The sequence below is a fragment of the Panthera leo genome, chromosome A1 (genome assembly GCF_018350215.1).
Source record: "Panthera leo isolate Ple1 chromosome A1, P.leo_Ple1_pat1.1, whole genome shotgun sequence".
Taxonomy (NCBI): domain Eukaryota; kingdom Metazoa; phylum Chordata; class Mammalia; order Carnivora; family Felidae; genus Panthera; species Panthera leo.
In genome coordinates this window covers 21,237,270-21,298,217 of record NC_056679.1, presented here as the reverse complement: position 1 = coordinate 21,298,217, position 60,948 = coordinate 21,237,270, and the positions used below count along the sequence as shown (strand labels likewise).

Below are 60,948 nucleotides of genomic sequence, written 5' to 3'. Positions count from 1 at the left end.
ACACACCGTTGAGATCATGACCTGAGCCAAAGTCAGCTGCTCAACCAACTGAGCCACCCAGGCCATTTTAAATTATAAGAAAATAATGGCAGAAGCTGGTCTTGGCCAACCATGCTGAAAACCTTGTTCTATTAAATCATATACACCTATCAATCCATCTCATATATACAAAGATGAATCATCACAATGACACATTAAGGTCTGTCATTCTTTTTTTTTTAATGTCTATTTTTTATTTTTGAGAAGGTGGGGAGGGGCAGAGAGAGAGGGACACACAGAAATCGAATAGGCTCTGGGGGCTCGAACGCAGGGCTTGAACTCACAAACGGGGAGATCGTGACTTGAGCTGAAGTTGAATGCTTAATCAACTGAGCCATCCAGGTGCCCCAAGGTCTGTCATTCTTAATGACTTGGGCCTTCCCTGTTCTCCCGATTCTGTTATGTGTGTTTTATCTTTCCATCCACAGTTTCATTTCTGACAAGGCACTAAAGACCTTATTCTTGAAACTCAGTAATTTGCCTTATAAGTGATTGGAAGTTGTCCCTAAAAAAATTTTCTGAAGAGTAAAATGTTGAATTTTACTCTTGAATTTAATATACAAGTCATAACTATAAAGAGTTCTTAGGCATGGTAAAATTGGAATTAATTTGGGCTGCTTTGAAAATATATCTGAAATCAGGAGCCCCAAATAACATAAAATGGTCATGGGAAAGGAGCTAGAGAAATAATATATGGTTTAGGGAATCATAAGCTATTTCTAATTTGTCTTATATATTGTTTACATCTGACAAACTTCAGTTTTGCTTTTTAAGTTTTTGTACTGGTTCTCTATCACAAATAATAGAAATAGTCACATCACCAGAAACCTTGTTGGGATGACAAAATATTTATTAGAGCACTCCAAATCTCCCATATTCTACTGTTATTTTTCCTCTGTGCAGGGGAAGTTGACTCTGTTAACAGTAAGTTTAGCAATGCAGAAGAGCCACTATGAGGAAATTTTTAAAAATAAATTTAGGACATTTTGTTACTTTGAGAGAGCCAAAGAACTCATGGAAGAGAACAATGTGACATCAAACTTAGTATTTCAAACAAAGTTCAAGAAATAAAGAGTTAATGTGAAAACATATTACTAAAATACTTAGATTTCTGGAATACCAATGACCTAGTAAAAGCCATCATTACTTACCAGCTTTGCCACAGAACTGCACTTCAAGAATTATTAGGCCTTCCAGGCACCTGGGTGGCTCAGTTGGTTTAAGCATCCAATTCTTGATTTTGGCCCAGGTCATGATCTCACGGTTTGTGAGTTTGAGCCCCACATCAGCCCAGAGCCTGCTTGGGATTCTCTCTCTCCCTTTCTCTCTGCCCCTCCCAGGCTCATGCTTGCGCTCTCTGTCTCAAAATAAATAAATAAACTTAAAAAAAAAAAAAGGATTATAAGGCCTATCAGACCTATTAGAGATGAAAATTTATGTAAAAATTTCACAAAAAATTCATTATATCATAATTATTAAGCTTAGAAAATAAAATGCCTTAATATTTATCTAAACTATGAGATTCAACTACAAAAATCTTTTAAAGGATAAAAAGTTAACACCTTACATGGCACAGAATAAAAGAGCAACAAACATTCAGCAAAATAAATAGGACTTTGCTTCCCAAACTAAAATGTGCTTAAGACATGTCTAATTATACAAACTTCTAGGTAGGCAGCATTCTGCACCTTCAAATTTCACACCAGCACCTCAAATCCAGAATCATTGTTTTAAAGTGGCTTTTTACTCTTATCAGTGGAGTAGAACATACCCCAAACCAAGTGTTTCTATTTCATGTTACTATCCATTATTTCTCACTCTGGTAAGCATCTGAATTTCTTTGGGTTCCCAACTTGGAAGCCAAATAGGAGAGATTTGTCTTGGTCTCCTTGTAATAAGAGACCCCAAGAAAGTCAGGCTGCAATGTCTGAGCTTCCATGAAATCTTTTAAGATGAGGAATGGGATTGTGTTTAATACTGATCTTTATATTCCCCCATAGTACTGGATGTCTAATGGTCTCAACTGAACTGAACTGAACTGAAAAATTTAGAACACTATAGTCTCGGTGAATAGGCACTTGGAAAAACAAGAATTATAGTAGATCAGAGATGGATGATACTTTATGTACAGAGTCTGAAAGAAGTGATTTAAGCTAAAGACTACAGAAAAAAAAATCCCATGGTATTTTTCCATTAGAAGTTTACTTGGGTAATCACATACCAAGTGTGACGAAAATATTAGATGCCTATAGGAATACTAACTAGTTGAAAGTTACAGAAAATTACACATTTAATCAGAGTAAAACAGCCCAGCCAAAGTTGGAATATAGTATATAATTTGCTAATAAAAATGCAATGCTACAAGAATGCTTAGTAATTAAATAAATGTTAAGGGAATACAAATTCAGAATGAACTTTACATGACTATAACTGATATTAAATCTTGACTTACCTCCACAATTTAGGAGTCATAAAAAGATAGAAGTTATCAGACCAGGCATATAAGTCAGATGTAACTAGGACAGAAATACAGAAAAAAATGTTAGCAGTTCTGGATAACCTGATTTGAAGTCATAGGTTCACTGAACTTGGCTTAATCAAACAGTTTAAGGATTGAGTATGGTCCAAAAGATGTGGTATATCCAGAAGATATATTACTGAGTGTTTTAAATGCTATTTTGGAAGCACAGATTGACATTTTAGGTTTCCTTACATATCATTAAAATGGAATAGTATATTAAAATATCAATTCAAGGTGTAGAATGATATGGGATTTCTGTCTGATGAAGGTGGCAGTTTTCCACAGCAAGTAGTGACTAGGTAAATAGAGCAAGATACTTTGACATTCTAAATAGGAATCCTACAAAACAAGGTTTAGCTCCTAGAAAACCAAAATATTTGCTTTCAATGAAATTCTGGCCCTGCCCCTTTGGTCACTGTTTAAATTCCTGGCTAAAATTTATTGAATCCCTGTTTGAATTTTTTGGGCTAACACTTTTTTTTCAGAAGCAAGCCTAATTTAGGGTGAGAAGGAGAAAGTCACAGCTTCTTAGAACCTTCATTTCTGCTTAACAGTGTTTCTCCATCAAACACAAGTATTCATATAAGGAATCTCAATTATCTAAACCTATTTTTTACCATCTTCTGGAATCTCTTGTTATATCTCCTTTGAAATGCCACAGTTGTACATTTGGAAGATTTGGCTTCCTGGTTTTCAAATTTTTGTTTATTATTACAGCTCTTCAGCCAGAATGCCAGGTCTTTGTGCTGTACTGTTTCTTGAAACTGGAGACCAGCACATTTCCCACAATTCAATTACCTGCCTTTCCATTTGAGAAATTAAAGCCATGTCAATTTTATAAAGTTTTAACTGGTTGAATCATGTGAACTTTAAGTTCTCAATTTCATTCCCTCAATCTAATATGGGGAAAGGTCTTTGTTTTATTAATAGACACAAAGATAAGTTCAAGAATATTAACACATATTAGTCATTGACTCTCACAACTAATATAAGTATAGGGATTTTCTTATAGGTGTAAGCTTGAGACATGACATTCTGAGGAAAATAGTTTTTTATTTTGGAAATGTTTATTTAAGATTATATACCTAATTAATTTATATAAATTTATGTTACATATTTGTTTTTAAAAGAAAGTCTATTGTCCTTAATAGTTTTTGTTAGCTTGTGTATTCTTATCAGCTTTATGAGGATAACTGACATTTTTACCTCTCTAGCCTTTTACAGAGAATTCTCCTTCTGTATATTCAGTGATCTTTAAAGGATTTCAAATGGAATGCCTAGATTTCTTAAATGCAATATTACAAAAATAGGATACAACATCTTTCTCACACTAGCTTCTCTTAACCATCCTCTTGCAATGATATCACTGTTTCCTTCCAGTACAGAAAATATATAATTTTGACAACTCCCTTTTTATCCAACTCATCATGATGTTCTACGATTTTTTTTAAAAAATATCTTCAATTTATTATTTCATCTCCATTCTCAATGCCATTATTTTGTTCAGGTTTTCTTTACTCCTAGATTACTACAATGGTCACATGCGCAGTTTCTTTTTCACCATACTTTGTATCTTAGAATCCTTCTCTATACAGCCTGCTACGCTGCCCCCCCCCCCAGTCTGTCTGTCTGTCTGTCTGTCTATCTATCTATGGTATTGCTAGATTTAATTTCCAAAAATTCTATTACTTTGTCAACCTCCATTATTTTGTTTCAAGAGGCCATATGGCCTCCCTATTCCATGCTATATCAAGACTAAAGTTCTCCAGGGCACCTGGGTGGCTCAGCCAAACATCCGACTTCAGTTCAGGTCATGATCTCATGGTTGGTGAGTTTGAGCCCCGTGCCGGGCTCTGTGCTGACAGCTCAGAGCCTGGAGCCTGCTGCGGATTCTGTGTCTCCCTCTCTCTGTGCCTCTCCCCAGCTTGTGCTCTGTCATCTCTCTTTCTCTCTCTCAAAAGATAAACATTGAAAAAAAAAAAAAAAAGACTGAAGTTCTCAAGCTTGTTTTCCAGGCAAGCCCCAATTACTTAGTTTTAACCCAGTTATCCAAATTCATGTAACCTTTGCCTCAGGTCTTAGAGCAAAGGTCCCAAGTTTACTTTGTGGGGAATACTGTATTTTATTTTGCCTTAAATTCTCACCCACAAGCCAGGAAAGTCCACTGTTTAACAGTTCAGTGCATCTTAATTTACAGCATACAGGCCACAAATTACAAAATGAAGACCTTTTTTTATTGAGTCAGCAGAGACAACTAATTCCCCTGTAATTCCCCAAAATTACTTACAGTTTTGTGATGAGAGGATCATCTCGTGTGGCATTTATTGCCCTTTATTAGAGTGAGCTGTTGTCAGGCAGTCTGCTCTACATGGACAATGTCTGTTTTCTGCTTCCATTCTCAGTCCTTTCTCCACATGATCCAGGTACAGATGGAAGAGTCAGTTCTCACCTTTTGGAGGGGACGTAGTAGTGCTATCAAAATACATGCCTAGAAAACAGGTCATAAAGAAAATCATTACAAAGGGGAAACTGCTTTGCCCTATAAACCATTATTTAATTGCTGGCTGAAATCCTGACTTTTGGTTAAATGTAAAATATAACAAGTCAACCACCCTCAAAGCCAACCAAACCCAATAGTAACAACAGATGTGTTAAAAAATGTAATTTATATACAGGTTCTGAAAAACAAACATAAATGTCATATAGATTTCATATAAAAGCTCTAAGGGTACATAAAATAAATCCTTATGACTTAAATGTCCTAGCAGAAAACAAATGCTACATATTTGTGTCACAATTTTGTCTTCTTAGATTTCTAAAAGCTTTCTCTGGGGTGTCTGGCTGGCTCAGTCGGTAGAGCATGCGACTCTTGATCTTGGGGTCTCAGTTCAAGCTGCACAATGGGTGTAGAGCTTACTTTTTAAAAAAACCTTTCTTTGGTGTGACTTGCATAGTCTCTTATACGATAGTCCAAGAAAATTTGTTAGAAAACCAATTTCATTCAACAAGGTAGCTGCAGTAAGCAGAGGGATTCAGAAGCATACCATTAACTTTATTAAAAATCTTATTTATTCATTTTGAGACGGAGGGAGCAGGGAAGGGGGGAGAGAGAGAGAGAGAGAGAGAGAGAGAGAGAGAGAGAGAGAGGGAGGGAGGGAGGGAGAGAGAAAATCCCAAGTAGGCTCCGAAGTGTCAGTGTGGAGCCTGACGTGGGTCTCAAACCCACGAAATGCGAGATTATGACCTGAGCGGAAACGAAGAGTCAGATACTTAACCGACTGAGCCACCTAGGTGCCCCAGTAGCATACCATTAACTTTAGAGATGTATAAAGAACTTCAACAGTGCTCAGTACATTTGTTTTTTATGATTACGGTAATGGTGTTTCTTAAAAAGTATTTTTTAACGTAAGTAGTTTTCATTCTATCATCTTCCATCTCCTCAGATGGAAGGTTGACAAAAATAGTTAAATTATACTTCATTGAAAAGCTTAGGATTATCAGTTGGATTACTCATGGCCCTCCCAAAGGGATATTGAAATTTCACAGGCCTTCTAACTGTTCACAAACCTACCCACAGGTTTTGACCTAAAAAAATTTTTTTTTAATGTTTATTTTATTTTTGAGAGAGAGAGAGAGAGACTGAGCATGAGTAGGGGAGAGGCAGAGAGAGAGAGACACACACAGAATCCGAAGCAGGTTCCAGGTTCCAAGCCATCAGCAAAGAGCCAGACGCAGGGCTCGAACTCAAGTAACTGTGAGATCACGACCTAGGCTGAAGTCGGACGCCCAACCAACTGAGCCACCCAGGCACCCCTGAAATTTTTTTTTAAAGGACATTTTAAGATAAATAAGACTTGAGACATGAATGTTAATAGGTAGTAGAGAATCACAGAAGCCCTATAAAAGTAGTAAAAGGTGGAAAAATTCTTAAATTACCAGAAAAGACCCCGGGCATTTCTGTATTTATCTAGCTGGTATTCAGCCTTTCCAGAACACATTTATCATAAAGGTATTATTGATTTTCAGCAATTAATTACCATTTAATTGCTAAGCACCCACTCTGTTAAGCTTGCAGAGTATATAATAAAGAGTAAGATAATCCCTGTCCATAAGGCAGGGTACATTAATTGTTCTAAGCCATGTATATGAGCTCAAAAGAGAGAATTTCTGGGTGAGAAGGAAAAATGAACTGGTAAAATTTAATGCAAGAGGTAGATAGCCTAGGAGGATTTAGACAGGTGAAGATGAGGGAAAGGATATTCTAAGAGTAAATAACTTGAGCTAAGACTTAGATGCAAATTAGAGAGGGGTTTGGAAAAGGAGTATTTCTATTTGGCATAACAACATTACTTTGGTATTAATTCACCATCATTCCCATAGTGTTAAGATCAATGTTATGGAGAACAAAAAATATGCCTGATAGAATTTTGGCTATGCAACCCTTTCCTCTCAAGATTTCTCACTTGAGGGGTGCCTGTGTGGCTCAATTAATTAAGCATCCAACTCTTGGTTTCAGCTCAGGTCATGATCTCACAGTTTGTGAGTAGGAGTGCCTGGTTGGGCTTGGCACTGACAGTGTGGAGCCTGCTTGGGATTTTCTGTCTCCCTCTCTCTGCCTCTCCCCTGCTCACACTCTCTCTCAAAATACATTTTTTTTTTTAAAAAGTGTCAAGTCTGAGCAAGTACAGCAACTGTTATATGCTATTAAGTTAACAATGTTAGGTTCAGTGTTGAGAACTTCATATACAAAATTCAATTCCGATAAAAACATAAAAACACAAATTATTAAAAAAAGATTTCTCACTTGATTTGCTGAGCTAAAATCCATAGATTCCCTAATATTTAGGGTAATAAACTTGTCTGATATAATCCTAGATTTCCTTCCCTTTTTTTTTTTTTTCTTCAACTGTTTTTTGGCTCTCAAAAGGGTTGCAGGCAATCCAAATCCTCGTTTTCTTCTATTAGAAATTAGGGCCCCTTAAGCAAAGCAAAGCAATCTCAAATACGGTTACATTCATTTCCCTATTCCTCTATTTTCAATCTAGTGTATCTGTTTTACTCCTTCCAACTTGATACTTTGATTCATGTTTCCTGTACTTGAAAGCCTCCAATATCTTCATTTCCAAGAATTAATTCTACCTATTCTTCTTTAAGCCCAGCTCACCTTCCACCTCCCCTAAGAAGTCTTTTTTGGTGAGTCTAAGTCTACATTTTCTTTGATCTTCTACTAAACTTCAAGTCCACAAGGCAAAATTTACTCTCCACTATTTTCTAGTTGTTTCTTGTATGTTAGTATATTTCTATTATGGCTAAAAGTTCTTTGCTGACAGTGACCATCTTTTTGGACTATAGTAAGTACTAGACATAGAATAGGCCCTTAAAGCTCACTTGAAAAATGCAAAGAAAACTTAAAAAAAATTTTTTTAAGTAAACTGTATGCCACACATGGGGTTTGAACTCATGACTCTGAGGCCAACATTTGCATGCTGTATTGACTGAGCCAGCCAGGCATCCCAAATTGTGAAAGAATTTTAAAGTAGTTTTTTAATAACCATCTTTGATGACATAAAATGATATTCACTCTTGTTATAGAATTTGAGGCCTCAAATTACAACCAACTCAGATTTTCACACCGTTCAAAATAAATTTGCATTATGAATAAACTGTCCTACTCTATCACATGTACATAACATAACCATGATGAAAACCAGTGGCCATTTGTGATAATCCAATTCCTTCTGATCCAATTTCTACAAGTAACTGGCCTTGTTTACAACCAACAGATTATAACTGAGCGTTTTGTAACTCAAATTCTTTAGAGTGTACATCTTTAAGTGTATTATCAAATCATGAATACACTAATGCTCAGCTTGAAATAAAGCGAAACTTTGCTTAAAGGCAATTGGAATTCTTCAAATCAAATCCTTAATCTGAATGAGTCTCTTGTGCTCTACCTCAAGAAAAAAATTATAATCAAATACTCTTTGGGTTATATGAAACACATTGAACACAATTCTTAAAATTTCTATACCTATAATTACATATTACTTTATACTACTTGATAGTAAGATTCCTTACTCATAAAGTTTGGTGATATTCAGTATGCTTTGAGACACGACAATATACTGACATACTGTAATTTTTAGGTTTTAGAAAATACTCAAAAGTTTAGGATTACTATAAACTTCAGTTAACTAAATCATCTAGTACTCCATACTGTTCCATTAATTCAATTAAATGCTTTATGTGATAAACTTAAAAAAATTATTTTTTTTATGTGTGTGGGGGGCAGATAGGGGCAGAGAGAGACAATTCCAAGAAAGCTCTGTGCTGTCAGTGCAGAGCCTAACATGGGGCTCTACCTCATGACTGTGAGATCAGGACTTGAGCCGAAGTCAAGCTGGATGCTTAACCGACTGAGCTGCCAAGGGATCCCCCAAATTTGATTTTTTTTCTGAAATTTTATTATTTTAAATTTACAAGTGTTTCTCCTTCTCTAGGTTCCAGTTTTTTTTTTTTTTTCCTCTCTCTCTTGTTTTGACTGTGTCTCTTACAGACAAGGTGTTGGTCTGACAAAGGGTAGGAAAAATAAATCTTTTTTTCTATAATGGCAAAGTTAAACATGTAATTTCCAAAATTCTAAGGTGATATTAAAGTCTCCCATAAATCTACAAGATTATTTAACTTTTTCCTTTGCTTTTGTAATATGTCAGTATAAAGAATTATTTGCAGGGTGCCTGGGTGGCTCAGTCAGGTAAGCCTCTGACTTCGGCTCACGATCTTGTGGTTCGTGAGTTCAAGTGCCCCATTGGGCTCTCTGCTGTCAGTGCAGAGCCAGCTTCAGACCCTCTGTCTTTCTCTCTCTGCCCCTCCTCCGCTCACATGCACTCTCTCTCTCAAAAATAAATAAATAAGCATTTTAAAAAAAGAAGTATTTGCAAAATGGATATATTGGAGGCTGACTTTGTTTAGGCTTTTAAAAATTTGGGAGAAGACAGAGACAAATTCAATCTTTTAAATTTTAAACTGAGGTTTGGAGAGAGATAGCAACTTGCTTAAGGTCACACCACTAATCGCAGAGCCAATTTTAAGTATTTGAGTATCACCACACTTAACTTCTCTAAGTACAGTTTAAGCTTCTGTTTACATTGTCATTCCTCTGGCAAAGTAACAACCTACCTAAACACTTCTTTAGCCTAATGTTCACAAATATGAATTTATTATACTGCATTATAACCTTTTGTTCTCCTTCATTTCATGGTCATCTAAACCAGTGAGAAACCGTTAGCTTCTTTCACATGCTCAACTGGTATCTTAATAAAATGGCATCTTGGGGCGCCTGGGTGGCTCAGTTGGTTAAGCATCTGACTTCAGCTCAGGTCATGATCTCACAGTCCAAGAGTTCGAGTCCTGAGTAGGACTCTGCGCCAACAGCTTGGAGCCTTGAGCCTGCTTCAGATTGTGTCTCCCTCCCTCTGCCTCTCCCCTGCTCACACTCTGTTTTTCTATCTCAAAAAAAAAAAAAAAAAAAAAAAAAAAAAAAGAGGCATCTTGATGACAGTGAAGAGAATGGTATCTGAGGCAAGTGCCTTGAACAAAGTGACTTGTTGGATGAATGAATAGCCGTACACACATTACTGAATGAGAATGAAGTGATGGAAGTTTCATTGTTTGAGACCTTAAAAGGACAAAACCACAGAAAATAATTTACAGATTTGTGCATCTAGAATCATCAAATTAATCTAATGAACACTTTTACTTCTAATTTGTATTACCTGATTTTCTGCGTTATTCCTAATTTTGTATGAATTCTTTTTTAAAAGTTTGAGAGACAGCGAGTGAGTGAGCAAGCATGTGTTCAAGCATGCAAAGCAGGGGAGGGACAGAAAGAGAGGGAGAGAGAGAATCCCAAGCAGGCTCCTTGCTGCCAGCCCTGGACCAACATAGAGCTCAATCCCATGAACTGTGAGAGTAAGACCCAAGCCGAAATCAAGAGTCAGATGCTCAGTCGAGTCACCCAGACACCCCTGAATTCTTGAGTGAATACTAAGTTATTTATTTAGGGATGCTTATATTATTTTCCATAGAAGCAAGTAACAGAACCAAAAGCATAGTCTAAAAAAATTAAGCTAAAATATTAATTTTACTATTTCTATGAGAAATTTCATCTTTTCAATTATGAGAAATTACACACAAAAATACTGACTACTAAAAGTAAACATGTTGGAAACAAAGAGAAAGTTCTAAATTTATAAGATTATTTGCTGGTAACAGAATTCTAAAAATCTGACTTACCTTTTAAAACCCCCATGTTAAATAAATCAGATTTATTCATTCAACTTTAATTTAAATGCTTACTATCTACCATGTGAAATACGTTTTAATTTTAATGTCCTTACATGTGTAAGGAAACTGTATTACTTGAAATAACATCAGATATCATAAATTGTAGAACTATACATTCCACACATTAATAAATTAAAACTATGAAAATGTAAACAGCACAATTTCACATAAAAAGATTATATTGACAGGAAACAGAATAAAAAGTAAACTTAGACAGAAAAAGTAATTTCCAACCACTTTAGACTTCTCCATGGCTAATAATTACAGTAGGTCCCCCTTACCATTGGTTTCACTTCCCATGGTTTCAGTTACTGCTGTCAACCACAGTCTGGAAGCAGATGACTCCCTTCTGATGAATAGTCAGAAGGTCTACAGTAGCCTACTGCTACGTCACAATGCCTACGTCATTTACTCCATTTAATCTCATGACACAGCAACGTTATCATCTCATACCATCACAAGAAAGTTGAGTACAAGGTATTTTGAGAGAGCACGTTCACATAACTTTTATTATAGTATATTGTTATAGTAGTTCCATTTTATTACTAGCTATTGTAAATCTCTTACTGTGCTTCATTTACAAATTAAACTTTACCATGGGCATATATGTATAGGAAGAACACAGTACATACAGGGTTCAGTACCACCTGCAGTTTCAGGCATCCAGTGGGGATCTTGGAACATATCCCTCACAGATAAGGGGCGGGGGGGGGGGGGGGGGGGGAGGACTATTGTATGGATACATTTTGAAGATGAGGTTCTTACGCTTCCTTTCACAGGTCTCTGGTAATTCTATTGAGCAATTATCTACCTCAAGCTGTTAACACTGTCATGTCTTGATATCAGAACCCTATTGTAATGCAATGGTATCTCAGGCTTTTTCTTGTCTAAAAATGAGGATATGGAGTATTCTATGGCAGTGAGCAGTTAATTTTAGAAAAGTTATTAAAAATAAAAGGCAATTTTCAGGTGCCAGGGTGGCTCAGTTGGTTAAGTAACTGACTCATTTTGACTCAGGTCAGGATCTCACGGTTCACGAGATTGAGCCTTGCATTGGGCTCTGTACTGACAGTGAGGAGCCTGCTTGGGATTCTGTCTCCCTCTGCCCCTACCCAACTTGTGCTCTCTCTCTCAAAAAATAAATCAATAATTAAAAGAAAATAAAATGAATTTTAGAGTAGCAAATGTGTCAGGTAAATTATCAATCTATAAAACACCCAAATTAACTTATTACTTAAATTACCAAAGTTAATTAACCAAAGTTAAGTAATTACCAAATTACTTAACTGTAATGTTAACTATAAAACACCCAAATATTTGACAAGGTAAGGTTATGTCTAGTTGGGAGGACTTAACTATAAAGAGCAACAGAGGCTACCATGTGAAATCTATCCAAGAGGCTACATACAGTAAGCAGGGTATTAAGAGCTTCAGTTAATTTGGGAATATACTTAGGTCCCCCTCCAAAAGTAGAGCCCAGAAGCCAGATTTCCCAATGCAGAGCAAAGCATCTGAATATCCTGGGTTTAGGCAGACAGGATTCAGAGGCTGGATACTGCGGATTTAGGCATGCAGGGTTTGGGAGGTCAGCAAGATCACAAATGGAATGCTAGGTAAAGGAGTCACAACCGGATCAGGGAAAGATGCAAGTGAAAAAAGCATCTATTTCTTGATGAGGTAGAAACAGAAAGTAGTTACAAAGAACTGTTTTGGTTGGATTCTTACAAGCTTGTATGAATTCATTGGCCTAAGCAAGGTTGACTTGGATTTTAAAGCTGTCTTAAGCAATCAACTATTGGGTCAATCACACGACTGACGAAGTGGGGGGAAAAAAGCTGTTAAATAATTTTAATACCTTTTAAAGTACTTAATACTTTTAAAACTCTGAGTCTTAAGATAGTAGAAGTTAACTGAAATTCCTGACCTCCATAGTGCTTTCTTGTAAAATTTGAGAACATCTGGGAATGCATTTCAGCCTGCTAGAGACAATTTTTAAGACTTACATCAGATACATTGTCAAAGTTTTTGTCTAGTTTACCTAGGGGATAAAATATGCTGTGTGAAATTCTTTATTCCTAACTAGTACATCATCTCAATGAGAAATGAACACTTACAAAGACTTTCACATACAAAACTGTATTAACTGGCAAACACTATTTCACTTTTCTAATTTCTCTTTCCTTCTGATCCTTTGGTGAAATTGAGATACTGGTGATCTATAAATAAATTTGACCTGAGCCTGGAGAATTCCACTGTAAAGTTAAGATATAATTTCTGGCTAAATGACTAGTGAGTTGTCTTGGGCAACCATATTAATACTGGTATCAATAGATCATGTAATAAGGAAAAAAACTTAACATACTACTTAGTGCTGTGGGGTCATCAGCTCTACTTACTGCATTAGTCACAAATGAGCTGTTAAGATACAGTCTCTGGGCTTATAGGCCAACAGAAAAGAAGGAAAAAAAAATCATCACAGTATGATGTAACATAAGCAATAATGAAACTATTGTTAAGGATGATAGTACAGAAAGGGAGTGATCTTCTGTGTATGTGGACAGGCTGAGAGGAGGTTGTCCTTCTGAGGTAATACCTGAGAACATTTCTAAGTGCTGAGTGAGGATTTTTTACACTGCCTGGAATTGGTTGATGAGACAGAATGTTTAATACTAATTAAGCCCTGCCAGAAGTTTAATTCCTTAAATTGATATGAACTACTAAGAAAAATGGTATGTCTGATAGCTTAGGGATAGTATCCAAAAAAAGTCACAATTTGTATTGTATAGTTTGTCAGCAGTCAGTTACAAAAGGTCTATTTTTCTTGGATTTTGATGAGCTTTCAAAGAGACACAGTATGCTTAAGTGGGAGGACAATGATGTTTGATGCTTTAAAAACAATACAACCAAGTATGACCTATTGATTGTGTAGACTTACTCTGGACAGTTGGGGGGGGGGGGTGCAGCTTTCTCAATGTCCTCTATCACATTGCTATCACAATGAAGATGATTCAATTCATATATCTGCATGTATATCCATGGACCATGCAAATAAATATACAGAAGGTCATGGACACATAAACACATCCCATGACAAATGTTACCAAAACACACTTCTAAGAGCAGGTCTCCTTGCGGTAGGACAATAGTACCATCATGGAATATTTGAGAATTTGGTTTGATAGAATACTTCCACATACACACCTATCTTTAAGGTATCAGTATTATTTTTAGCAGTTTCAGGCTTAGTATTTTGTCTCCTCTACCTCTGATTAGTTATAGGACAGAGGTTGTAAATATTAATTACTAACAGCAGATCTGCAGTCAAACCACCCAGGCTTGAATAGTGATTTCACCCTCCCCCCCCCCCCCCCCCCCCACTTATTAGTTATGTGGCATTAGGCATACTATTTCAACTCCATTTCTTTACCTGTATCACAGGGGTAATGATATACTTCCCTCACAAGGAGGTTGAGACTTAAATGGTTTATTACATGTCAGTTTCTAGCAAAAGACAATGTGTTTGTTAGCAGTTATTTCTATCACTAAAAGCAGCACCTAAAGCTTGAGTGGTTTCTATATGCACTTAAATCAACCCTAGTAGATATTAAAATACTTTGATTTAGGTCATTTTCACTAAAATTACCAAACAATAAAAAAATTACTGGCTTATCTCCCAGAGGGGCAAATAAACCTAAAAAATGTGCCGCAGCTGATGTTCCATTATTATATTTACTATTATCTCCTATCCATAATCTCGTATCTAACTTGGAAGAGAACCAGAGTGTTTGAAAAAGTACTTAGCTGTAAAAACTAAGAAGCCTGCCTTAAAAGATGTCATAAAAATTATTTTCTTAGCCAAGCCATAATATTGTTTGTCTCAACAATGATTTGGCCTCAAAAGAACTGGCAAAGATACTACAAAATTATTATTTCCTGCACATCTGATGCCAGAATCAACTACACTCCACTGCCAATTTCAGAGTGATATTGATCCTCCCGGGCACACTCCATTTAATAAGTAACTGAGCACCTACTATGTGCCTGGCAAGATAGAAAACGTTCCAACTGAAGCTGGATTCCCCTATATGTAATTACAGAAAGAATTCCAAGAGTGGTGATTCTAAGCCCAAGCTATTGTCCTGCAGTCTTATGAACATCCAGCACCACAGAATATAAACATCAAAGAACGCCGTACTGACACTATAACTAAAATCTCAAATCAGAACTATAGATTAAAAATTTCTATAGAATGGATTCCTTCCTGTTTATCTAATATTTTCAACCTTACTCTCCTGTTAAGTCTTAGGAGGAAAATGAAAAGTTAATGATCCATTTCTATTCTGGATTTGTCTAATAGCCTTCAAAAAGTAATCCTTCTTGAAAACAAATGCCAATTTATAAAAGCTTTTAATATTTAAAAATTATGTTCTAACTCCAGTATTTAATGAAAGTAAGTTAACATTTTTATTTCATAGTTCTTGGACAAGTGATATGTTTCTGGAAACCTTGATCTTGAACTTCTTAGAGTACCTTCCTTAGATGCTGCCAGGTCTGTTAAAACAATGATCATTATCAGTAAAAACTGTCCAAAAGCAAAACAAAATCCATGTTTCCCTATGATTTCCTTTAGTCAAAAGTTGTCCTGTTGGCACAAATGGTCTTACATTTTAAAGGCAAGGACTTAAGATGTGTACTCATTTTCTTCATTCCAAACAGTATCTTTAAATCTTACTAACTACCCCAACCCCATTTCATCACTTTTGAGGGTCTTGGCAAAGCAGTCCACTTCCCTAATGCACACATTCAAAGTCAGCAGAAAGCCCTTGCACATCCCTGAAACTCGATCTCCCCGGTTCTGCCCTCCAGGTGAAAACAAAATGCACAAGCCTCAGATTGTTACTTGTCTTCTCTTTTTCAAGGAAGCTTGGAAGCTCCTCAGTACCTTCAACCATTCCTTGTGAGATCTGAGCACCTCATATTTTTCAATTTTCTGAATGCACTCCAGTTGGTTCACATCCATATTCTACATGTGTCCTGACATGAGTCATACATACCAAGACTTCCAATCAACAATGGTTTGGGGGAACAAGTGTTTATTAGCATGTAATAGGTTAACCTAAATAAATCAATTTTCATGCTAGTTTTGAAATGTGTCCAAAGTTTACCTAAATTCCAAATTAAATAATCCAACTTGGCTATCCAGAAACCAAGGCTACCTAGTATTGTTGGGGGGGGGGGGGGGGGGGGGAAGTACACAGAAGAAATTCTTTTTTGGGTGAGGGGGTATTTAGTTCCTTAATCAATATGGGAAATACAGTAAAACCATCACAAACTTTTCCTGAAGAGTGTGACTATGTAAACTTTCTAAAATGAGTAAGTCATCAATTTTTAAAGGTCCAAATACCTTGAGTTTTAGAGGTAAACACATCTAAGAATTACTAATTTAAAAAACAGTACAATAGCTTATTATCAACCAGAGGCTTTACTTTTGGGTGGTGTTTTTTTTTTTTTTTTTCCCCCAGAGGATGCAATAAACCACTAAAATGCAGGCCCTAGTGGCACAACAGGGTCTGACTTGAAATCTGCACCACAGGCCTGTCCTGGTGACAAATATTCCTCTCCACAGGTAAAGATTTTTAGATTCCCCCCAAATGTATTTTCTTTACCGTATTAGCCAACGTGTTTTCAGGTTCTAAACCTGCTTTTCCAAATTAAACTACCACTGTTCTTAAGAGTTTCAAATTATAAAATATTTGCATGTGAAAAAACCAAGTTGAGACATACCATATTTTGCTTACATTCTAAATGGGTTACAGTAACAGAAAGGTCATACACTAGAACTCATACATTTGTGTTAGGTTTACATATTGGTAAGTTTAGTCATGTTTTGCACGAAATGTCCATATTAATGTTTTTTGAATATCAAATATGAATTCCACAATTTTAGAACAGCTCAGGTTTTTGGTAAATTTGATGTGGTTATGGGGATACAAAAGAAACAAATTCATAACTTAGTACACCGGTCTTAGATTTCTCTCTGAGCAAATCTTGGGCCAGTATACATATTTCAGTAGTTCTTTTTCTTTCCTGCTAAAAAACCTTCAATGACTTCCCTTGCCTCAGAATGCTTCTCACACAATGGAAAGGTACCGTTGGGGTTGGCATGCAGGCGTGGTAGAAGAAGCCAATGGGTAAACAAGATGCATCTTCCCATAAACTCAGATTTACTAATCTTGAGGAAAAAAAGTTAATAAAATTTAAGCATTTTTACAGTAAAATATTATGCAACAAATTATAAAGACAATAGTTTAAGGTATACTTTAGATAAATGTAAAGAAAAAATTTTCTTAGCCAAAAGCATATCCCCTCTCTCTTCTCTAGAGGGAGATGTTCTAGATTTTGATCCCTGGAATAGTTATGAATTGGATTAAGAAATAAAATTTGTTAATTCAACTATGCAACTAGAAGGGAATAATATAAAGCTAATAATTGTTGCTACTGGATAGTAAAAATAGGATTTTTAAATAGAATTTTTTGCCTTTTCCAAAGGTTTCTATGCCTATGTATTCCTTTTATGCTAGGAGAGATTAAATCTTTTCAAGGAAAATTATTTTTTCTATTAAAAAGTTTATTTATGTATTTTTTAAAGTTTATTTTTGAGAGAGAGAGACAGAGCATGAGAAGGGGAGGGGCAGAGAGATAGGGAGACACAGAATCTGAAGCAGGCTCCAGGCTCTGAGCTGTCAGTACAGAGCCCGATGCAGGGCTCGAACTCACAAACTGTGAGATTATGACCTGAGCTGAAGTCGGAGGCTTAACTGACTGAGCCATCCAGGTGCCTCCCCCCTCCTCAAATTTTTTTAAAGCAAGCTCTACACCCAAAGTGGAACTTGAACTCATGACCCCAAGAACAAGAGTCACATAATCTACCGACTGAGCCAGCCAGGTGCCCCAAGCAGGAAAATTCTTAATTTTTAGATCTGAAAGTCAGTTTCATTGCTGTTAAGTATCTGTAACTATAAAATAAACTGGATTTGTTTTTCTTTACATAGTTTATTAATACAGTTTCAAAATTAAAATAGATTTATCACTTTTATACTTACCTTTTGAAGTTTTGAAGAGTGGGGAAATGACAGCAAAAGCACTCAACAATGAATTCAAGATGTGATTTTTGAATTCCTTTCAACCCTCCTTTGAGAACACAGAGATTGCTCCCCTACAGCTGATTTTTAAATTATCTGATTTTTGAAGTTACCTGTTCAGTTCTTCCCTGATAGTTAATTTTTATCACTTCTAAATTTCCTGAACCCAGCAAAATTTCCAAAAGGGTTATGATTATGTGGTGGTGCTTCAAATATTTGTTTTTATTTTTTAAGGATTTTTCTCTCTCCTTTTCAAAAACAAACTTTCCCCAAGTCACAAAAACCATAAAGCTTACTTATAATCATGAAAATAAGATCCACCTTCCTCATCTTAATAAGATTTGTCTCACGCCTGTAGTAAACCAGTGATTAACAGTTCAGCAAATGTATTCTTCTAAGGAGTCTGTTCATACTGTCTGACATTTATCATGAACAATTTTCTAGCTGATCAAATATTCATTACATTATTTTAAGTAGCTGCACAGTATTCCACTCAGCATGTTATTTAATTAGCCTTTTAATATTGGACACTTTAAAAACTCTTACAAATTTTTATTATTGTAAGCAACATAATAAACACATGCATTACTTAAGAGTGTATTTATTACTTTTACAATATTGAAAAATTAAAATGATGACTTATCATTCCTTTAAATGTGCTAAAATCCTAAAAATATATATGGATGGTTCATACTCAATTATATATGAGATATAGAAAGAGAGAGGGAAGGAGGAAATGGAAGTAGAGAAAGAGGGCCAGAAGGAAGGAGGGAGGGAGAAGAGATTCTCATGTAACTGAGGAAAAAAATCAACTATATCAACGTCAGCACAAAATTAGTATTTAAACTTTGGGACCTGATATTTAGGTTGATGTTTTCAAGTTCTGGGTGTTTTAGTCCACTTGCTTTTCTTCTTTTTGTTTATAAAATTTTAAATGTTTATTCATATGGCTAATGCATTTAAAAGGTTAATATGTATTAATAAATGAGGCACAATTAATGATGAAGTATTATGTCCCTCAGGTGTGTTAAGTTAGGAAAAAAAAAAAGGCCAAGAACTAGAGATATAAATTGTTCATACCACAAGAAAGAGGGATAATACCACACGGTTAAAGTCAGGAAACATTTACCACACACAAGAGGTCTGGCTCATTTTTAACCACGTACAGGGAGGGATTAGCTGGGAGAGAACTGGCACCCCAGAGAGCTGGGGTGGTGAAATGGCATAAATAAAAGCAAACAGAAAAACGGATGGGTCAAGACTAGTTCACTTGAAGAAGAGTTGGGGCAATATCATGATGCAAAAGCTAACAAGTTTGAATTTTACCTTATAAACAAAAGCAGTGTTTTAGGAAGATTAAGTTAGTGGGATATATACCATAGCGAATGAAACAATTCCAGGCAAAGAACGTTTCAGCTAAGATGCTACAGAACAGGTGATAAATCATTAAATACTTAATTATGACATCAATTCCAGAATGGAGGCGTCAAATGGCGGTGATTTGTTTGGGTAAATGACAAACATGAGTAAGTTTAGTGTCTCCTGGAGCCGTTAGCTTTGACAAGCTAAACTGATCAAGTGGAAAACAAATTCAGAGCCATCAAAGCACAATTTGTAAAAATCTGATCATCACACATGTACCTATTAACCAACTATTTAAACATTTTGTTTAAAATGTTTAAACAATAGTGTCTGATGGAGGTTGTAACCTTGAGTCAGATTTACAAAAATACTGTTCTACCTACAAAGGTCAAATAGGCTGAGACGCATACTGCTGTCAAAGTTCTCTGAAGGAAGTATGAAAAATTAAATCTGTAGAACAAGCTAAAAGCTGAAAACAGCCATAAGATCTAGCCCTTACAGACTCTTCAATCCCATGAATTATGAGTCCCCTTCTTGTGTATTTAATCGCAGTCAACCAGATCTCCTTGCTGTTTCTTGTACACACCAAAAGTGGTTCAGCCTGAAGATCTTTGTAGTTGTTATTTCACCTGCCCGAAAGGCTCTTTTCCCAGATACCTAATAATTTGCTCATCGTTTTAAAAATCTTTGTCTAAATAATCATTTGTCAAGCATTTTCTCTCTACAGTATTTAAAAACTTCTCTCTCCTGTCTTCCAAACACCTTTATTCCATCCTTTCCACCTCCTTTGCATTATTTTTCTACAAAGTACTACCATCTGACACACCACATATAGTACCTATCAATTTTTTTGTCTAGTCTATTACTCACATCTCACTTCCAAGATCATAAACTCTATGAGGGCAGAAATTTATCTGTTTTGTTCTACAGATCCTCAGCATTTGAGTAGAATAAATTTGTACTTCTCTTTATAAATGTTTCAAATCTATTTTTTTTTATTATTATTTTTAATTTTTTAATGTTTTATTTATTTTTGAGACAGAGAGAGACAGAGCATGAGCAGGGGAGGGGCAGAGAGAGAGGGAGACACAGAATCTGAAGCAGGCTCCAGGCTCTGAGCAGTCAGCACAGAGCCTGATGTGGGGCTTGAACTCACAAACTGCGAGATCATGACTTGAGGTGAAGTCAGATGCTTAACCGACTGAACCACTCAGGCACCCCTCAAGTCTATTTTTAATGCTCCCTGTCAAACATCTGCATTTTCACACTGCCACAAAAGACATTCATGAAAATATAAACAAATTAACATAAAAGTCTGCATTGACCATGTTAAAATTTATAAATTCTCTTAAGAAATCATGTACTCATTCAACTTTCTTGACTTACACGGTAGGACAATAAATACCCTTCTTCATTGCTTGCTTCAGGCTAAAACAGCATTTTTAATATTGAGGACATGGAAACTTAAAAAAAATTCTGTGATTTACTATCATATGCATTAAGTCCAAAAAGAAATAGTTTTAGTGGTATAATAAAAACTTATATTCCTGAAATGGTATAATACAAGCATTCCCCAAAATTATAAAATAATGAGATGCGGAAATTAGCAAACTTTAGGGTGATTCAGAATTTCTATCACTTCCTAAAGATATTCCTTAATAGAATAATCCATGGTATTAAGTGGTTAAATTATAAAACAAAGAGAATACCTTTGAATAACAAGTTAATCAAATTGAGTAGCATTTTGTGTAAATAGGTAGCTAAAAATTTCTCAAACAAAATCTAATCCTATGGCATATGATAAATACAAACAATAATAACATTTTCCAGGCAGTTTACATTTCTTCAAAACACAAAAGTTCAATTGCAAGAATGTAATACCAGATTATTCAAAGTTCCACAGAATTAAGGGAGAACTGTAATCATCAGTATGCTAATTTCAGTATATTACTCATAAAGTTTTTACATGAATTCAATGTATTAGTAATCAAGAAATAGACCCAAATAGAAATTATAAATGTTGAATTTAATTTCAGTAAAATAAAGACAAAAAAAAAAAAAAAAGCAAATAATTTGTCACCTCACACAGTAACTTTAACATTAGAGGTTTAAACTTAATATTTATTTTGTCAATTATTTTTTTCTTCATATATAGCTTCATATATAGCTTTAAAAAAAAATTCAGAAATTTGTGAGATATATTTATAAATAAATAAGGCAAGAATATATACTCTCACATTTCTGGTGTGAGTTAATTCTGCATTAAAGGGGCTCAAGCTATTAATAAGACAGAAATTTATAAGAAATCCTTTGATAACAGATGAAAATAAAAAATTTTAGCTGGAAATGATGATGGTCTCATTTCTTCTTCTAGCTATGCAAATAGTATGTCTAAATACTTACTAGAACCAAATCTATCTGAAAAGTTTGGAACATTAATTTTTCTTTTTGTTAATACTCAATGAGAAACAACACTGAGAATAAAACTTTTTCGATGAATAAGGGATAGTAATATCCACCTGTAAAAGGAAAAAAAATTGATTTAGAATGTCAATTTCTAAATAGATAAATCATTAACAGAGATCACAGTTTATGCAAGCATAATCTTGCTAATCCAATACAGCTAACCTGGGCATATACCCATAATGACACTTAGTGGCTTAAAAACAACATGTAATTCTCTAACCAAAAGGATATATAATTGATTGAAGAAAATCTTCATTGTTGAGTACAGAATTAAGTCTAAGGCCAAATTTTCATATTTACTATCACATATCAATATGTGTGACCTTAAGAGATCTGCCTTTAAATACAGGATGTGAACGGAGTTATTCAACTATTACAATATTCCTCTTGCTACCTCCTGAATACTTGCCTGAGTCCTCTGAGTTAGCTCCAAACAAACTCAATCCATATTCCAAGTAACAGATTTAAGATGCTCAATATTGAAATTTTTTGGCATCAACTTAAAAAGAAACCTGAATGAAAGAAGATGAGCATTTTTTCCCCAAAGATGATGGAAAAAATGAAAACACATACCTGTATATACTTATTTTTTCTTTGTAAAAATAGTCAAATTAAGGTTAACATTAAAAGGTACAACTTTTATTTTACTATTTGCTTTTAAAGTGTGCAAAATTACACAAAGATGAAAGTGTATTAACTCGTACAAATACAACTTCCAGTTCTGCTGAATTACCTAAATGTGTGTGTTTCATTAGGTACTGACAGGCTACTTCCTCTTAAGAGACTGGAAAGAAGCTGAATGCTGTTATGATAAATTTCATTGTAACAGTTTTTCTATAGTTTCTCACTTTACCAATATTTTCATTTTCCTTTAATCTATTCTCAGGATTAAAACAAGAAAAGTTTTCATTTAGCAATAATAGCCCCAAGTGTTCCTTCTTCACATCTGGCGGACCTAGATATAAAAATTCACCTAGTAAATGTAAAATCCAGGTTTTCTCTCTTTCATTTAGAAGGCAGATTAGACTAAATACAATATACTTAGAAAAACAAAAACAGGAAAAAAGGTATCTAATTCCTGAGTTATTCTGGAAAATAGTGGACAAACTTTGTAATTCATTTAATAAATATTTCCAAGAATCTAGATGTTAAATCTTGGAGTACTTTCAGAGGAATCAAAAGTTATATTTGTTAGTCTTTCATAAAATAGTTGAAATGAAATAAAGGAAAAGAGGTGAACAGCTTGATGAATGATTTTTCAAAGCACCAAGTCAATAGTGCTTAATTGTACTTAATGTAAAAGCTGGCATTTAATTCTAGCTACCGTATATATGGTACACTGCTTCCTAATTTGGGGAAAAAAATTTTTGCTGGGGAAAAATTGTTTTTAAAAATGAGAGCTTTGCCTTACATATTTTCTTTACCTTCACATTAGACTTTAAAAAGAAGATCCTTGATTCAATTCCTTAAATTACATCTGAAATACTTTTAGGGTTTCTAAAAGACAATAATAATTGGAAATGATTTGTTAAGAAGTGCTTTTATTTTGTAGATTTCCTGCTTGGCTGCAATTGAAAAGGGTAAACTATTCCTTGTAGAAAAGAAGACCAAAAGTGTGATATGCTACACAAAAACACCTATCTTGTCCTGAACATTAATTTTTAGTTTAATGACTTAATAAAACAATAAATAAGAAACAGAAGGTAAAGAAAACATTTTTCTTTAAATCTTAAATTAAAAATTTCAACTGTTACATCTATAAAATTAGTAACTATAATAATAATTTTTACTTTTACTCTGAAGTTAAATATTGACTATAAAAAAGCAAACAAAGTCACATTTTCAACTTGTCAAAAATCTTCAGCTAAGGATTTAATAGAAACAAGATAAAACAATGATAGTGTAAAGTCAGAAGGCATAGGATTCAGATTCTAATCTGTCACGTGGGGCAAATTACCTAATTTGAATTTGTTTCCTGAGCCACCCAAAAAATAGGCTGGTCATCTGTAAGGTCTTTCCTACCTTTGAGTTTATGATTAAGAGCATTTTGAGACCCAGGATTTCAGGGATTTAATTCACACGTTTTGAAATTTCCCCCTTCTAACGAAATATTTAGAAACATTACTAAAAATTGTCTTGTAAGTTCTGTTCAGAATGTATATTTTATAATGCACACTTATCTGTGAAATAAGCAAATATTTTTAAACTTCATTTTACTGGAGAAACAAAGGAAAAACGAGTATTTAAAAATTTCAGTATCTACAATGAATATAAATATGCATTAAAGTAAATTCGGTTCTGTATAAGCTCTTTCAATAAACTCTTGATGGCATTCAACACTATTATTAAATTGCACTTATATTATTTTTTTTTTTTTACAGATTTTAAGTAATCTCTACACGCAATGTGGTACTTGAACTTACAATTCCGAGAGCAAGCGTTACACACTCTACCGACTGAGCCAGCCAGGCACCCCACAACCATGTTAATACAAATACATCTTAAAAGTTACTACTTATTTTTATAGAATCGTACTAAAGATAACAAGGTTCTCAATAATACTGAAAATACATTATCAATAAAACTGAAGATATATCAATGATGTTAATACATATTAAGACATATTAAAATATAAAACATATTAGACTGTAGAACATGGCCAGCCTTACTTCAGCAGCACAGTTAATACTGGAGATAATTTTAGAATCTTAACGCCAATATTTACGTGCTGCTAAGGCACTGCTGACATCACTATCATAAGAGCTATGAATAAAAAGAAATATCTTTTTTTCAGAAGATCAGATCCTTGTATTTTTGAGGCAGCACAATATGGCCTGCACCTTTTCAAAATCCACAAACCATTATGTGCTGCTACTTTACTCCAAGGTTTTGTTTTTTAAACACACATTAGCACCTGAAGATACAAAAAATTTTTTTCTTTTAGAAGAGAATACATTAAGAAACCAATATTTAAAGATTATAACGGACAAAGTATACATAAATAGCTATTTCTTAGAAGCTTTTAAGTAGAATAGTAAAATTTATTTCTACATCAAATGTTTAAGGAAAGCCTACTACGTGCTAAGCATATTGCTATAGGTTAGGAACACAAAGATGTGTAATATGAGGAAAAGCTAAGCATTTCCTCCCCCTTTGTCAACTTAATAAGCCAATAAAGTTAAATATTTAAGCAAATTTTTGAATGTATTAAATATATAAAAGTTTTTTTTCCTTTTATAAACACAAAGTGAATTCATAAAACTTGGTCTTTACCTTGGTAAAAGCAAAATTTACAGACAGCAGTTCATTCCTCGCGGTATGCCTTTCTAAAGACATCTTCCATCCAGTAGGTAAGACTTCATGTCAAAGGAAAAATAAGAAATGACATATAAGAGCTCAGTTTCAATAAACTTAAGCTAACAAAATGCAGATGTACTTTTAAAGGAAAAGATGATGTCACATGAAATATTTTAACGCTAAATAAAGTGAATTTTCTAATTAATTTATCTTAAAAAAATCCAAGTATTATCTTACTCTTAACATTTATCCCTTTTTTAGAATAGTTACTCTGTTAAAAGTTGGACATCACTTTACATAAGAATTAAAGATTATGAAGCCTTTGGAAGATGAATCAACTTTGCACCCAGAGATGAGAAATAAAATTGGAATCCTGTGGCTCTTGATCTTCCTTTATCCTATCGGCCACCCCTCTTCACCAGGCATGGAAATACACTCCTGAACAGTTTCCACTTACTCAGATGTAGGAATGTAATAACCTCTTTCTCTAAAAGATACAAGGAAACTGCCACCACTCTAGTTTAAGCCTCGATAACCTTTTGCTCCAGTTTTCTCATCATTAAAATGGCTATGCTACAATGACTTGAGAAATACGTAATACATATTTGTATTTACCAACTACATTTGGAACAGTTCTTTAGGCTACCCTTTCCCACTTTCCAAACAAAAATGTAAACATGGTATTTTCAAATATACAAAATTTATGTACGTACTTTTTTCATTTAACAAATATCTTAATACCTACTATGTGCCAGGCACTGTCCCAATTGTTACACTAGTTAGTATACGGACACAATTCCTTCTCAGAATTTAAAATCATTTAAGGGGCACCTGGGTGGCTCAGTCAGTTAAGCGTCTGACTTTGGCTCAGGTCATGATCTCACAGTTCGTGGGTTCAAGCCCCGCATCGGGCTCTGTGCTGACAGATCAGAGCCTGGAGCCTGCTTCAGATTCTATGTCTCCCTCTCTCTGACCCTCCCCCGTTCATGCTCTGTCTCGCTCTGTCTCAAAAAGAATACTGAGCAGGCTCCACACTGTCAGTGCAGAGGCCTGATGTGGAGCTCAAACTCAGGAACTGTGAGATCATGACCTGAGCAGAGATCAGGAGTCAGATGCTTAACCAACTAACCCATCCAGGTGCCCCTAATAAATCTTTTTTTCTTTTAAAAACTTCACAGTAATAATGTCTTATTATTTTTAGAGTATTGCGGTTAAATACATGACATAAATTTTACCATTTTAAAGGGTACAGTTCTGTGGCATTAAGTCTACTTACACTGTTGTATAACTATCACCACCTTCCATCTCCATAACCTTTTCATTTACACCAACTGACACTGGAGCCACTAAACAGTGCCCATGCTTCCATTCCCTCAGCCCCCGGACACCCCTAGTCTACTTTGTCTTGATGAATTTGCCTATTTCAGGTACCTTATATAAATGGAATCATATAACATTTATTTTTTGTGTGTCTGGCTTTTACGTAGGGTTAACTTTTTCAAAGTTCATCCATGTTGCTGCATATTTTACACTATCTTTCCTTTTCACAGCTGAGTAGTATTCCATTGTATGTATATACATTTTGTCCATCTATGAACATTTAAGTTGTTTTGATCTTTCTGTTATTATGATTAATTGCTGCTATAAACATGGTATACAAATATCTGTTTGAGTCCTGCTTTCAATTCTTTTTGGTATAAACCCCAAAGCAGTATAACTGGATCATATGGTATTTAATTCTATTTTCATGTTTTTGAAAAACTGCCATACTTTCTTTCTTAGATAGTGGCTATACCATTTTACACTTCCATCAGCAAAGCAAAAGGATTCCAATTTCTCCCCATCCTTGCCAACACTATTTTTTTCTTGTTAAAAGATAATAGCCATCCTTGGGGATGTGAGGTGGTATCTTGGTGTAGTTTTGACTTTCATTTCCCTAATGATTAGTCATTTGAGCATGTCAGGCTTATTGATCATTTGTATATCTTCTTTAGTGAAATATGTATTCAAATCCTTTACTCATTTTTTAACTGGGTTTTTATTTTGTTGTTGTGGTTGAGTTGTAAGAGTTTTTTATAGATTCTGGAGATCAGTCCTGTATCGGATATATGATTTGCAAATATTTTCTCCCATTCTGTAGGTTGCCTTTTCACTCTGCTGATAGTGTCCTGTGATGCATAAAAAATCTTAAATTTTGATGGGAGTCCGATTTACCTTTTTGTTGTTGTTGCTGCCTGTGCTTTGGGTTTGCTATCCACGAAATCATAATCAAGACTGTCATGAAGTCGTCCCCCTATGTTTTCTTCTAAGAGTTTTATAGTTTTAGTTCTTACATTTAGGTCTTTGACCCATTTTAATTTTTATATATAGTATGAAGTATCGATTTCATTCCTTTATATGTTGATATTCAGTTTTCCCAAAATGATTTGTTGAAGACTGTCCTTTTTCCATTGAATATTTTTTTTTTTTTTTTAACAGTAAGTTCTAAATGGGGATTAAACCTGGGTGGCTCAGTTAAGCATCTTCGCTTCAGCTCAGGTCATGATCTCCTGGTTGGTGGGTTTGGGCCCCGCCTCAGGCTCTGTGCTGACACCTAGGGCCTGGAGCCTGCTTCATATTTGGTGTCTCCCTCTCTCTAGGTCTCAAGAAAAAAAGGGGGGGGGGGTATATTTTAAACTAAAAATTTCTTTGAATCTATAGACTGTTCCCACTGTCACATGATAGAAATATTCAGAGGTTAATACATGCCATGAAAATATTTCTATTTTGTTTAGACATAACCATTAAGTACCAGCACACTGCTTTCAATTTTTCAAGTACTTAATTTTACTTTTAATCTGGCATCAACACAATCTGTAATAATTACTGTCTTCAAGTATGCTTCAAATTCTGCATGTAAACCTCTAAGGAGCTGACTATATATAGCCCTTGGGTCACAGAATGACTATGCTTGGTCAGGACAATGGAATACTACACTTGTGGTATGAAATGTTGATACTACACCTGGAGAAATTTTGAAATTAGCCATGCTTTGGTATCTTTAAGAATAGGCCTAAATTATGGGGTCTAACTAAACTTCATGACAATTTCATTAAGCATAATAATTTCTTACTATCCTATAAAGAAAGTGAAAGTTTTATGAAATGTCTAAATATATAAAATCCACAAACATTAAAAATTTTTTTAACTTGTTTTTTGGCTACAGATGCTTAAAAACAAAAAAATTAACCAGATAAGATACCTTTAAAATTCAATGTTGAGAACAGGCAGGTAATGAAATAGTATTCAGATAAAATCCAAGAAGTCTGTTTTATAATCCATAAAAACCTAGCTTTTGAGTAAAGTATAAAACTGTAGTATGTCTATACTTGATTTTTTTTTTTCTGATTAAGAAAGTAATGATTATTTAGAAATTGTGTGTGAGGTGGACTTCAATCTAGACAACTTATTCCAGAAAAGTCAGGCTACACACACACACCCACCCACCCCCACACACATATCAAGGTCTGTATAATCAGGACCTATCCAGTATTTCCTACTTCTCTCCAATTAAAAGCCTCTACCATTCCAGTTAAAAGGTCTCTTTTAAGAGACATAAACCAATGTAGTATGTAGACTTTTCTGAAATAATCAAGAATTTTAAGAGAAACTAGACATTATTACAATAAGATTATTATTCATTGTGTTATTCTACGTATGGGTGGTTACATATTTAGCAAAAAAGGGTCCCTATAAGTTAGAGAAGCATTTAAGTATTTATGAGTGGACAAAAACTGGTCAGGCATGTGCTGTGGCCATCAGGTAAGTAGCAAGTGGAAGAAAATTATTTATCATGCTTGTAGTCAATTGTTTTCCAGTTCTTTCCTCTCCTAAACTGTATATTCCTTTCTCCTCTCTAAATCTTCACTGAAGCTACTGCTGGAGGCTAAAATACTCACTAATCCCCTTTCAATTTATTCCTACTTTAGAGGACAATTCAAGTCTATATTTTCCAGTGTAATCTTCAGCCTTCCTAGCTGATATTGAATTGCACCAGTTTTAAGAACTTTTGAATACAGGAAATTATTCTTATTGAGTACTATGCTGAGCAAATAACCGGCTTAATTATTTCATACCTATCATCCATTCAAACTGGACTAGCTATGTAGCAATGCTTCCTGGTATGGCCCATGCCATTTCTCTACTTATATACAAACGTTATATAGCGCCTCCATCACTTAAACTGTGCTTTCAAGTTTGCTGGCTAAAAGCAAAATCACATTCCCTAACTACATATGGAAAGAGCCTTACTGGTTAGATGTAGATCTAATTTAAAAAAAAAAAAAAAAGCTATTATAAAAATTAGAAAACAGAACCATTCAACTCTTGTCCTTTTTCTTTATAAAAGTTTTACTTCCAAGCCCCGTGGTTTATACTCTGGCCTATGAGCTCTTAATTATCTTTATGATTTACCACCTTTTAAGTATGTATCAACTTTTCATTTTTATGATCTTTTAAGAAAACAATAGTCATTTTGAAAGGTGAGACAATAAATCAATGTTTTAAGAAGTCACCTTGAACATTAATCTGAGTAAATAGGAATGTTTAAGTACATTAAATTAGCTTTTTTCATATTAGATACCAGATTTATTTTTTTAAATGTTCCTTTATTTTGAGGGAGAGAGAGTAAGCGGGGGGGGGGGGGGGGGGGGGGCGGGGGGGGGCGGCGGGCAGAGGGGGAGGGGGGGGGGGGGGGAGGGGGGGAGAGGGGGGAGAGGGGGGGAGAGGGGGGAGGGGGGGAGAGGGAGGGAGAGGGAGGGAGAGGGAGGGAGAGAGAAATCCCAAGCAGGCTCCTCTTTGTCAGCACAGAGCCCGATGTGGGGCATGAACTCACGAACCATGAGATCATGATCTGAGCTGAAATCAGGAGTTGGACATTCAACCAACTGAACCACCCAGGCACTCCAGGTTAACAGATTTAAAAATTTTTTAAATACAGTAAAAAGGATACAAATTTTATATAAATTAAATGTTTTCCCCCTCATTTTCTTGCAATTAATTGATTTGCAAGACTAATTTTGATTCAATTAACATTTCTGTTTAGGCATATTTACTTTCTTATGCTGCTTTAATTTCAGTTCATCTCATTCATGTTAGACATTACCGCATTTAACAAAAACATTAACGATCTCGCGGTCCGTGAGTTCGAGCCCCGCGTCGGGCTCTGTGCTGACAGCTCAGAGCCTGGAGCCTGTTTCAGATTCTGTGTCTCCCTCTCTCTCTGCCCCTCCCCTGCTCATGCTCTGTTTCTCTCTGTCTCAAAAATAAATAAATGTTAAAAAAAAAAAAAAATTTTTTTTAAAAACATTAAAAAATTCTAGGCATGTCTCCTAAGCTCTAAAGTCATCCTGGATGAAACAGAATATACTAGCCACTTTCTGCATTTTTCTTAACTTAATCAATATAATATGCAGCAAAAATAATGTATTGAGGGAGAAATGATACAGAACACTGAATTTGAAGCTGGGTGACCCAAGATGGAATCCTGACTCTACCCCTTGTGTCTTTTTTTTTTTTTTTTTAAATGAGTGAGAGAGAGAGAGAGAGAGAGAGAATGAATGAATGAATATCTTAAGTAGGCTCCACACTCAGTGCAGAGCCTGACATGGGGTTCAATTTGATGACCCCTGGGGTCATGACCTAAGCCGAAATCAAAACCCAGATGCTCAACAGACTGAGCCACCCAGGCGCCTCTATTCCTTATGAATTCTTGTATCTTGGGTAAGTTATTTCAGTACATGGAGCTCTGAGACTCCTTTTTGTAAAATGGGTTATTAATGGCTAGTTCATAGCCCTTTTAAGACTGTACAAATTTAAACTTTTATGAACACAGCTAGTAGTGAATAGGTATTTAATAAATGACTGCTGAATTTCTTAACTTACGGTAGGATTTGAAATACACTTTGGACAAATGTAGGGTTTCAGTGGACTGTGATTCAACATGAACCAACAGTGCTGATGACAAAGAGAAAGTCAGTGGAACCAGGCAGGCTACATTGATAGAACTACCTTATTCATAAAAGACAGACTGTATTGTGTACCTCAAACCCACTGAGTACAGTCAGTTCTATATGCAATACTGACAAAATGTAGCAGATCCAAAGTGGAATATCCAGGATACTACTGATCTAGAATTCATGCTATGAGAACCAGTGGAAGGACTTAAGTATGCTTAGCCTAGAGAAAAGACAGAAAAACTATTTCTAGAAGACATATCTAGGGCCAAAGGATGAAATTATATACTAAACTGAAACCTGCTCTCTTATGAAAATTTTATTTTCTATCAATTATTTTAACAGACATAAATACAATTTATACCATTAAGGAAAAAGTTTCTCTATTATAGTTCTAACACTAATACTCTGAGCATTAGAATAAAATCAATAAAGATCAACTAAAAAAAAACTGACTTAGAAAATTTCAGTATAAGATGTTTTATTAAGGATTTGGAGGACAAACTATGTTTAAGTTTTGATGATAGGGCATTAAATACAAAGGGAATAAAGAAACAGAGGCAATTTAAAGAAAACAAAACTGAAAAGAATTTTAAGAAATTTATTTACTGGATATAACAGGAAGCATGAAACTGGCAAAAAGTCAGGTGTGATTGCTGACAATTTGACATGTATCTATCTCAATTCTGCATTCAATCTGTTTCTGTTTTTACATGGAGATCATTTTGAAAACTCAAATTTCAGGCAAAAAGGTAGTAGCAAAGGGCAAGACTGCATCAACAGTTTAGGGATGTTACCTATTCTATTTATGCTTAGAACCTGAAATCCCTATTATAACAGAATTTATTGTTTATTTCCTATTTCAATAAAGGTCTGTACTATTAAATTTTGCGTTGTTTTCATTTTCATAAGAAAACATCAAAAGTAACTTCATAAATAAGACATTTCCTATTATACTTCTTTGCATCATCCATCTTGAACTGAGAACTTGTTCAAGGTGGGAAAACAACTAACCCAACTCCTTTCTATAATTTTGGCACTAAAATTCAAATTTTATGGCTACAATTTTGTTGAGAGCAGAAACACAGCCTTGCATAGACAGATCACATTTAATAATTTAAATTATTCTGTTCAACACATATATGTCAAACATGTAAGACTGTAAGGATAGAACTACTAGCATTTGATTTAAACACTCTCAAAAAGAGAAGTTATTTGAACAATGAAAAATGGTTGTGGCACATTGTAAATTTTCTCTATGTTCATACGTTATAGAACAATATACCCCTTTAAGAACCTAGATTTGATATATTTAACTAAATTAATATCAATTGATCAGTAAATTTGCAAACCTTCCTTACCACCAAATGCTGAGATTATCTAGCATCCTTATAATTTTTTTTTTTTTATTATAAACATTATTTACTACTAATCCAAGTGCCAAAAGAGCAATTTGTTCTTTTGTTTTTTCTTTTGGTAGTCTTTCCCCCAGAAACATTCACATTATAAAATTATTCAAAATAATTAAAAATTCCTCATAAGTGCCACAGGTAGACAGCCATTTAACACAAGAGTAAATTTCAATCGTGAGATTCCAGCTATGTTTAGCGAGTCATACCAAAAGCATTACATTTTTATTGAAAACAACAGATTCTATATCATTTGCCTTATTAACTACTTACTGCCCTGGAGTACCTCAATCAGCTCCACATTTACACTATTTATAATTCAAGAACTAACAATATTTTCTAAAATGGTATGATTACATGCCATTGCTATTCTATTGCTAACTTCATAAAAATTCTAAAAACTTATCTAGATAATCAGTCTAATGTAAGGAATTATTTTTGTTATTTCTTCTTACTAGACTTGCTTTTGATAATAGACAAATAATAAGTCTACTGATTATAAGGTTACTTGTTTCCATCACTTTGGTTTACAGGACTAACAATGACAGCACAGACTGGTTAATATTCTGCTTCATCTTCTGTTTCTTATTTAGAGAGTCGGGGTCTTAAAGTTTTTGCTGTTGTAAATTAAAAAGCAGCAATGATCGTAATTGCTGACAGTGCACCTAAAGATATTATTTCATTTAGCACCAAATGATGGATCTAGTTATTTTAAATTTATATAACAGAAATATGTAATTTAAGTGTATGTACTCAAATTTACAATGTGAAAAAACAAAACACAGCTCAAAAATCTTAAAGTGAGAAAAAAGAGAAAGAAGTATTATTTTAGTTTTATTTTAGAGAGGGGACACATGAGCGGGGGGGGGGGGAGGGGGGGAGGAGAGAGGGACAGAGGGACAGAGGGACAGAGGGACAGAGGGAGAGGAAGAGAGAGAAAAGAGAAAGAAAGAGAGAGGAAGAAAATCTCAAGCAGGCTCCATGCTTAGCACAGAGCCCAGCCTGTTTTTTCTTTTTAAATTTTTTAAAAAATGTTTATTTATTTTTGACAGAGAGAGAGCATAAGCAGGGGAGGGGCAGAGAGAGAGGGAGACACAGAATTGGAAGCAGGCCCCAGGCTCTGAGCTGTCAGCACAGAGCCCAACGCAGGGCTCAAACTCACAGACGGCAAAATCATGACCTGCGCCCAAGTCGGATGCTCAACTGACTGAACCACCCAGGCGCCCCAGAGCCCAACCCTTTAACCCTGGGATCATGACCTGAGCTGAAATCAACAGTCAGACACTCAACCGAGCCACCCAGGAACCCCGAAATATGATTATTTCTGAAAGGTTTATGTTAAGCAACAACCATTTAAGAGCTTTAAACTGAAAAAAAACCTTGAAAGAAATTTCCTCTCTTTACTCAATTTATAAAAATGAACCCAAAACACTGCCATTATTTAATTCAGACAGCAATGAATATATAAAACACAAACATTCTACAACTTCTAGAATATCCACATCCCACAAGTGGGGAACAGCTTAAAAAAATTCCTTGAAGAATGACATTAAATGAGCATAAGAGAATGACAAAAGAGGGGATACCCACGCATAATCATATAGAATCACTGACTACTGTCATGATGTACCTATTTTTCTGGGTACTGACTGGAAACAGCACCATCTTAGTAACTAAGATTAAAGAGAACTCCAAACATACTACCTAGAACAGACAACAGAAAGCATTCCAATTATAAAATACAGCAAATGATCTATGTTTAAAAGATGCTGGAAAATATCCAGCTTATTTATTTGCTTAGAAATTTACAAAGGAGATGAAATAAGGTTAAGAATATGACATTATCTATGCTTTTAAATCTGTTAGAAGTTAAATGATACCTATTTCTTTCTGAAAAGTCAACTACCTTCCAATCTACAGTAGGAGCACAATACCAATCAAAAAGATTTCTTTTTCTAAGAGTAAGCTGAAGTAAAACTGAGCTGGCTTCCAAGGGACCAATTAAGTAACTTATGCCTGGGCTATATAGGATTCTCTGGGGATTTGCAAATGTTTCCATTCTAGTTTTCCAGAGACAAAAATATAAAAAGGAAAAAAAATTAGAGAAGGAAGTGACCTGTGGTATTTGGCCACTACTCTTCAAACTGGCTCATTAATAAAAGTCTTCAATATTTAATTGATTTCTACCCAAAAAACTATTTACTGAGTTCAGTGGCAGATCTTCTATGATAAGGTCACTCCTCGACACATAAACATTATTCACAGAGTCACTAATCCAATGGTATTAGATATGGTAGAGAAGAAATCTGATGCACTAGTTTTCACTAAAACAGGGCCATCCCTCAACACCACGAATAGAAAAAAGGTGCACTTAAGTTTCTTTTATTTAGGGATGAGCTCAAAGAATAGATGGAAATGAATCTTTATGGTAGCTTGACTTTAGAGTCTCAAATATTTTTTTTAAATATTTTTAAAATGTTTTATTTTTTATTTATTTTTGAGAGAGAGAGTGCGCATGTGTGCGAGAGCTCAAGCACAAGTTGGGGAGGGGCAGAAAACGGGAGACACAGAATGTGAAGCAGGCTCCAGGCTCTGAGCTGTCAGCACAGAGCCCAACGCAGGGCTGGAACTCACAAACCCGTAAAACCATGACCTGAACCCAAGTCAGATGCTTAACTGACTGAGTCACTCAGGCACCCCAGGGTCTCAAATATTTTTAGGAAAATAGTTATCTTGTGTATTTACCATGACCTTGATTTTGAGTTTTTCTAGGGGTATGACGTCAATTTTAGCTAACCTGTTAAAATTTTTTCCTTAGAATTTGTAAGTTTCTCAAAAGTTAAATGAATCAGGGTACAAGTGTTTATTCTAAGAAAGAGGTGTGCATGTATGTATGTATAAAAGGAAGGAAAAGGGATTGCCTTCCTGTCTTTCCCACTTTCTGAAGCTTAACAGCTAAATTTTAAGTATCTCACAGAAAAGTGTGCAGGGTAATTTAGTGAAATATAAAAACAAATAAATGAAAAAACTCTCTCTCAAGTGGAGAGAATCCTTCCAATTTATAAAACCATAAAATAACTATCAATAAACCTGACTAATGGGGGGCACCTGGGTGGCTCAGTCAGTGAAGCATTCAACTCTTCATTTCAGCTCAGGTCATGATCTCCCAGTTGGTGAAATTGAGCCCTAGACTGTACTCTGCACTGACAGCGTGGAGCCTGCTTGTCTCTTTCTTTCTCTCTCTCAAAATAAATATATAAACATTTAAAAAAATAAAAAAAAAACAAGCTTGACTAATAATAATAAAGATAATTACTTATTTATCAATTCCTTTGGAGGACAAGTGTTTAAAATTATGATTCTCAGATTTAGAAAATAGGGCCTTGCTGTAAAATACTTTCCAAAATAGAAAACTTATTCAAAGCAATGGCATTATTCTTGTCCTAAACTGGATTAAATTAATACCAACCTTCAATGTGTAGGGGGTACGGGGAGATAAGAAACTTGTCATTCAGAAATAAAGCAACACCTGTAGCGAAACACTAACTTTTTATAGCAATGGCAGAGGTTAATACTAAATATTAACTGAGAGTTGATACTTACAAGGTAAGAATTGCTGGGCTAAGTAGGGGACTATTTTATTATGGTCTTCATTTCATCTTTATTAAACCTAGGAAAAAAAATAAGAGTGAAGACTTTAAAAAATTGATCACATTATAGAAGTTAATAAAATTTTCAGCTAAAGTTGATAATCAAAGCTTTCTGATCCTTATACAGCACAATCACAGATTATGAACACCAAGCAGCATTTACCTGTTTCAGTCCAAAGTGTTATCATTAGTTTTTAGAATTCACTTTTCTATTACTATTACCTTCTCAAAGTTTAAAAGTCAAATATCTAAGTGCAACTAAAACTCACACTTCATGTCTAACTTGGAGTACACTCAGCTTCTAGAGGACATCATCTAAGTGCAGATATTTTAAGATAAATTCAAGATCATACCTCAAGATTGACCAATCTTTCTCTCACACACATACACACATGTAACATGTATACAAATGCAAAATGTAAAAATCCATATATTGCTTAATTCCAAGAATTCTACTGTAAAACAGTATAATACAAAGCTTAAGTTGGAGTTTCAAATGCATAAACAAATTCTGAAAATAATGTTATGATCGATAGCCGTAACAAAAGAAAATACTATTGTGAAACTGTCTGAATTCAAGGGTAAATGGAAGAGCAGTGATAAGAAAAATTGCCTCCAAGGCTGTCCTTTATTTACAAGAGTAGGAAGTACTATTTCTATTAGTTACTGTAAGATATAGAACAAATAGAATAAAGTCATCCATGCTTTTAGGAGCATCCTAAGTATACATCTTATTGTAGAAGATCTTCACCAAAATAAAGACAGCACATTTTTTGATATATTTGAAAAAATATTTCAAATCCACAGGAAAATTTCAAATCCCTGGCCTTCTCATGGAATTCTAATATTCTGCCAGGCTTATTTTGCTTTACGTTTTTTTTTTTTTTTTTTTTTTTTTTAAAGAAAAAGCCTATGCATATAGTTGAATCCTTTTCGTACCATACCCTGATCCCATTCCTTTCTCTCCTAATATAAAATTACAATCTTGAATTTGGCATTTATTTCCTATACATGCTTTTACACTACTACTACTATAAAATCAAGTACTTAAAACCATATATATCATTGCTTTCTAGCTTTACATAAATGCTATATATCTTATATAAATATTATATAATATACAACCTTTTGCAACTTGTTTTTGTTCGCCGAAGACATTCATCCATGATCACAGAGCTCTCACTTAAACAGCAGTATAATAAACAGTTCATCATATGACTATGACACAATTTGCCATTCTCCTGTTGCTTAACATTTATAGTACTTTTGATTTTTTCCTATTAAAAATAAAAGTAACTATAAGACTTTTTCATACATGTCTCAGTTTACCTAGAACATCTAGGAACGGAATTGTTGGGTTCAAGCCTATGTATATCTTCAACTTTACTCCGACATTGTCAAATGCTCCCATAAGCAGCATATAAGAAGTTCTTCTTTATTTTCTCCAATGTTTGGAAGTATATTTAAGAAAAATAGCCACTATCCAGAGGAAAAATTTTAAAATTCTTAAATGACCAAATCCTTCTGTTTTTATCAAGTGTAGGTCTAACATAGGTATACTAAATGTACCAGAGACTAAAATTTGCCCCAAGATACTTGAACAAAAATAAAGCTCTCATAATACTGATTTTCTTCACATGACTGAGGAAATAACAAGACTTAATCTAGAACTACTGTGGTAGAGATGATAAGATTCAGAAGTAGTTACTGAGCTTGGATCCATGATGACCAAAGGGGCTGGGGGGCAGGGAGAAGCAGAAAATATAAATGGTTTATTGATGTGAAGAATCCTCCCCCATTTCATTTTGGGCAGTGCTCCTCACATGTAGTGCTTCTAAAAGAACTCATGTGGAGCTTGTAAAAAGTACAAATTTCTGAGTCCCAGCTCCAGAGATTCTGATTCTGCAGGTCTGGAAAAATGCTTTATTCTAAGTTATTCCGGTACAGGTGGTCAATAGACAGTTTATGTAGTAATTCATAGCAAAGACAAGATATTTTCAATATAAAGGATTATGTAACTCACTTTTTGATTAAGAGCAGGTAACTAAAATGTTATCTGTTAAATTACATCAAACACATTAAAGACAACATTCTAGTATTAGTTAAAAAAAAAAAAAGTAATTTCAATTTATGGCTGAATACATTTAATTTCACATTAGATCAGGTTTTGAGCTCATTTATTATTTCAGACAAAACTAAGCACATACTACAACAAAGCTTGTTTCAACAGTATTAGCAGGAAATTCATATTCTGAGTTTACTGTGATTGGTAAGGGAAAACATTAAGAGTAGGAGTGATTAGCTGTAATTTTAATGAAGATGACCAGGGAAAAACTATGATTACCTTTTAAAAAGAATGCTACCGCAAATGTCAAGACTTTAAATTGGGATATTAGGCTTATACAAAATAAAATGTCATTTGTAGTTTTCTACCTACACTTCATTAACTACAGATGAAATCTGAACATTAACAGAAATCTAACATTCACTTCCTTGTAACTATAACCTACTGGAATTATTTAGATACAAAAGGTGAGAAAAATGCAGATATTTAGGTTATGCAAAGCTGTGCTAATTTAAATTGTAAAAATAAAAAATACCGTTCTGTATCATTTGATATTACAAAGACCTAATTCCCAAAGATTTAGAATAATCTGAACTTTCAGATATAAAACATTATTTTAACAGTATGAAAAAGTAAAGACTTAATGAGTTTCCACCTGCAGCCTGCTCTGTCTTTAGTTAAATACAACACTAAGTAGTATGGGGTATTCTTTTTAGTTATAGTGAAATCAGCAAGAATTTGGCCTTGTTTGTTTGGGCTATAAACAAAGATAACATGGGCTCAGAATATGGCCCCAAAGTGAAAGAAACACTCCAATGTGGCCATAATCAACTTCTCTTTCCTTAATACAATACATAATTTGTGTTATCAGCAACTTATTAATAGTTTTTTTCCAATCTACCAGCTTAAAAGTGAAAAACATGAAACATACCATGCATACTTCCAGAAACAAGACAGTTTTCCATTCATACGTGAAATTAACTGAACAAAAATTAAATAACTAAAGCCACAGAGTAAATAATAGAAAAATGTAAGTCTAAGAACTGTAAGCAACTACTGTTCTCTTTCTGCAGCTTTGGGAAAAAAAGTACCTTTTGTCAAAAAAAGTATTTATTATGCTATATATGGGTTATGATAGTTGGGCCCTTCCTACCTGGTCTGTAAAAGCTGGTGGGTGTAGGCTCCTTTGGCCACCATTATTGCATATTGATGCTATTCTGTACAACAGCTGACAAGCAGCAGCAATCTCCCAGCCCCTGCTCCCAGCTGTAAGGGACAAGAACAAGGGCTGTGGTGATACTTGTTTATTCATTGTTGCTGCTGCTGCTGCTGCTGAAGCAGCAAGCTAAGAAAAGCATATGCAACTGACACAGAAGACAAAAATGGTTCAGGCCCAACCTACCTAGCAGGTCTGCTTACATCACTATATGATACAATTATTTAAGAATTTTTTTTTTTTCTTAAAAAGTAGGATGGGAAGAGTAGAAGACAAAATTAGTGTTTTTATTAGAAAGTGAACCTATAATGTATCTAAGGAAAAAAATTAATGACACATGTAATGATCTTCAGCTCCTAGTTTAGATTTAACTGCTCAATTATCAAAATTCTCAGAAAAGTTTTAGCCAGATTTGCCATGAATTCATAAATTCATATTATCTTTCCTATCCATTCTCCTGGAAAATAAGAAAGTATCTAAAATTTAATCAAGAAATGAAATTATATTTTGCTTATAAAAAGCTCCAGACTCCCAAGTTCCACATATCTAATCATCACCATATGTTTGCAATCAGACCCTATTAACAAAGAAGATTTTAGCCCATAAACTTTTTTTTTCTTTTACAAAAAAACTCCAACTATTAAAAAAATTTCCACATGTAATTTATCTACTTTAAATGTGTAATATGAAGCTAAAAACTTAGTACATAATATCAAATGATGAGTAACAAATAGAAGTATTCTGTCAAATTATCTTTAAATTTAAATGTGATCCTATTTATATTCAATAGCATTAAATTCATACTTCAATTTTAAATGTAATCCTTATCTTTTAATGCCTTAAGCAATTTTTGATTCTGAAAAATATTTAAAAACTCAGGAAAATTAGGACATCTATAAATTATTTTTTTTAAATGCTAGAACTGGCTGAATTTAAATAATATCTAGTCAAGAAGGCTAGATTTGGGATTTATTAAAAATAAAAGTATAAAACAGAAGTACCTAAAATTCAGATAAAAACATTTTGTGGGAAAAAAAAGGGAAAAACCCAATCTTTTATTTTTATCAAAATTGAAAAACAACTGTTCTGTTTAGCAGCAGTTCAGTAACAAATAATGCTAATAAAAATAAAAGAAGTAATTCTGAGGATCACAGGGTAACAAAAATACTATAATACATTTATTATGAAAGCCAAACAATGGAAAAAACTAACAGCAAATATCAAAAAAGGATATTTAAAAATTAAGACACAAAAAACAAATTAATGAACTATTAACCAATGGATTAATCAGTCTCGGGAACTACATCTGAAATACACTACATGTTTCTCTTCCAAGTGACTCTAATCATGAAACAGGAAAGTAAAACTAAGCCAAATCATACATGTTAATAAAATACCAAAACTGTGTTTTGTCGTGCTAAGAACTGAAATTTTACTTCAAAATGATATTTAATGAAAAATTTAAATCTTCTCATTACTTAAATATTGTTTTGAAAATGGTTATCAGAAATTATAATTCTGAAAAGAAAAAACAGACTAAATATATTTTATTGGTTGGTCAAGAAACACCACAAAATACACACATACAAAACTGCCTCAAATAAACATTAAAAAATTTTTTTAATTGACTATTCTTTAATGAATCCACAGCAACATTACAAAACCACAATAAAGAAAGTTGTTACAGCTGAGAAACTGCTTAAAATACGTTGTCCTTATAAACTAGAATTATTTACCAATGACAATGAAGAATTTCAAGTACCTGAGTGGACATGTTAAATTTTCTCTATTCTAGTTTATCCTAATACTCTTTCCCTGCTAAGGATAACTATTTCAAAAAAATTTGAACACTGACAGTATAACTGTATTTTAGAAACAATTAAGAATTTTTCCTGAAAATGAATATTTTTTCACCCGGAAAATGCATTTAACCCAGAATATAAACACTGCCCAAATAAGAAGTGTATCAGAGAAAAAAAACCACAGTAAGTCTTTTTCCCCAAATCCTGGTATGATAAAGTACTTACCAAGGCTTAGATATAGATAATCAGGTTTGCAAATTTAAAACACCTAAAATCCGTAGAAAATGTCCTTTAAGGGGTAGTTAAAGGATAGCCAATCACACATAGCAGTAAAAGCCTTTATTAACCTGTCTTCTAAAATAACACACACTACTAATTAGGTTAAAGTTTCTTATCCTGTAAGAGCTGACCAAATACAAGAAAACTATTAATATTTGCACCAAATCTCTTACATGTTAGATTATTTACTAAGCTAAAAATTTGGAAGTTTATAAGCCAGTATATAGTTATAGAGAGATGATTTTATGGTGCTAAATATTTGTGTCCAAATAATAAGTTTTGACAACTTAAAGATCATAAATCATAAACTCTCTAAATTAGAAACTCTGGGGATTGATGTCTTTATCTAAAATATCAACTCAAAAGCTACCACTCTTCCTCCATTTAACAACAGGCTGTGTGCAAAGATATCTGGATTGAAACTGATAAATTGAATCTGGATTTGTTTTTATTTTTCAGACATTCAGAAACCACATTTTTCACTTTTCATCTTAATGTTTTCTAATCTGAAAATCACTGGTTAAGTTAGAGGGGGAAAAAGTTGTATTCATTTCCATCTTATTTAAACTAAGCTGCTTATTTATAACATTCTCAAATCTAAGCTATGAAGACATTCAATACCCTGTATTTATCTCCAACAGTATATAGTGACACCTTACAGTATAATGATATCAATATGTGAACTTTGCCCTTATATTAAACTGATTTCTATTAAATTTTAACATTTTATTTAGCTTTAACTATTAATGGATTCACATTCCTGGATTATCTAGTATCTTATAATAAATGCTGAATATTAGTTTTTAAATATTTTGTTACGTATCTCAATGTTCAAACACACATTAGAGAATTTGCTTTAAAATAACAACATTTAAAGATACAAGCAGTTATATGACAATTACACTTCACTCATAAGACAAAATTAACACTTTTCTTAGGAAAACAAATCTTTGCTATCTCTCCTGTATCGTAAGCATATAAAGTAAATATTTTTAGGTGAAAAAAATTTTAAAGAAAAATTCATATTATGCTCTATTTTAGTAAACCTCACTTTAGCAAATACTTTTTTTAAAAATACGTTAGGGTTAATACTTTATCATGTGATTAATATTTTTACCATGCAAAAATTAACCACTGCTTAGTAATATTGTTCAGTAAGTTCATTTTCATTATACCAGGTCACTGTTTACAAAACAATCAAAATTTTTATTAGCTAAGTATCTGAAGCCTTCAAAAAACTATAAAAATCAAACAAAATATACTAGAAAAGTGGCTCTGTGATAAAGTATTTTGGAGGTAAAATTAAGTCACTGGAAGTTTTGGTATTCTACATTTTTATAGTCTGTAACTTTTGATATGAACAATTTAAATATTTTATTCAGAGTACCTATGAGTAAGATACTGGTTTCTGCTTAAGAAAGTGGGCTTTTCAGTTTCAACCAAAATGCCACTTTTGGTTAGGATGGTATCTGGAATACTTTAAATTCTCTTAAAATAGTCTCATTAATCTTACCTAAACTTATAGGCTCTACCTATCATTATACCTGTCAAACAGCCAAGCACCAAATTCTATTTGATTTAAACCTTTCATTTTATGAGATGAAAAGTGTACTATTTAATTCTTCTTTATATACCAGTATAATAACCTTAAAAAAAAAAAAAGAAAAATCACTATATATATTCTTATTTTTAGAATGAATAAATTCAGTTGAGACTGGATCTAATAAAAGTCGATGAGAATAGCAATTATATTAAAAAATGTGGAGTTTTAATAAGAGAAGCCTACCTGACCACTTCACAGATTTCTGTCTATTAATAAATCTTTATTGGTTTTAGCTCACCTAAAAGTTCTAGCTTTACTAATGGTCTAGTCCAATTATACTGCAAAGATATGAAATAGTATGCTTTTAAAATTCATTAGTATACCTTAATCTCCTATCATGTTCCAATGCATTATGTGAGTGTTCAATCAGAGAAGTTAGGTTGTTCTCCAGAATTGGCTCTCTCCTAAAGGTCAAAACCTGCAATAAAAATGTCATGTATTATAGCATGAAGACACTCAACAGATTTCCGCCTCCTGCAGTTCCACAGTTGATCCCTGAACACGAAGGTAAAAATCTTCAAAATGACCCCAATCTTGCCTGTGTTCAAAGAAACCCTAACTTGAAAATAATGTTTTTTAAGCAGAAATAACTTGATTAGAAACACCTGTGATATGCTTTATCATCTGAAGCCTCTTCAAACAAATCAGATTAATATGTTTCTGCTTTCATTTCTCTTTAGGGCATTCATTTTCAAAGTTGTGTGTGTGTGTGTGTGTGTGTGTGTGTGTGTGTGTGTATAAGTGCTGGAGGACTGGTAAAGGTGACTCCATAAGGAAAATATCAGAAATACAGTTTGTGTTTCTAAAACTCATAAAATCCACAGTTAAAAGAACTACTCAAGAGACAGAGATACATTTTTAACTACCTTTCTCCCTAAATTATCAAACATTTTAATGATGACAGAAATTATTATTCTTAAGTTTGGTCTTTTGCCATGCCCAAGTGAACAATTATACTGATATTTCCAAATATTTTAAGACATTACAGTTCTAACAGAAAAAAAATTGAGAATTAACTTTTTAAATAAATTAAAATATTTATAAGTAACAAGTGGATGACTATTGGGCCAATGGTTTTTTAATATTGCCAGGTAGATGGTGTAACCAAATGTATAGAAGTGGCTTCTTCATTTGTTTCACTTGAATCTTAATGATTTAATGGCAATTATGTAAAAATATAAAGTTGTTAAATTACCATAGGTTTATACTGTACTGTATGTTAACGAGTTCAGTTTTCTACTGTTATTTAAGAATAGCTTAGGAAAAGAAATGAGAACCAAAAAACCTTTATTCCTCTGCCGCCAAATATTTAACAACAAATAGCACACATATGTAACTCACAAACATCAATCCAAAAACCATGACATTTTGAAACATTAAAATCATTTCTACATAGTCCTTCTCAAAAGATCTAGACAAAGTTTTCTATATTTGAGCACTCTGAAAATTAAGGTGTCACAACTTTAAAAATCACAGAAAGAAAATAGAAACCATTATGTACTCCATGCCAAAAGTTTTTAAATAGTGGGGAAACAACAAATACTAGACAATAAAGAACAAAAGAGGTTTGGATCAAAGACAAATATTAAACCAAATGTGTATGATAAGAAAAAAAAGATGTAGCCTCCCCAAACTAGTACAACTCAATGTCAAACATATTACAAAGTAGTTATTTACACTTAAAACCCAGTGCAAAATTTTTCCAGGGCAAAGACTTTTTAGTGAAATATGACAGTAATAAAAAAAGTATATTAAACTTCTCATAATTAGATAAAAAATATTAAAAATAAAATTAGTATGTGTACTTAATATCAGTTCATATTTGAAACTTGTCTTTCTAAAAGGAGATCCTTTAAAGCATCTCTAAGACAGACACTGGGGAGGAAAAAGGCAAAGGAAAATCATTTCCCTATAAGAAAGCAGTATTTATAGGAAGCCTCTACAGTCATTTGTATATGCAAATAATCAGACAAACATATAAACATTTATTACTAACGTGAAATTCTAAAAGTGATACTACTCTTAAGACAATCACGACTTTAAAGTCTAATACTATCACTAGCAAAAATGACTTAATCTAATTTTTGACACTTATTTGAAAGTGGTAGTTTATTATTGATTTCCTTTGGTCTTAAGAGATGTGGGGCTACCAAATTTCAGCAAGTCATAGTTTGAGTCTAATTACATGCCAAATTAGTTGCCTGGCCACAGTGTTTCTAAGTTTGCTAAATAAAAATTAGTAACAGTAAGAAATAACAAAACTACATGTACATGAACACTCTGGCATGACAGTTCTTTCTAAAATGTGCTTTCTAGTCATAATCAGACCAATAGCCTGTTTCTTCTAAAAAAGGGTTAAAAAGAAATCAATGTGGGAATTATTAAGTTTCACTAAACAAAAGGAAAAAAGAAAAAAGCCAATTTTAGGCCAGTGAAATTTTTTAAAATGAGAGACAAATTTTTATACAATAAAATTTCAAAATAGTGTATTTAACTGATTTTTTTAATTGGAGAAAGCTTATGTATCACATAGAAGAAATACCCAATACAGTCTCTGGGCATTTTTTTCTTGTAAATCTTATTAACTGACCAATATTAAAGTATATTGTTACTGCATGCCAATAAACAGAAATAAAAATATACATGTCTTCACAAACAAAAAACAAAAATGTAGTACACAAAACATGATGAAACAAGGGATCCAGAATATGAAAGCTATTGTGAAATTTTCATCCTTGGTTCCAGTTTTTGGTAACATTAAAAAGTGATATTAATCTGATTAGAAAAAATGTAGTGTTACTTGCAAACACTGGAGGCTACATTTTGTACATGTACAACTAAGACAAGTTAATAGCATTAAAGCAAAGTTTAAAATTGCACTTTTATTTGGAGTTTAAAAAAAAATTGAAAGGCAAGCAAATGAATATCAATGCTACCAGGAAGACTGACACCTTACCTTCTCTAGTTCCCTCTCCCCCATGTTATATAAACATAGCTTTAAAAAGAGTAGAGCTACTGGCAACACCTTTACCCACCATTGTTTTCCAGAGGGAATAAATGACTTTTCTAGTCCTTACAATAGAAAATAAATGAGAATTATCAATTTCTACAGAGAAATATGGATACTATACGTAATAATAATATACATGTTGGAACTCATACCTACATGGCCACAAATCTAAAAACCCATCACATAAAAAGAGAAAATATTTTAAATGCTGTCATTTTTATTTAGGTGCTAGTACATTCTCAAGCTTTAAGTGTAGTATTTTAAATAAAGGAATCCTTCACTTCTTTAAAAAATGGCTTACTAAATAAAACAATTCTTCACCATCACTCCTTAAAACAAACAAAAACCTCATAAACCAAAGCACTAAGAAAGTATGGTTAAGTGTAACCCGCCTGGTGGAATTTAAAGCCCTCTCTTACCCCACCCTCAAAACTCTCCAAGTCACATAATAATCTGAATGAAAATTAAAATCCCAAACCCAAAATAACAGTAAAAAAAAGCAAAACCTGATAGTTCTGTATCATAGGTAAAATTACACTTAAAACAGAAATGAGGTCTCCTACAACTTCATTAAGTCAAATTTTATAGAGAGGATAATTAGCACCTTTCATGAAATTTTCATGAGATGATTCAAAATAAACAGCTTTGAAAAAAGGTAATGAACAAAGATTCCACAATTGAAATTCTTGTTATGAAGGTAATACAAAATAGCATTATTTATAAACTCAGCTATTTCACTCAATATAAATTATATTTATAGCCCTACAGAGATTTTAAAAGTCGTGGGATCTTTTCATTTGAATATTTTCTAACAATGTATATTTGACCTAATGTTAGAATACAAACTAAGTTTCAAAATTTCAACTGCTATTCATAAAAGAACATTAATTTCTATTAAATTAAAAAATCTTTTAAAAAGTATCTACAGCTATCTTGTTTATCACTGACTTCACCGATTTGCTTTGAAAACCACACCCGCCTTTTATCAAGATGCAATTAAACGGAATGACAAGCTTGGTAATAAATAGAAATATATTGACGGCTGTCTCAACCAACATTAAACAAAAATGAACTGAAAACCAACCAAGTAAGACACAACACACCCACAATGGTGTATGCGATGTATTTCTCCACAGTGAATTTATCAAAGGAATGAAATCATACATAAGCACCTGTGCATACTTACCTGTTGTATTGTCTAAATTAAGCAACGTAAATTTCTTGTTAATAAAGTTTTAAGTCCACAGCAATGGCTGAATTTGCAAAACCCATGTGTTTTAAGTTAGATGTGGAAAATAAATTTAAATACATACAATTTTCATGGGCAATGTGGGGAGGCTCATTCCTAAGAAATTTTAAGTTTCTTATCATCAAAATAAAAGAAACAATTCTCCCGAAATCTGCATCGAAATGTGTAGCTTAAGTTGAAAATTTTCTGCCAAAGAAATAAAAACCCTAGATCCTACAGTCAGTTTTTAACCAACAGATAACAGGGGCAAACACATAAAAATCTCGCAATTTCAGCCAACAGAATTACAATTTCTGCGAAAACTGCATCCTCAGTTTTACTTTTAATACACATTTCAGAACTGTTCGAAAGTCCTTTATGGAAGAAAAAAATACTAAACACCAGCTTCCCCCCCCCCCACCCCCCAAACTCCCCGTCTTAACGTTTCCTAACTATTTCCGTGGTTCTCTAAAAGTATTTTTCTCAAAGTCGAGAATCACAATCTGGTGTTCAACTTTCAAACCCCCTAGTCCCGCTCCCTTCCAGCCAATCAGGGGGTAACGAGTCCGGTGTTTTGGGAGCTCCGTTAGACACAATTTGAAAAACATCACATTGCGCTCTCCTATTCTCCTCGGGGACAGATTCTAAGTGAGGGCGGGTCCTCCAGTCTTTACAGAAATAAGAAATCCATCAATCGTTACATCAATTCCAGGGGGAAAAACTCTTTAGGCAGGTGGTCCTAAAGAGTGTGTGAGTGCGGTTCCCAGAAAGCGTTTTTCCTCTTCGCGAACAATTGAAGAGCTGCTGCAAAACCCACCTCCTGCATATTCGCAACCCAGAGCCGCGCGCCCCACATGCAAAACACACCGGCAAAGGGTTAATCAGCGGTGCCTTCAGCGCAGAAAAAGACTCAAAACCTAACAGATCTTTAATGAATAATTTTCACGAAGGCCATTATTTATAAAGTACCGCTTAAAACCGTCACTGGCTCAAATCATTCGAGAGTTAGCGACTAAGAATTGGTAGAAACTACGACGTAAAAAAAAAAAAAAAAATCACTAAAGGGAAAGACAAATAACAGTCCTCGTCCCTCCGCCTCGGTCAAGAGAGTTCCCGAGAAAAGGTGGAGATCGCAAAATTACCGTTAAGCTGTCCGGGCTAAGACTTTTTCGTGAGGAAAACATCAATACAGTTTCACAGATTGCTTTTTTTTTCCCTGAGACATGTTTCAGAGATCGGAGGAGTCTTCTAAGAAAAGTGCAACTGGGAGAAGGAAATGGCAAGCTCCAAACGCTATCTTTCACCCCCCCCCCCCCCCCGAAAAAACAACACCGTGAGAGCAAAGGACAAAAATCCCGAGCAAAAAGCGAAAGTCCAGCATCTTCCCTAGGAGCCCGCTGAAACCTCAAAAGTCTGCCCCCGCCCTATCTTGCCCAAATTGGAAAAGCCAGACACCGTCAGGGTTACTCCTGCCGGGACCGAGGAGCGCAAAGCCGTAGGGCTACGTTGTGAAACCCACATTCCGAGGGCACCTCACGCTTCAGCGTCTAACACAATATACAGTGCTGGGTCCCGCGGACAGCAGGTCCGCACGACGCACTGGAGGCACCCACTAGACGCTCGGTCCCTAATTTTCCGTCGATCTTAAATTTCATGTCACGAGAAGACGGCCGTCAGCGGGCCGGGAAAACTGCGATTAAAGACCGCTCGGTTTGGCAAATGGGGGAGGGGACGCTCGCCCCTCTCCTGTCAAGAAGCCCCGGCCTGCGGAGCCCCGCCGCGCCCCGAGCCCGGCCCCGGGCGGGGGGTCCCGCTGACAGATCTGCTGGGCGGCGGCTGCTCCGCCGCAGCCCGTCAGAGTCCCGCTCAAACTGCAACTCCCCTCCCCCCACACCCCCGTCTCTCCGCGCTCCCGCCACATTCCGCCCGCCGCCGCCCACTCGCAGACACTCAATTACCCCCAACCCCATCTCCTCTCATTTTTAGCAATTAAAATGAGGGCGGACCCAGTGCCCACTCGCTGCAACCCCCCCCCCCCCCCATCGCCTGACGGTCCCCCACTGCCACCTCCCAGGTCCCGCTGTTACTTCTTCAGGTTCTTACCGTCTGCGCCAACCCTGGTGAAGCTCCGCGGGCTGCCCTTTGCACTAAGTAATTTTTGGCAATTTTTTAAGTGATTTTTCGGCGGAGTCCTAGCGGCGCTATAATCTCGGACAGGTTATCCCGTCTCTCCCGCTAGATTGATGAGATCAGGCATCACTCGAAAATGGCGCCGAAAGCGCTGAGGCTCCTCATTCAAATTCGTTAGAGCCAACCCCGCCGCCCCGGGGCATGCCGGGAACGCGGGCTGCCTCCACAGCTGTCAATACCGCCTCCTAACCCTTCTCTAGCTTTCCCGACACTTCTGCTCATGCGCAAACTCCTACCCCAACCTCCGCGCCTTGTACATGCGCAGAATCGTCGCTGTTCGCCGCTCGCACTTTGCTTCCTCAGTCTCTCCTCCGACCTCCTTTCTTGCGCGTGCGTGCAGCTTCTTTGCTCAGCCGCGGACGTGGAGGAACTGTGGGGACTGTGGGCCCGAGGGTCCATAGATGACTTGTCAGTCGATCGGCATTATTTTACTGTTCGAGGAAAACAAATAAGCGTGCAGCCTAGACGAAAAGAAAAACGTTTTATTGCCAGTGTCTAAACTAACAACGGACTGTGTCTCTGAGACCCTGTGTGTGGATACACGTGTACTTAAAACAGCCCCGCCTGTGTGTAGAGCACTTGCTGTATGTCAACGCTTTGCAGGAGCTATTGCACTTAAGCCTCAGAACAACTTTATGAGGTAGGTACTATTATTATTATCGGTTTGCAGACCAGGAAAGCAAGGCTCAGAGAATTTAAGTAATTTGCCCAAGGAGGCACAGGTTGCAAGCACGTGGATGAGTCCGCATCTGTCAGATTCTGGAACTTGGGGCATTCTGTTTCTTGCTGTGCGATCCAACCTGAGCACACACAGGAGGCGTGGTTTCCCCTCCTCAACAACTTTGTGTGTGTGTGTGTGTGTGGGTGTGTGTGTGGTGTGCGTGTGCTCTGGAGTGAAGGATTACTTAAGTGTGTTGTAGCCCTTCTCGATTCTAGGCTGTTTCGAAGGCGCTTTCATCGAGTCCAGTTTCTCACCGTCTCACATGTTCCTAAACATTCTGCTCTGTTTTGGGGAGGTGAATGGGTAGTCTTTGGGTATCACTTAGGGTGATTTTTTTTTTTAAAGGGTGGTAAAGGAACTGAAACTATCGAAGACGGGTTTCCATTGTGCGGCACGTTAATAAAGTAATAATAGCTAGATACCACGTACACTGTGGTACTGTACTTTGTACTCTGGCTTGGCACGGAGCTAAATAAACGCTTTACGGATTGATCGTGTTTGCCCCTAAAAACAGTCCTGTTATATAGGTATTAATGTCATTTTATACATGAGGGCACTCGAGACTCAGATTAAGAAATTTGCCCCTAAATCTTAGAACTAGTAAGTAGAAAGAGGCACAAAACGTAGACAAATCTGTGCCCACGTCCCCAAACTGGACGCTAAGATAGCAATAATTGATGATAAAGTTGTCAATATTTTAACACCTTCCTTAGAAACCTCTTTTAAGCATTCATATGCTTGGGAGAGTTATCCTACCCGCCACCAAGCTAGTTAGGATGAAAATGAAAACAAAACAACTGCCATTGATCCTATATTGTTACATTTTAAGACTATTTTTGACTGGTTAATTTTTTCCTGATCCCAAGTGATAATAAGCTTTCTAAAGAATCCAACAGTCTAAAAGCTGGGGTATTGCTACATTTTTTTTTCCAGTTTCTGTTGCAAAACAACTTGTGATGAACCGTAAGTAACTGTAGGAGTATACAAAAACATACATATATCATTGCGAGGGTTAAAGAAGATGATGGATATTGAAAGTGCCCGAAGTACTAAGAAGTAGGGAAATGGGAGAAGGCTAGCATGATTTGCATTATTGAGGTACAATTAGAAAAGAAATGGATTTTAATAATTTGAGATCAAGAAGTAATGTTGCAAAGTAGTATGTTTTACATCTCTGGTACTTCTGTTCACTGGTTAAGTGGGTGGACTCTGGAACTAAACTGCCTGGATTTGGATCTCAGCCTTGCTACTTATTAGCTTTATAAGTTACTTTTTCTCAATTCTATCTTCTGTAAAAGGTGTAATGCTATTATCTCATTGGGTTGTATGGATGTAAATGTGGTAATATAGTAAGTGCATTTTAACAGCGGTTGGTGTATTAGTAAATGTTAGCTATTGTTGTCAGTCATTAACACTAATCTTTTAAAATAGGTTCTTATGTTTTAAAAAGCTAAGCTAGTGCCAATAGGAGTTAAACATTTGTGATCAAAAGCTCCTTGATAAAGTAGCCTGACAAATTATTTTTGCCAAATATGAGTAACAGTCTCTGCTAGATGAATAAGGATGTCAATTTATCATTAAGAGTATCCTATGGAAGTGGAATAGTTTTATTGCTTTTTCTAATTATTAAAATTAAGGAGGGGGGAAGAGCAAAATGAGGCCAGTCTAAAATATAAAGTAAAATATAAAGTAAAAAGTACCCAAATTTCTGTCATCCAGAGATAAGTATATATTCTTTGTTCTTTAAAAATATACTGTATCTGTGGCGAGAATCAGCCAGACGTAAGTCTGGATAAGTGGTATCTTTAAGGAACAATTGTACTTGAACTGCATGAACTGGTAAATTTTTTATCTAACCCCCTTTACGATATAGTCTGTCAAGAGAATTCTAAAGTGATGATGTTGGTAAATAACATTTACTGAGCACCTACTGTGTGTCAGCTAAGCAAGTATATGCACTTTCCCCTTGAATCCTCACAGTAACCCTTGAGGTTGGTGCAATTGTCTCCATTTTGCCCAGACTGAAGTTTATGTAGAGGTCACTTTTAGAAGATTTAAGTCCTGTTTTGTTTAAAATACTATTTCATAAACCAAAAACCCTTCATAATCTCCATTCACCAAAACAGGAGGAAAACAAAATCTAGTAACATGGTTCCTATGCCTGAACAAAAAGCCCAATTGGAAGATGTTTTGAAAACGACGAATTTTATGTTTGACCACAAGGGGGTGCAAATAATTGAGTTGAATTTTAAAGGAAAAAAAAAAAAAAAGTGTTTTTACATCAGATCATCAAATTCAGAGGTAAAAACTAATAAGAATACTTTCTCCAAACTTTAATACTCCACATAGTGATGTACTTTATGAAAATAAAGAAGTTATTTAGGTACTCAATTAGGATAGAAGTTTTCAGCTTTTTTTCATCTTCAATATGATGAAGAGTTAATCAGCCCTACCCCACTCCTTTCCACAGACCTCATTTGAGTCTCTGCATACTCTTTACTTGTCATAACAGTAGAACTGAAGTCATAATTTAAAATCTGAGGTTTTACTTGGAAACTGGAATGCAATCACCAGCAAATGAATGGTAAATGTGGGTAATGTGGAGAACAGAGGTTTTGTAATTTCAATGCTTTCTTTCCCTCCTGCTGTTTGTAATAAGAAAGCTACAACTGATGGAATGTTGGCTTCAACATATTAACTTATTTAGATAAAACTGTGAAAGCTATAGGTCTTTTCATCTTTTACAAAAGAATGAAGACTTGAAAACATTTTGAACAATAACTTGAAAATTTAGTATACACTGGAGAATGTTTTAAAAACAATTTGCTTAGATGGGTCTTAAAGTAACATTTATTTTCCTGTTGGTCTTGTTTCTCTAAGGTGGACTTAATTTTTAAAAAATCTTTTTACTTAGAAATAATTTTAAATTTACAAAAAGTTCAAAAATAAAAATAATTTATAGAACATCCTTATCATCTGCTTGCTCTTGTGCAAAATCTCTCTCACCTCATACATGTATATTTATATACAATTTTTTTCTGAACCACTTTAGGTTAATTTACATACATTCTGACCTGTAACCCATGAATACTTGATAGTCTTACATTGAACTAATACTTCAATCTACCTCCATATTCCAATTTTGTAGGTTGATCCTTGTAGCTTTTCCCCCTCTAGTATAGGAGCCAGACTGGTGTCAGGTACTACATTTAGTTGTCATGACTCTTTAGCTTCCTTTACTTTGGAACATTTCCAGCCTTTATCTTTTATTACCTTGACATTAAAAAAAAATTTTTTTTTAATGTGTATTTATTTTTGAGAGAGAGAAACAGAGAGCAAGTGGGGGAAGGGTAGAGAGGGCAGGAGACACAGAACCAGAAGCAAGCTCCAGGCTCTGAGCTGTCAGCACAGAGCCTGATGCCGGGCTGGAACTCATGAACTGCAAATGTTGAGATCATGACCTGAGCCGAAGTTGGATGCTCAACCTAAGCCACCCAGGCACCCCCGACCTTGACATTTTTAAAGAATATAGCTTCTCACTCCACCCCTCTTTTAAATAAAACGTTCCTTATTTTGTTTTTGTCTGATGTTCCCTCATGATTAAATTGGGGTTATATATATATTCTCAACTGGACTACTGCACAGGTGATCACTTTTAGAAGCACATGATATCCATCTTTCCCTCATTGGTAATAATTAGTTTTGATCACCTGGTCCATATGTGGCCCGAATTTTCCATTCTATAGTTACTCTGGGTTTTGTTTTTTTTTCTTCCTGGCAATTAAAAAGCAAATTGTGGGGGCGCCTGGGTGGCTCAGTCGGTTGAGCGTCCGACTTCGGCTCAGGTCACGATCTCGCGGTCCGTGAGTTCGAGCCCCGCGTCGGGCTCTGGGCTGATGGCTCAGCCTGGAGCCTGCTTCCGATTCTGTGTCTCCCTCTCTCTCTGCCCCTCCCCCGTTCATGCTCTGTCTCTCTCTGTCTCAAAAATAAATAAACGTAAAAAAAAAAAAATTAAAAAAAAAAAAAAAAAGCAAATTGTGGGGAAATATTTGAAGATGCATCCTGCTCATCATCAAAATTCCCATTTAAATTTAGAATCAACTGTTGCTGATATAATTTTACCATAATGGTTGCAAAATGAGTCAACAAATCTAATGCTCTCTCCACATCTACCAGTCAGCCCATAGCATTCTGTGAACAAAGAGCCCTTTCAACTCTATTTGTCTATTTATTATCTGCATTAACTTAGGAGTTCCTATTTTTCCATTCTGTATTTGCTTTGTTTTCTTGAGTTTTACCTATATTTATTTATATGTGTATATTTTGTATACTTTTTTTCTGAATCACTTGAAGGTAAGTTACATCATGATCTTTCACTTCTAAATATTTGAGTCTGTATTTAATTATTTTGGTGTTTAAATTGTCCCAGATTAAGCTAGTGGGAGCACCTTTAGTTTGGGTACTATGTCTTTGTGATATGCCTACATCATTTTTTTTTTTTTTTTGAGCACTTCCTTACTTTCTGATATAATAAGATGTTCCATGTTTATCTTGTCTTTAACTCTGCTCCAGCCCTGGAATTAGCCTTTTCTGTAACGAGCCCTGTTTCCTGTTAGTGCAGAATGGTATTAGAGACCAAGGCTAGGTATGCTTATGCTAATGAAGTGTCTCTGCTTCTTGGATCTTTCGTAAGACTGAACTAGGAAAAAATATACGTACACACACACAAATATATATATACATATATATATATATATATATACACATATATATACATATATACATAAACAAAACTGTGTATATATAAATGTGCATACACTAATATATACACATGGGTTAATGGTATGGTTTAATTTTAAGTTTTTTTCATTGTAATTATAATTGAGAAGCTATCATAGCAACATTTATAAAGTTCTGAATAAAGGCAATGAAATCACAATCCACACAAACTACTCATACAATTTTCACGTTCCCTTTGAGTCAATAGCTATTTTAAAAGGTCATGCTGTGAAATAGTTTTTTTTGTCTTTTTCCACTTAACATGTTGTAAGCATCTGTGAATTACTATATCAATTTTACAATCTTCATTCTAAATTGCTCTACTACATGTCATTAGCAGATTCTACCATTCTATTGCTGGACATTTAGGTTATTTTTAATATTTTGCTATTATAAAAAATTCTGAAGTGAACATTTTTATGCATATACCTTTTCTAATTGACTTTCTTATTTGTTTGCTTATTTATTGGAAGATTTCCCAGAAGTAGGAATACCAGTTCCCACAGGTAGGTATGTTTTGATGGGTTTGATATGTTTTGGCACACAGATTTAATCATTTACTGAAGTCCATACCAGAATTGGATATACAGAGATGAAAAATATGTAGTCCTTGCCAAGGAAGGAACTGAAAGTCTAATGGAAGATAGATAAATTCTCTAAAAATGACAATTTGATAAAAATAGAGTAAGAGTATGCCTAAACCAGGTTAGGAATAAGTGGCTCAGGAAAGCTTTCCAGAAGTAGAGCTATATCTTGAGGGATTCCTTGGTGGAGCCTTACAGGACTAGGGTTATTCCAGTGTGAAAGAGAGTGTAGAAATCTGCCACAGAAAACATTTTAAACATAATCATTGGAGTGTAATGAAACAGAAGTCATAAAGAACCTGCATGTTCAAGGAAATTCGGGTAGTTTGTGTGATTTGCTGCTACGTGGCTTTGGAGGAGTTGAAAAGTTCAGCCTGATCAAGTGGATAGAGGTTAAACCATGAAGGGCCTTGTGTGTCACCTTTATATTGATGCAATTGAAAAATCTTAAACCTGTGAGTAAAATGATCAGATTTATATTTTAGAAACTCACTTTAACAAGGATACTGGAGAACAGATTAGAAAATGTGAGAGCAGGGGTGCCTGGGTGGCTCACTTGGTTAAGCGTGACTCTTAATTTCATCTCAGGTCATGATCTCATGGTTGGTGGGTTCGAGCCCCGCATCCGGCTCTCATAGCGTGGGAGCCTGCTTGGGATTCTCTCTCTTCTCTCCCCCACTCGGGCTTTCTCTCTCAAAATAAATAAGTAAACTTAAAAATTTTTTAAAAAAAGAAAGCAAGAAAAAGAAAATGTGAGAGCAGTGGTCAGATCCTCCAGAGGCTATCGTGGTATCCAGGCAAGCAATAAATAGTACTTGAACGAAAGAAGTAGAAATGGGAGTGAAATGAAGTTCAAAAGGGATTGGATTTATTTATTCAGTATTAATATGTAGGTATTTCTAGGTAACTATTTTTAGCACCTCTTCTGTGTCATGTGTTGTGCAAGGTACTGAGCATATAAGTGGGGCGACAAAATAGTCACAGTTCTTGTGGTGTGGTCTAGTGAGAGAAACAATGTGTAAGTTAATAGTCATACAAATTACAACTGTGATAAGTACTGTAACAGAAAAATACAGATGCAATGAAAGCATACACTATGGAGACCTACCTAACACTGGAGGTTTAAGCAAGGCTTTCCTAAGGTTGGACAGTTAAGCCAAGGCTTAGGAATTAGCTAGGACAAAAAGGAAGAACATTCTAAGCAAAGGAAGAACATATGGTAATATCCTGAGCTGGAAGGACTGGTACATTCAATGCCCATATGGCTAGAGCGGAGTAAGTAAAGATGGAAGAAGTTGGAAGATAAGACTAAAGAGGAGGTTTAGGAGGCTTTATATATGGAGAAGAGCAAGAAGGAGGTATGTCACAGGACTCCTAGGTTTCTGGTGTGGGCAGCTGAGTAGCTGTGGGTGCCATTTCCTGAGATAAGGAAACTAGGTTTGATGGATTTCGATATATGAAGTATTGATTTTGAGATGCCTGTGGGCTAAGTACATCCCCCCCATCCTCACTTTATAGATAACTACATATTAGGATTGGATTTTATTTAGAAGTCTGGAATTTAGGGGAAAGCTTTGGTTTGCATGTTGTCTATAGATTTACTAGTTGATCAATTGTAGATGGTAGTTTAAACTATGGGATTGGATGAGGCCACTGAGATATGCAGAATGATAAAAAGGTTCAACACAGAATCTTGGAGATCATTGTTTGGTAGCTACACAAAAAATACACAGGAAAAAATTCACTATAAATATTAAAGACATGACAAACTGAAAAATATTTTTAACCTATAAAGCAGATAATGGGTTAATATCCTCCATGTATAAAGAGATAAGTCTCTAAGAAAGATAGAGGGGCGCCAGGGTAACTCAGTTGGTTAAGCAGCCAACTCTTAACTCTTGATTTTGGCTGAGAGTACGATCTCTTCTCATTCCAAGAGAATGCTTAGGATTCTCTCTCTCCCTGTCTCTCTGCCCTTACCCTGCTCACTCACTCACTCTCTCTCTCAAAAATAAATAAATAAACATTAAAAAAAGAAAAGAAAAATTGAACAGTTAACAAATACAGTTAACAGAAGAAAAACAACAACAAAAAAAAGTATTTGTAAAAGCAAAACTTGGAAGTGAAAGTAGAGGTTTGTAAGTTTTCACTATCTATCTCATTGTTATGGAATTACTTTTTAAAATCAACAATTGAGGTGTGCCTGGGTGGCTCAGTTGGTTAAGTGTCTACTTGGGCTCAGATCATGATCTCATGGCTCGGTAATGATCTCATAGTTCGTGGGTTCGAGCCCTGCATTAGGCTCTGCGCTGACAGCTCAGAGCCTGGGGCCTGCTTCACATTCTGTCTCCCCCTCTCTGCCCTTACCCCGCTTGCAAGCACTCTCTCTCTCTTTCTCTCAAAAATAAACATTTAAAAAAAATCAATAATTGAGGATGTTGTTAAGGGACTGGAGGGTGCTGATGGATGGATGGGTCACACAATTCTTATAAATCTGCTTTTTAAAAACATTTGCTTCTCTTGTTTATAAAGAATTAGATCCCATTTGTTACCATGAGTTTAGTGTTGTGATCATAGTCATAAAACTTGAGAGCTATGGAGAATCCAACTAGATGATCTTAAGGTATCCAAAGATGCAAAACAAACTAGTGATGAAAGTTAGCTACAATCTTAGCGGTAGATGGAAGATTTAAATTATATGTAATTTGAATCTGGGAGTCATGTCTGTAAGATCACCCCTTTTAGGGGGGCTCTGATAATTAACTTCAGTGCCTGGGATGGTAATCCTAACTTGCTTGAGGTGACAGTTTTTACCAGTAAGTCATAGTTTTAACCCCAGGAAGATATAAATTAAATGTCGAATGATTTATTAAATCAAGCATATAGTATTATAGCTTAGGAATGATCTATGTATTTTAAGTTCTTGTAATGTTTAAGAAAATTAGGCAAATATCTATTTCAATTAAAAAATCATATTATGAGTGAGTATTATGGAAGTAGAACAGATTCATACATATTTTCAACTCTGATTTAAGGTTGTGGAGGTATAAAGGCTTTTTCCCCCCATATGAAGAATTGTTTTGCTTCCATATTCTTGGGCACAGAGTATGTGACTGAACTAAAATTCATTTACAATTAATAATTGTTAATATTTACTGAAGAAGTATGAACTCCCCCACCCCCTTTACCAATAAGGATACCTGGAAAAAGGATAAATCCACTTATTTCAGTTGCCTACCTTTTAAAATTGTGTGAACCTGCTGTCTTTAGATGAAATATTAAATACAGAGTTTTAGAATATTGTTTTTAAAATAATAGAGTCATAGAATCATATCAGTTAAAGCATACCTCTTTGTAAAAGCTGCTACCCATTGTCAGAGTGCCCCCTGCAGCTACTGAGTATAAATTCATAACCACCTACGTGTGATAACTCTTTAAATATGACCACTAATGGGGCTCCCGGCTGGCTCTGTCGGAAGAGCATGTGACTCCTGACCTCAGAGTCAGGGCATGAGTTCTACATGTTGGGTGTAGAGATTACTAAAAAAAAAACTAAATAAACTTAAAAAAAAGTAAATGGTTATGCTGCAGTTTAACAGAGCCCCTCTCAAAAAGTGACACACCTAGAACAGTAAATCCTATACCCTATATGGTCTGAAATATACTAAGCATTAGTTAAGTTTTTGTCCTAGCCATTAAAATGTTGATATTTGGGGAACAATATAAGAGAATAAAAAGGACTTGTAAATAATAGAGATGGATCTATTGATCCTTTATCAAAAGAAAATTGAAGGGTTTTAATAAAATAAACTTTACGTTGAGTAAAAACTTTAAAAAATTATAACTCATGACCTTCTCAGAGACTTTATTGACTTGGGGTGAGCCTTGGCCTAGAAGTTGAGGAGGACAGGGAGCCAGGAATTTATTAGCATTCATTTCTTATTTTTAGTAAACAGAAGTAAAATTGAGACCCTCTCTGGTCTCTTGGAGATATGACTGAGAACGTGTGATGAGTTCTCTGTGACAATTGAGCCTCACGCTACATTTCTATTCTTAATATGTAAAACATTATTTCTTTCATGTAGTACAAATCTATAGGGAAATGAGGAGAAAAAATACAGCATTCTTTTTTGGCAAAGAAATGCTTATGTGTTTAAAACAAATTAACTTTTTAAGGCAGCTCTGAAGAAGTAATTTATTTTAAATAGGTGAACAGTTTACAGCTCTTGTGGGAACACTTTTTCCTCACTTTTCTTCATCATAGGATTAGACCCTATGTTTTTAATTTAAGTCCTTTAATTTTTGCTGTTAACATTTAATTTACTTGATGACTCTATACTGTTAACTTTTGGCCCTGTGAACTCAGGATGGTATATATAGAGCATACACCTAATTTTAAAGAAACTCTTAAAGAAACATAAGAGGTTTGAAGTATCATGCGTACTAATTTTTTTTTCCTTTTTAGAGGATGTATTTTATAAACATAGATTTTTTTTTTTAAACCGTTAGATGTTTATGCCATTGGCAGAAAAACTCAAAGCTCATGTGACTTAACTGCAATATTTTTAATAAACTGCAAAACTACTCATACTATACTATGGCAGATACAAAACTTTTTCCTGACAAGAAATTCTTGTAGCATGTGACTACATCTAATGATCCTCCCATCTATCTTTATACTCCTATTTCCTTCAAAAGGAAAGGAATATAAAACTGAAAGTTCCTAAAGTTTAATCCTTTAGACGTAGAAAATGTTAGTACATACAGTTGTTAATTATGATAAAGTTCAAAGCTTCTTCTAAATCACTTGATATAAAAATACTTTGTGAATAACTTTTATTTGCCCTTGAAACTAGACCTGTGGACTCTCTTTTGAAAAATCCCCCCCCCCACTACAAAATACATGTGCATTAAAGAATATTAAAAAAATCAGGAATGATTTGGAAGGCATTGTTTGTGAAGACCCCTTAACAATATACTACTTTCCTCCCTCCTTTCCCAGTTGACAAAGGAAGGCTCTACATTTGTTTTTTGTGTCTTGGTATTATTGAAGTACATTCATTTATTAGCATTATTAAATACTATACTTTGTGTCTCTCCTTCAGGAAAATTGCAGTTTTTTTGTGGAATAGATGGTTCCATCTCTCAGGCATCAGAAAGCAAAGCAGAAAAGATTTGGGGAGGCAGCGGGAGCCCTCTGATCCACCTAGGCCATACTATTCTTACTCCAAGAGTAGCTACAAGGA

The 60,948-nt window shown here is 34.8% G+C and overlaps 1 long non-coding RNA gene across 3 annotated transcripts; it reads right to left on the bottom strand.

Moving 5' to 3' along the window:
- Positions 1-1,356: 1,356 nt before the first annotated feature.
- On the bottom strand, positions 1,357-45,586 carry LOC122203839. 3 transcript variants are annotated; one of them, XR_006195365.1, is made up of 9 exons: positions 43,514-45,586; positions 37,351-37,502; positions 36,179-36,245; positions 25,150-25,232; positions 23,301-23,373; positions 21,814-21,929; positions 4,848-5,048; positions 2,492-2,555; positions 1,357-1,396 (listed from the first exon to the last, which is right to left on the bottom strand). It is a non-coding gene; the product is annotated as an uncharacterized LOC122203839 (long non-coding RNA). The 3 variants fall into 3 exon arrangements; XR_006195377.1 differs by lacking the exons at positions 25,150-25,232; positions 36,179-36,245; positions 37,351-37,502; positions 43,514-45,586 and adding an exon at positions 23,899-24,083; XR_006195393.1 differs by lacking the exons at positions 23,301-23,373; positions 25,150-25,232; positions 36,179-36,245; positions 37,351-37,502; positions 43,514-45,586 and adding an exon at positions 23,899-24,079.
- Positions 45,587-60,948: the final 15,362 nt, after the last annotated feature.